The 72,089-nt window shown below is 35.5% G+C and overlaps 1 protein-coding gene across 1 annotated transcript; it reads right to left on the bottom strand.

Moving 5' to 3' along the window:
* Window positions 1–48,485: 48,485 nt before the first annotated feature.
* On the bottom strand, window positions 48,486–49,486 carry LOC132702556 (uncharacterized). The gene is made up of 2 exons (XM_060671266.1): window positions 49,376–49,486; window positions 48,486–49,283 (listed from the first exon to the last, which is right to left on the bottom strand). Exons 1-2 carry the CDS (start codon window positions 49,401–49,403, stop codon window positions 48,955–48,957), a joined length of 357 nt encoding a protein of 118 aa, XP_060527249.1. The 5' UTR covers window positions 49,404–49,486; the 3' UTR covers window positions 48,486–48,954.
* Window positions 49,487–72,089: the final 22,603 nt, after the last annotated feature.

Raw genomic sequence — 72,089 nt, 5'->3', positions numbered from 1 at the left:
TTTTCACTAATAAACTTTTCCAATTGATATTTGTTTTATCCCAAACATTTGATGCATTTTATTTTGTCCCTTCGTATAAATACCGTGGTTCTAGTAGGTTCTACCATTTATAACACGATGACTTACGTCCACGTTATAAAAACAACTTCCAAATTTAATTTAGTTTTTAGCATTGCATATCCGAACTTACCTAATTTGGACTAATGAATAAATCAAAATCGGAACGCATTTAAAAATTGCAGCAGTAAGACATATGGATCACTATATGTGACGTAACTCCACAGCTGGTCTGACTTTAGTTTAAATTTGCCACCTTAAACTTGCAGAATTTGTTATGAAAGTATTCGGCAGATCTGGACAACTCATGGCAAAGATGTTACCACTTAAAATCAGTCTGCGTAAGAAAAGTTACCATAGCAAGAAAGTTGTCGATAATGAGGGTTTCCTTGGAGAAAACCCTAGCGGAAATGTTTCCGTAAAAAAACGCGTGGGTGGACTTTGAATGGCGTACACGCGAGAGTATTTGCGATCACGCGACTATATTAGACGGACTTTGGACGAAGCGGTAGTTATAAGCGTGTAGGTTAATTGATACAATCAGAATAAATGGGAAATTTTAAATCGCCTTGTCCGGTTGACTCGGTGAGATGCAAACCGCATCGTAACCGTCAAGAAGAGTTCTTGTCGAAATATACCTTGCAACCTGACAACTGCCTACGTAAATATTTTGCAGCTTTAATTTTGCAGAAATTGCCTATGCTTCGACTAAACATTCGATAGCGGACATGGTAAGTTCGGTTTAATTAATATCAGGTAATTGATGCGACAGGGCCGGTTGAAGGTTTTGCTACTTCAATATCAATATCAATCAGCAGACTAGTCAAGAAAGCAAAAATGAACAACCCAGGATAGAAAGGATCTCAAGGAAGGCCGCCAAAACGGTGATGAGAATGCTGGACCTCGTCTTCCGGGGAAGACGTGTTGGCAATGAACAGGCCACTAATATTGTAACAATATTAGAAAGAAGAAGAAGAATATCTTAACACATCTTCTGCAGTAATGAAGGCACTAGCCACAAATAGCACTTACAGTCTAGAGAACAGAGATTCCTTAAATTGTCTCTTTTTATTGGAAAATATTACAAATTAGAATTTTCTAACTCACAAATAAGAGCCACTTGCATGTTAAGGGACGGATAATCGAATAGCTGGCATCAGTAAAATACCCAGGAGCTAACATCAGCAGTCTGTGTGAGCCGAAAAAAGAAATACTTGCAAGTATAGTATAATAGTATGCTCCGAATTTAGGAAAGAAATATGCATTATCATATGGACAATACAATGATACGCAACAAATACCAATTAATGCGACTTATAAGAGGGAAAGGGAAAAAAGATCCATAGGAAGACGTCAAATGTCAACGTCATAGCTGAACGATTGAAGGAGATGGTTCAACCGCTCGTTCGTAGAAATCTTGCGAACGGCAGTTTCAAAAGGTACGATTGCTATTTGGTTCACCAACCTTCCACAGGGGAGGCGTAATAAGAAGAAGAATTTAGATACAAAACATATTAGAGTTTAGGACGAAGTTACATGCCATGCGACTTCAAAACTGTTCTGTATTAACTGCATGGTTTGCCATTAGATCCTCTGATTTTTAACGTCATATTAGTTTTGCTAAAATATCGTAAGGTTCATTGTTAGGATTGAAATTATTTGGTTTGGTTATTTTCTCTCTGTCCAAATTAATCTCATATAATAAATTAAAACTAGCAGTCGAAAGGTTTACAAGTTTAGTAAGGATGCAGAAGTAGACACATCTTCGGGAAGAGCACTTTCAGATAGCAACACAGCAGGGAATATTTTCAACACCTACTTCCTTGATGGTATATTTTTTTACACTGGCTAGCAAAGACGTACAGCAGTTAGGGATGAATGGATTTATGCAAAGAAGTCAGTAGAGTTACAGTTAGAGAAGCTTGTCGAGATCGAATTGACAGTTTTACCAAAGAAAGGACCAAATATACAATTTTTGAAATAAAAGAGAGCGGACAGTAACGGGCTATTGGTAACTATAGAACAATACAATAACTTGGGGATTGGCCAATAATAACGTATGAAGATTGAGCAAATAATAGTCTAAAAGGTCATTTAATTTGGATTAAATGTGGGGTTCATCGGGGCACTGCAAGTGTTATTAAGGGAGAATATTGAGGTGGCACTTAAAATGAAGTTTAGCAATATCACATATTATTAGTTAGCTAAGAAACTAAAATATGCCGGCAGGAAATTTAGGACATTACCACAGTATGTAATCAACAGACAGTTGTTGGTTTGGACAGGAGAGCAAACGTAATACAGACCCAACAAGTAAAAGAATTAATTAACTACAGTATCACATATAAGAAGTGTAGTTCAGTAGAAACTTGATCGCCGTTTTATACTAAATACATACAGATGGTTGAAAAACATAAAAAGAAATTCTTTAAATTTGATAACCGCATTCTGAAAAGAGAACCTGAATCTTATGTCAACAACATAGAGATTTCCAAAATGTTAACACTGTACAGCAAAAGAATCATGACTCAGTTCGTATATCTTTTTAAATCATTAACGATCAGCCTCTTGTTGACTTCTTCAGAACTTAATCGAAACTGGCTTGATTTCTACTCTGTTTATATATTGTCTGAGGGGGCGGAGCTAAAGGAAGAGCATGAACATTGCCATATTGCTGAAAAATAAAGACCTTAATCATGTTGCCCGTTGATTGATTACATGCAAGAATTTTAGTTTTATCTAATAAAATTTGGCTTCCAGACGGCTGATGACTTTATTGTAGGAATCATTTTTCTGTGCTCAAAACTCCTGAAATCTCAACCAAAATTTTGCCTTTGATGGATCTAAGATGTTGACAGATTTTAGCACAAGTGCTATATATCTGGATTTCTTAAGAACTTTTGGTATGCGGTCAATGATGGGCAAGTGGGGGGTTGCTTTCGGATTCATTTTCATTGGAAGTTTGTGGTGAAGTGTATGTTGGGATGGAACTCTTAGTATCTCTAATGTGAAAAATGAAAAAATAGAGAGAAAAGCAGATCTAAATAACAGGGCAAATAAACTCATCAGCAGATATCGAACACAATCACGCACCCGGATATCAAATCTAATTAGATAAAACTAAAATTCTTGCATGTAATCAATTCTACCAAAGAAAAATCCGAGAAGCAACCAAACAATCTTAACCGCGACTCATGTTCGTATCCCTCCTTTAGCTCCGCCTCCTCGAACAGTATATAGGTAGCTCTAGAATAGAAGCTCTGAAGAAGCCCACAGGATGATTGGCTAAACGTCAGCAAGTTCGAGTCAACTGTCCTTTATGGCCAAAGCGCTGCATTCAGAATTTTCGATCCATTATGCCTGCACGTCTTCACACCCTCCCCTCTCCATGCTCTACAGTGTAAGACGCATATTTTTTTAAGCTACCCTATAAAATTTTTGTACGTACGACGCAATAAACAACCACTTGTGAGCCAGATGTTTTCTTAAAAACCGCATTTCTCGCTCCTCGCTCCGTCAGAATATTGATTAGTAGAAGAGCGTCAATTAAAATAAACATAGTTTTGGGGTGCAGTAGAATTTTAAGAAATATCTTTCTGGTATTCCTCGGTTAACCATGCATTTGAGTGTTGCGGGTTATTGTTGGCATTCCGTAAAATTGCGAAGACTTAAAGGTGAGTGTTCTCAGCAGTTGAATTTCATAATGGTTTCGTTTTATTCTCCAAAATACCAAAGTACCAAATGATCTATTCATTGATCGGTTTCATTTTTAATTTATAAAATACACCCAAGGAATTTGGTTAAGTATTAGTGTGTTCTCCCTTTGAACTATTTTAAACGTTTTTGTTAGGTGAAAGTCTGCCGAGTGTCTCTGCCCTTCAGAATATTATGGCCTGACTTATTTATTGCACTGTCGCGTGTCTCTACCCTTCCGTGCCGGTGTGGTTATTTGCGACAAGATACTTCGCGAGTCTCTGCCCTTAGTATCCATTGCACGATCGGAATAATCAGCACTAGTGATTGAAAGAGGTACTATGCGTGTCTCTGCCCTTAGTACCAATATACTGAAGTGTGTTCTGTCCTTCGGTATATTATGACTTGTTGTTTATTGTATTGTCGCGTGTCTCTGCCCTTCAGTGCCGGTGTGGTTATTTGCGACAGGATACTTCGCATGTCTCTGCCCTTATTACCAATATACTGATGCGTGTTCTGCTCTTCAGTATATTATGAACTGTTTTTTATTGCCCTGTCGAGTGTCTCTGCCCTTCAGTGCCGGTGTGGTTATTTGCGACAGGATACTTCGCGTGTCTCTGCCCTTAGTATGCATTGCACGATCGAAATAATCAGCACTTGAAAGAGGTAGTATGCGTGTCTCTGCCCTTAGTACCAATATACTGATGTGTGTTCTGCTCTTCAGTATATTATGAGCTGTTGTTTATTGCCCTGTCGAGGGTCTCTGCCCTTCAATACCGGTGTGGTTATTTGCGACAGGATACTTCGTTTGTCTCTGCCCTTAGTATGCATTGCACGATCGAAATAATCAGCCCTTGAAAGAGGTAGTATGCGTGTCTCTGCCCTTAGTACTAATATACTGATGTGTGTTCCGCCCTTCAGTATATTATGACCTGTTGTTTATTGCCCTGTCGCGTATTTCTGCTCTTCAGTGCCGGTGTGGCTATTTGCGCCAGGATACTTCGCGTGTTTCTGCACTTAGTACCAATATACTGATGTGTGTTCTGCCCTTCAGTATATTATGACGTGTTGTTTATTGCACTGTCGCGTGTCTCTGCCCTTCAGTGTCGGTGTGGTTATTTACGACAGGATACTTCGCGTGTCTCTGCCCTTAGTATCTATTGCACGATGGGAATAACCAGCACTAGTGATTGAAATACGTAATATGTGTGTTCTGCCCCTAGTGCCAACCTAAACTCAATTCCAGATTTTATGCAAGATATATGTGTTATCTGTAATGTCTGGTGATATTAAGTAATATTAAGTTTGTTTCATGAATCTCAATGTTTGGTACTCAGTATATTTTTTTTAGTTTCAGATGCGAACCGTGTCACCTCGCTGACGGGCTGATCACCGTTTAGTTATTCTTCATTAAAATAAATAGATATATGTATTATACATTTTCAACTTAAAATTTTATTGTTCTGGTTACCCTCTCTTACAAGAGGAAGTACTAAACCCCTTCCGTTAGGCCGCTACTGGTGCGCAGCTAGTTAAGTGTTGAATTGGAGTTTCCTTCTCTCCAACAGGATCTTATAAGGAATACCAAGGTAAAATAGATATATCTACACAAGCATTGTTTGCAAAATTATTAGAAAATTTGTTCTGGAACGTTACCAATGTGATTATTTTATTTGAACAACTTTCTGTATACATCAATTTAAGTTAATTTTAACGCAATTGCAACTTGTCAGTGGATCTTGTGCATATAAGTTGAGTATCTATCGTCAGTCAAGACAAAACCCCCCGCTGCGCAAATTCAAGTAATAAATATTTCGATATTAAAACACTATTTTAATTAATGTAAACGAGTAATACAAGTAATCTAACTTATCGCAATAGCAGCCGCACGCGCACACGCACCCGGGCGGATTTTTTTCCAATTTCGCACTTATCGGTTTTAATATTATGTCGCGGTCGGCGCCAATGACAATTCAGAAAAAATAATAGGCGACACGTGTCGCACGTCAAACGACGACGCAGTCGGAAAAAGGGCGGCGCGGCGCGGCGTGCAGAGAGGTATATGGCGTGACCTCTGCGGTAAATTGGTAATGTTCGGGCTGGGTAATTGCTTTAATTTCGGTTTTTGCGTTTTGCGTCGAAAGATATAGCCGCGGGATCCTCTTGCTTGAATCAATTACCTTGTTACTTTCGAAAAATCGATGAAACTCAAGATGTCGGTAACGATAGTTCTAAGGGACCCCCGTTGATACAGAACGAATCAAGGTGGAAAAAAATGGTCTCTTAAGTTTGCAGCTATCGACTTCAAATTTGGCAGGAAAGTGAAAGTCTATACCCATATCTAAACTGTAAAAGTTGGGAGCATTCAAAAATGGCAATGCATTTTTTTAAATTTTTTCAGAAAAAAACTTTTTTCTCGAAAACTGCAAAACCAATCGGCAAAATTCTTGAACCATTTATTGAGACGAGATTATATTTTTTATTTTGAGCATTTTTTTTATTATATACAGGGTTTTCCATTTGTTGAAAAAACTTAAAAGGATCCTGAAAAATGTTCTTTTCGACATGAAATTAATAGCGTCGTATATTAGAATTCATAAAAAATATGACTAGTTTAGAAAATTATATTTTATACGGTATGATATATTTTTTTTGATTTTCCGATTTTTTTGGCATTGTTTTCATTTTTATTTCATGGAGAACAAACTATCGTGATTTTTTAATGTTGATTCATCACCATATCATTAATGAACATCCTGATCTATTAGTACATAGAAAATGCGTGAATCGATCTCTGAGTATGGCCGCACTAATTAAATTAATAAATACCAAGTGCAACTAATTCTTTCTCTCTTATTCCCAAGTAATATCATCGTGATCGATGATGACGGCTGTATTGCACTGACCAGATAGACATTTAGGGCAGAATAACATCTGTTGAAGTATAAATATATTCTGTCTGGAATTTTATTGCCGTCTATGCCATCACAAATTGTACAGACTATAATTTATGTATGCACTGAGTCCAGTCGCTTGCTAAACGATTTAGAATACCACTTGGTCAGATGTAAACAACATAAAATTAATTTTTCAACGAAACTTCTATATGTTACTTTAATTCAATCTGCAAAAATTCAATCTGGATTCCTCCTGTGTTGGTTGTTGTTGAGTCAAATTTGCTTCGCCAATCATCCTGTAGGCTTCTTCTGAGATTAACTGAAGCTGGTTTGCATTTAACTCTGTACGTTATTATTTACTGTTTGAGGGAAGGAGAAGCTAAAGAATTATATTGATATTCCGATGATATCAAGAATTTAGGTAATCACAGGTTCAGAAGAAACATTAAAACTAGAACAAAGTAAGCGCACATTACAATGACGAGAATGTACAAACCCATTATTACTTTCAGCCATTACTCTCACAAAACTCAAAGATAAGCTCCGCATTACGTTTACCAAACGTGTTGCATACTATACTTTTTCTGTGACTGTTAGTTTCTGGGTGCATTCTTGCAAAACAACAGGAATCCATTCACTGAAATGAACTTAAGAATTGAAAAACGTCCAAATTCAAGAAGTGCGGTAGAATCTCCGAAAACATCCGATTGCTCCCAAACCCGTGCGGTAAAATCCCGGAAATGTCTGATGGCTCGGATTTCTCAAAAATATTAAAAAAAAAACAAATATTCCTCCACAGATCCACAAAAAAAAAATCAAATATTCCACACGATGTTTTATGCAGCGACGTTGAAAAATAACTATTACGCAAGTAATAATTTGTTTTTTTCTGTGATTTCAGTAAGTTGCTCTACTCCTTGAGTGAGAGAAAAAAATTTATCCTCATTGTTCTCTTAATAATAAAAAAAGTATATTTTAATTTTTGAAAGAAACTTCTACAGGCTCGCTTTCTAGTCTGCATCTGCTTGATTACTTCTAGATTTTCATAGACTCTCGGATATTTCGTTGATTAGAATAATTTATTACATACAAGAATTTTAGTTTTATAGAATAAAATGTCCGGTTTCATGATTGTGTTCAAACATTGCTGTTGAGTCTATATGTCGTAATCTTCAGGATCTTTCAAGTTCTCTGAACCTTGCTGATATTTTTCGTCCCGTCTTTCCAATGTCTTTCCATGGATGCTGTAAACTCCTGGTATCTCAAGCGGAATTTAGAGATTTTTGGACAAGACAACTTTTGATTTGTGGCACCGGCAAGTGTGGGTTTGCCTGCAGACTCCATGTGTTTGGAAGGTTGTGGTGAAGTGTATTTGCGATGGAACGCATAATATCTCCAATTTTTAATTCTGAGTTCAGTGCCCGGCTCTGTAGAGAAGAGAATTGAGTTTTCTGTAAACGCTGGGTCTGATTCTCTACTGATAAGAATGTCTAAGAGTCATAGACTATTATTAGTGTCTAATTCAATGGTAAAATGTATGTTAGGGTGTTTAGAGTTTAAACGGCTAAGAAACTATCGTAGGGATTCCTGATCATGAGGCCAAATAACAAAAGTATCATCAAGGTTGCATTTCCATCATTTTGGTTTCAGATGCAAGGTGTCGAGGAATTTCTTCTCAAAGGATTCCTTAAATATATTCGCGAATACTGACCATAATGGAGAACCCATAGGCTATTCAATACATTTGTTCAACAATTTGTGACCGTTATAAGAAACATATATGCAAGGCAATCATTTTTCAGATGAGAAGGGTGAGAGTTTCAGGAATAGGCACTTAAGTATAAAGGGATTTTACTTCGAGACAAACCAGGATATTCTGTGGATCTGATGTAATGAAAATTAAATGAAAATGAAAAGAACTAAGCTATCAGTTTTTTTAATATAAAAGCTATAGTTGGACAACCAATGATGCTGACAATAGGTGGAAGTGGTAATCCTGGTTTGTGAATCTTAGAATTTTAGAATCATGGGGGATGACAGACTTTTATATGGATTCTGATAGAGAAGAAGCTTTAACAGCACACTTAAGGTAAGGGCCTCTTCTTTAAGTTGAAGATAGGATCCTTCTGTAAGAACATCTTGAAATTTTAATAAATAAATATGGCGGTTCGTGCGAATACATTCGTTTAAAATCGTGTTTTCAAAAACTCCTAACGCAAAACGACAATTTTAATTATGGGACGTCAGAAATCGTTATTTCGATTTTACGTGACGGACGCGTCAATTAAAACGCCGCGGCGGCCATTAACGGACGTTATTTTTCGGGCGCTTTTTCGCCCGGAAAATTCCCTCCGATTTCGTTAAACTTTATTAATCCGTGCCCGTTTCGCGACGCCCACCCGACATTCGACGACGTCGGGAGTTGAAGCTGCTCGCGTGACGTCGGTGGGCGCGCTTACGTCATTGCGTCGACGCCCCCTCGCCTCCTCCTCGTGACGTCGTTCCTTGTGCTTATGGTTTGTACTTTAAGGAAAACTTGAGTAGGACGAAATTTATTCAATAACTTTTGTTCGTTAGTGTTTCATCCGGAAAATGGGACTTTTTTTAAAAATTTTGATTACAACAAATTTGAATCATACCTAATGCCCATTCCCTGGCATAACATTTATGATGAAAACTCGAAATTCTCTTATTTTCTCATTTGTTTTGTATTATTTATCGTTTACTGTTTATTGCGTTTAGTACGTACAAAAACTAGTTTTAACTAGTGATTAAAGTTTCGAATGAACATTAGTCCTGCACTTAATTCGTCAGTAATTAATAAACTTAGCTAGTCTTCAGCAATATTAATGAGTGACAAAACCTAATTTGTTATAAACAAAAAGTGATACTACCCAACATTTAAAAACAGATAAGGGACTATGGGACTGTAAAAAGCTAATATAAACTTAGATAAACAATGAACTTTTATTTCAATAACAACCCAATTCTTCTTTTGAATTTTAAATTCTATATTTGGTTAGGATAAAGATATTCAGATCCGCTTTTCACTGAGTTGGTGGCGGAGTACTTAATCCCAATCATCTGACTCATAGCACGTTTCACAGCTCAAGTTTATTTAAATCCATAAAGCCATTTTGGGTGTTATCGATATATTTCCGGAAATGTCGGAGCACCGCCCACCACTGTCCATTTACAGATAGAGAAAAAAGCGTCTAAAGAAGTTGTCTCAGTTTTAAAATAGTGTTCGCTGTAAGTATCACTAATATACGAAAATTTTGCAGAAAACGACATTTTACTAACGCAGAATTTTATTATTTGTGCGTTTGGCATATTAATCATTGGAAAGTATTTTTCATTCCATTTTAAAATAACAGCCCAAGATCTTTTAATTAGATTAATGAATATCAACGCTAAGGTGGTCAGTGTGGATGTATTGATTTCTAATCTATAGATTGCTTATTCCTAATGAACGTTCTTGGTCCGGCGATTAAAAATAAAATAGTAAATAAATGAAATATAAATAAATAAAAAATTGCAACGCAAATATCTCGAAAACGGCATCGAAAAAAATATAGCATAAGTTTTTAGTTAATAATTAATCACTCTAACATAATTTTCAGAAAAAAAAGGTAATGTAGCGCTACTAACAAAAAAAATATTGCACTAGGTAGCGAGCTTAAAGAGTTTAACTAAAAGCTGCTACATATTTTGTGACAAACAAGTATGCAATCTGTTTCATCAACTCGAAAAATCTCTAAATTCAAGTTTTAATGTCGATATTTCAAATCCTGGTTGACCCATGGAGAAATAACAATTTCCGGAAGGAAACTTTAACATTGTGTATCTTACAAATAACCGACATTTGCCTGACGCATTTTTTCGCTCTGAATACTGTCTTTCTAAGTTGACTTTCATATAAACTAAATCATGTAGAATAACAATTTCTTATGTCAAATACCATAATATTTAAGAAATTAATAATAATCTCCCATTCTTAGACATTGATGTTGTTGGTTCTTGTTTACTGAGCCATAAAACTATCTCAACCCGAGTGACTGAACCCACAATGAAAACACCTTACATCTGCTCTTCTCTCTAATAAGTTCCACATTAGATATGTTAAGCGTTCTATTACAAAATTCATTTGACCGTAACCTTTCAAAGACAATTAGTCCGAAAGCAACCCCACACTTGACATCGTTGTCCTTCCTTACATTCAAAACGCCACTGATCATATATCGAAAGTTCTTAAAAAATTATAAAAACCAGATTTACCACTTGTCTAGGTCTAACCAACCAACCAAACAATCTTTACCTTTCAGCAATATGGGAACCAGCAATCAGAGACAGACATAATTTCATTGAGACTCTGAAGAAGCCAACATGATGATTGGCGAAACGTGAGCAAGTTTGGTTTGCCAATCGAAGTCGGAGGAATCCAGAATATTTGTAAATACTAAATATTTATTTATAGATACAAAAAATACCATTTTTAATTCATGAGTTTTTTATGTTTGGTGAAATTTGTTACTTTTTAATTTATGTTGCTTTTAAGATGAGCTATTCAACTATAAAAAATGATATTTATAAATCTAAATAGAATCGTTTTAGGAATAATGATAATACAATTGTGGAATATCAAGCAATACGTACTCCAGTTCCAGAATGACAAACGTTAATAAACGATGTCGACTCGTACACACACGGACTTGGGGTATTATTTCTGTGTTTAAATAAGGAATTAGCAATTAGGACTCTGCAGCGCAGATACTCACACAATAAAAGACATTTAGTCGTATCAAACAGCATTTTACGTACTTATCAACAGCAGAAAATTAGATCAATCAATGAGATCAAAACAAAGCGACTTTCAATACAAAATATTGTGGCTAACATCTACTGAAAAAAATCCTATTGCTTTCAAAGTATGAAAAAATTAGGAAGATACCATATCTACTTCAAATGGAATGAGACTGGCAACTAAAATATCTCGAAACCCAAAATGCTTAAGTTCTTTGCAATTCCACCTGAATTCCTCGAAATTCCTTCATAGTGTACACCACAGTTCCACTTCGCCAATATATGTCATATCTGATAAATCAAGATAAACTGTGTTCGGTGTAGAACAAGCTGGAGACTGAGACATTTATGCAGTTGTTCTTGGTCTGTCCTCCGTACAATATTGCGGCCATCCTCATGGCAAATCCCGTACAACTTACTTTTTTAAAAACTTCTGGATTCCTCCTGCGTCGGTTTTTGCTGAGTCGAAATTGCTGACGTTTCGCCAATCATCCTGTTGGCTTCTTCAGAGCTTCACTTAAACTGGCTCGTATTTTACTCTACGCACGCAGACCGATACCTTAATGCATGCTCACATCACCATCCGGCCCAAAAATAATCGGTTATCAACTCTCTTGTAATACAGAGCCGTAAAACTATCTCAGCCCGAGTCACTGAAAACAGAATTAAAACACCTTACCTCTGCTCTTCTCTCTAATAATTTTCACATTAAAGATATTCGAGAGTCTATAGAAATCTATAAACAACCTAACAAACTTAACCGTGACTCAGGTCTCTACCTGTCACCAATTTGGGAATCAGTCATCCGAGATGGCGTTTATGCCCCTCATTTAGCTCCACTTCAAACAATATATAAGCATGTACAGAGTAAAATACGAGCCAGTTTAAGTCAAGCTCTGAAGATGCCAATAGGATGATTGGCAAAGCGTCAACAATTTTGACTCAAAAATACCGACGCAGGAGGAATCCAGAAGTTTTATAAAAAGTATTACAGTAGCATGTGGAAGTTTCTTTAAAAAATTAACAACCCGTACAACTTATTGCCAAAAAACTGATTAAATCATACCTACAAGGTAGACTGTAAATGGTTAAAGTAGGTGACACCCTGAGTTGCTATCTTCCCGTTGTTAACATTATATACGAATGGAATATTTTCTATTTCACCGAAAAAGAAGGTATTGTCTGCTATGCGGATGATGCGGCATTGATTATTGTTAAAAGAAACCGCTGCAAAGGCTGAATAATTAAAAAGCCTTGTAAAAAAATTGCTAGATTATAGTCTGCTGTCACTTAATTTAGGCAAAACCTAATTAATTAGTTATGACGAATGCTTGTGTTTCAGACTTGCAAAGATCAAACATTCATAATTTTGACCAGAAAGTTAAAAAGGTAGTTTTTGATTGAACCTTAAACGAAAATTCGCAAGTTACTAAATAAATTTTTTGTATTACGTCAAAGTTTGTCAAAGACTTCCCTTATTAAAAAATGCAAATCTTTAGTAGAATCAATTTTATCTTATAGTCTTCGGGGCGCTGTTTTAAAAATAACATTATTCCAAAAAAATCTATATCCTCCTAAAGAATTGTTTACTGAAGCGGAAATATTAAGCATCAACAAAATATACATTAAAACAGTCATCACACTATTCAGTCTTAACAAAATTCATAAACTCCGTACAACTAATTGCCATTGCTGTGCTATCAGCTAGATTTTTTTTTATAACAAGAGTACTTGTTATTTTTCTTATTTTGATACGTACTGACAGGTCTAAGCTTTTCTCTTGTGCTTTTGTACTTGTACATTGTCACCAACAGTCACTAACACTAAACAACTTGAATTGAATATTTGAATTCAGTCGCCTCTAACGGTAATTTTAGCAAGGCGGATGTCTTCAAACATTTTGTCAATAATGAGCTTTATCACCTTTTTTTTATTACTTTCGCTAGACCGATAACATCGAGTTTCGAGAAAATATCTGCGGCATCTGTTCTCCGTAACGGGACTCTTATAACATTCGAACTACGGCCTTAAAATAATGAGCCTATAAGATATCGGCAGCCATTTTGTCGGATTTTGCTCGGAAAATCACAATGAAACGCGGTAAGTGTGCGAAATTTCGAGCTACTGGAGGGTCTTAGTATTTTTTTTTCTTTTGAAAATTTTTCGGAATTTTCTCGAAAACGATATACCCGATCGGAAAAATTCTTGCTAGGGTGCCGAACCCACGCTTAAAGCCACAAATTGGAAAATTGGACAAAACGATTTCGAACTAAAATCGAATTCCTGCGCGTTACGTAATACTTCATCGACTATTTTTTAAAACAATACACACGTATCGACGTCACTCGAGTGCGGTTAACTTGGGCGAGAGATCAGTCACCTCCGGAGATTTCGGGTTATTACGTAACGCTCCCGTTCGCTAGGAAAATCTGTCTATCAAAGGTTATTGTTGTTGTTCCAATCTTGCCGTCGAATTGTGCAATACGTGATATTTGTTGTTACGCGCGCACGGATTGCGCGTTGCATAACGGAACGTTGTAAATAAAATATTTTTCGATCGTTCGAAGGACAAAGCGAACAAATCGAGCCACTCGACACTTCCATCGCATTGGTTTCGTTAAGATCTTGCATGTGGTTGTTTTCCTTAGTTTGTTCGCTTCGACCATCGCACAATGGTCGAAATTACGAAAAAAACAGGCAGAAATTAAATCATCATGTTTTGTAAAAAGTTATAAATAATTTTTAAAAATTTTATAGTATTAAATTTATTTTAATTAACGTAATCGACAATGCTATAGACAAAAATTGACTACATCTACCATGTTTCTAAGTGATGTTATCGACACCAAAAACACTTCTAAGAAAGAATTCGACTAAAATATTAGTGAAATAATAGAAGAAAAGTGCAAAATTTCACATTTTAAACTAAAATAAAATTTGTCTCTTCATCAATTGAACGAAAAAACCGTACTAGGTACATAGCCGTTAAGGTAGCACAGCTGATTGGACCCGTGACTTCTACGGTTTTTTATCCCAACAACAAAATAGTAGCTAGTTGCTTGTTTACACTCATGGAGTTCAATTCTTGTGCATGTGTATTCTTACAAAGCTTTTCAATTCAAGTAAAATTATGTCATCCAGTGATAGTGAAAGAGGTAATGAATCTAGTAGTGGTAGTATAAAAAGAAAATGGAATGTCGCTGGAAGACAGCACGTCAGGAATATGTTTCTAGCACGTTAATGCAAAGGCTGTAGGACCCGCAGGTAAGTTAATAAGTTGTACAAAAAAATTCATAGAACAGTTTACTGAAGCAGACAAGAAATCTGTTTTATCCAAGCTACTTAGCCGTACGTCTAAAAACGACCAAGACACGTATTTACAAGGACTCGTGGAAGCAAAATCAATCCAGAAACATCGCGCGAATTCTATTTGACATATTTTAACGAAAACTTCGCTTTTAAGTTTTTGAGGCCACAGGTTGATGAATGCTCGGAGTGCGAAAGACATGGAACGAAGCTGAAGGATGTTAACTTTAACGATAATGCAAAAAGAGTACTTGCAGCGGAACTAACGGTCCATAGAAGGCGGGCAAAAAAATTTTATAATAAAATTAAAGAAGTGCAAAACCTGTGCACTTAACGATCAGAACTAATGGGATTTGCTTTTGATTATATGCAGAACATGCTACTACCACATATTCCAGTCCAGGAAAAAATACTGGTCATTTCTATAATTACCATGAAGGTGAAGAACAGAAGGGACTTATTTTCCAATGGATGTGCAGGGCAGAACCAAAACCAAACAATGGCTCTTTTCCTCTTAGCACTACAGGCAACCAAGAGGTTCAAGAAAATCTATCACTACTTTCCAGTAAGAGGACATTCGTTTCTGCCCTGAGACCGAGATTTTGGATGTGCAAAGCGGAATTTCAGAAAGAATTCCAGAAGAATATGAGAATTTAATACTTAGTGACATTATTGATTTTAAGATCTGGTGGCTTAATTACTATAAAAAAAGTGTAGCACTAGAGGTACCGGTTCCAATAAGGAAATGTTTGCTGTATCAAACTATCATCAGTTCCTGTATCAAAGTGCTAATCCAGGCTATGTTAAAACCTGGGAGCATATAGATGGTTTATACTCGAATACTTTTAAATTAATCAAAGAAAATAAGAGCAGCCCACCTCTGCCCAATAATAAGGCATATCAAGGACCTGTACTAATTAACGAAAAAAAAATAGTGGGCATCAAGAGGGTTATGACGTATACCCACGGTGAAGTTTTGATTGAGTGAAAATGATGATTGAGTCTGTTTTGATAATGTATTTTTTCTTTCTCCCGAATAAACATTAAAAAATCAACAAAAAATCATTTTTTTATATAGGGGTTTGAGTTAAAAAATCTTTTTATTTGCGATTCGTAGTGCATTTTATTTTTTGAAAAACTACGATTAGAAATACATCGCAAATCACGATAACTTTTCTATGCAAGCCGAAATCAAATGTCTACTAGTTTCAATGTTAAAATGTTTTTATTGATTTTCTGGAAACGCTGATTTTGTACGTTTTTCGAACTCACCGATTCAATTAATGCAAATAATAAAATCGCTGAAAAATGCGGATTCATATGTTGGGGATGGTATATCTAACGCTCTTATTAGATAAACATATAAACATTTTTCTATTGCGCTGCTACTGTATTCGATTAACCTGGTATTGAACAGTGTATTAAAATTAAATTAAAACAATTTTTAGGAAAAAATACCTTAATCAACACCGATCAAGTTGGTTTTAGGAAAAGTAAGCACGGAAGATGCATTGATTATTTAAAGACAAAAAAAGGTGTATTAATCTTTTTCTCGATTTACCCAAGGCATTGTGGAGAGACTAGAAGACTTATAGATTAGAGGGCTAGTGACACCCTGAGCTGCTTCCGGTAGCGTATGGTGTGCCCGGGCTCGGTTCTAAAGCCAATCTTGTTTACATTATCTATGAATTATTGATTGATTGTTGAAAGAAACAGTTGCAAAGGCTGAAAAATCACTGAGTCTGGTAAAAAAATGGCTAGACATAGCCTGCTCTCACTTGATTTAGAGAAAACCCAATTCATTAGTTTATTCCATGACGGAAGCTGGTGTTCCAGACTTGCGAAGAATAAAAATTATAATTTTGACCTTTTAAGATATTACGCGAATTGTAACTGCGATCTTTACATAAATTCCACCAAAAAGTTAAAATGTTTAGAGGTAGTTTTTAATGAGAACCTTAAATGGGATGACCACGTCAATTATATCACTGTGAAAATTCGCAAGCTATTAAATACATTTTTGAATATTACGGCAAAGTTTGTCAAGGAGTTCCCTTATTAAAATATATAAATCTTTAGTAGAAACAATTTTATCCCATGGTGTTTGGGGTGCTGTTTTAAAGATAATATAATTCCATAAGAAACTATATCCTTCTAAAGAATTGTTTACTGAAGAGAAAATACCAAGTATCAACAAAATCTACATTAAAACAGTCATCAGATTATTAAGATTTATCAAAATTCGTAAAGGAACAATCAGCCATACAGCAAAAACCAGATTTCTATCAGGTGAGGCCATGCCAGTACCGACTGTAAAATTTACTTCAGTGCAGAGGAGCCCCTAGAATATATAACGTCCTTCAAATGTACTTGCAAAATAGGGAACATCCAAAAATTACTTGACTTGTTGACCCCTGGTGGTTTAGTGTTGACTATGACATTAGCTGTGAATAAAATTAAGTGAGTAATACATTTAAAAAGAATGTGATTTGATATAATTTAATATAAATTTAGCCGTAACCAGGAAGCTAAGTTGCATTAGACTTACACAAACATTTCTCAAATTGCTGAATTAAATATTACTGGTACTAAGGTTACTACTAGTACTAATAAACAAGAGCTTTCAGCAGAGCACCAAATCGGCAATTATAGGCCAATATCAATGCTATCAGTTTTTGCTAAAATATTGGAGTCTCATGAAATCTTAAATGATCACATTGCAGAACAAATATAAGATACTTTTCGACTTGCAGTATGGATTTAGCATGGGTCTTTGTGGATTTCTCAAAGGCATTTGACACAGCTTGACATGCTAAGTTACTTGACAAATTACAAAAACAGGGATTCGAAAAAAATATTTTTAATTTACTAAGAAACTATTTATCAGTTCGTCAATATTAAAAACGTAAATAGTGGCAGTAATAGTATGGCGTGCCGCAGGGCAACGTTCTTGGGCCAGTACGGTCAAATTCGACATGCACGTATATAATTAAAATGTCTAATTGTTGACATGAAAACAATATCTTAAAATATCTCCTCTAAATATACCTCTTTTTAAAGGTCTATTCACATTTTAATTGCGTACCAAGATTGAAAACCTTTAATTCGTCAGTTTTTGCAAGACAAAAAATTAAATAAAGACATTTTTAATCAAAATTTAACTTAAAACAATCAATAATTATTATTATTGTAGCATTACTTGTGAATACAGCATTAGAAGGTGGCAGGTCATGTCTAGAATGTCCTAGAATAATTCCAATTTCTTCAGAGATTCATATTCGTTTCTTTTTATTATTTAATCGACGTTCTATCGGTAGTAACTTTGGAAATATTACTAATCAGGAGATCCAAAAATAGAAAACTTTACAATTTGACTTTTTGGTTCAAGCTTCAAGGTACTGAACCCGTCCTGGTCGAAATGTTTTCGGTAAAATGTCTATCTGGCTCCTACATGTATTTACTTGAAAACCATAGCTCTAGTAGCAACTCCAACATGTTCTGGCCAGCAAAGTGTCATAATCGCGAAAAGTAGAACAGGGCGAAAAAAAAAACCAGTAGTAACTACCGCTTTAGCGCCCCGCTAGATTCCGAATACAGATTTAGAACTGGGAAGAAATTACAAATATAGTCAGGCCGTCACCTGTTTGAAACCAATCCAATGCCGTGTGATTGACTTTTCCATGGATCACCATGTAGCATTATTCAATTTTAAGAGAAATAACTATTGATTATTTATTTTGTAGGAATTAAAAATAAAAAAAATTTTAAACATAAAAGAATTTTGAAATACAACTGCAACGCATGTTCCTATGGTTCATTTTCTTGGAGAAAACCATCAATCACTATCAGGATTTTATCGCTTCTATCACCTCAATCTTATGAACTAGAACACTTATTGTATCAAATTTTGGAACTTATGGCAAAAGTAGTGATTAGAAGCCCAGTTTTCATAACCTCCAATAAATTTATGTTGAGAAAGACAACGAAAGTCGGTCTTTAATCTTTTTCCAAGCAAAAGGTCGAACGTCGGAAAAAATTTCCCCATTACGACGCGCGTATAGGCAACGTCGCGTAGATGACCGCACAATTTGATATAAATAATGTGAAGTGGAAACCGGACAACATTTTTAACGCAACAACAATTAAACGGTGTGTCGTAAAGGCAGCCGAGCGGATCGCGTTGGAAAGATATTGGAAATATCGCGTCGATAATAGAATAACGCAAACAGGTAATCGATTCCCATTTTAAAGAAAGGCGTTGACCCCGCGACCAAGAAGCGTTTATCGTGTGTACTGTTAGAGGACATTGTTTTTCGTATTTAACAGTTTCCGTGGAATATTTCGTGCGAATTGGTAGAAAACAAACCCGATGCGCTCGCCGTCTCGTATGATTTATGGCCTTTTGCGCTGATCGCACTTGAGACGTGTTCGGACCTGAGCATAAATTTACTTAATACAATACAATTAATACATACAGGGCTTAAGATAGGCCTAAATCTATGAGATCATTTTTATTTTCAAAAGAAGATAATATTGTATCAGGATTTGTAGTCCGCACAAAGTATTTTCACAAAGTATGGATCGAAACTGACCAAGACCGTTCTACGTAAATTATGCGCTGTCAAAGGAAGCATCTCCCGCAAACAAGCGTAACGATATAAATCTCCATATTCAGTTAGGTTATCTTAAGTCTTCTACATATGTCTTATCTATCTATATCTTCCGGGAAATTACTCTATTAGGATCTTTCAAGCTTTACACCCTGTAACACTAGAAGCGTCGGGCTTGTCTGCATACTCATAAAGGGTCATTTTCACTTCTCCTTTTTTTCTAATTTAAATAATAATAATAAACGGATTTTTTTTTTACTAAAAAAAAACATACACATATTCACAATATAATACAAACAGTTCCGACTGAATTAGGGCGCAGTCTAGCCGAACGTGCTACTCTACTGAACCCCAAATCGTTGGATTATTGCACCATGTTTTTTTTTTTAATTATATGAGAAAATTAAAATATAATGTTGTAAGATAGAGGTATAACGTAACTTAAGATTAAACAAAAAAAAAACAACTATATACACTGACAGAAACTGGGAGCTGCAATACTATTCGTTCAAGAAAATCTGTATAGGAGAAAAAGAAAATTATATATAAAACAAAAAAAAGCATATTAATGGACATTGGCATTGCACACTACACAGGTAACTCTTATATCGTTTTTTAAATATTTTTTCTTCAAGGGAAGTTAATTCGTTTGGTAAAGAGTTATATAAATTAATACCGTTATAAGTAAATGATCTCTGGAACATGGCAGTCTAGTGAGGTGGCACAGTGATTTTATTAATAAATCTGACATTCCGTGCGTGTACCGTCCCCCGAAAAACAAACTTATTACGTAAAGATAAAGGTAGCACGGGGTTCGTCAGGACCATCATCGCAAAATTAACCAATTGAGCTCTTTAAATGTGTGCGAGATACGGTCATAGTATCTCATTCTATTTTTGTCTGCTGCATCTATTTTGCACTTTTTGAGTTCTATTTTTGTCTGCTACATCAAGACAAGGGTCATAAATAAAATCATAGTAGTTGAAACTAGAAAGCACAAGAGATTCACAGAACATTCTACGTAAAGGAGAACTAAGTACATGTCTACTGTTGTAGATATGATAATTAAATTAGGATTTTAGTATATTCCCTAAAGCGCAACTCCAATGAAAGCCTGATACCATCAAGACGAATATCCACATTATCATTTAGAAACTGCTTATTTATTTTTGGACCGAAAAGCATTAAATTAGATTTAAGAGGATTAAGTTTAAGGTTATGTTCTGAGGAAAGTTGTTTTAATATATTCAGGTCCTCGTTTATCAACCCTGGATGCATTTTCGTAATCAAAGTGATTAAAGTGAAAATAAATCTGCGTATCATCGGCATAGGTCTGGACTTTATAGTACCGCAAGGGCCTCAAAATATCAGCTGTGTAAATAATAAAAAACAGAGGCCCGAAGATAGAGCCCTGTCAGAAAAGTAGAATGTTATCAGATCAATCGACTGTTGTGAAAATCCATAATATTCAAGTTTTGCTAATAGAAGTGCATGATTAACGGTATCAAAAGCCTTTGAAAAATCCAAGAGTACGAGTGCAGTATGCATTCTTTTATCAATAGCAGAAATTATATCGTCTGTTAAACCAATATATTGCAGGATCGCAGAATAAATGTTATTATCGTTATTTGTTGAAATAAAAGTCCAACCAATGTCATCAGAACAAACACACTTAGGACAGTCTTCTTTCCCTTACAGTGTTTTTTAATCTGACATTTATGTCTTGGGCAACAACAGAATTATTTTTGCTTGTTCTCAAAAACTTATGCCCTCTAATTTTTTTTCCCGTACTTTCTCTGTATAAGACCGAAGCATTTATTAGAGCTAAACTTGGTCATTTGGACAGTAACATCGACTCCATATTTGGTGTTAGCATAAAAAGTACCAGTTTTGATTTTTTTTTTCATTTGAGCCAGAATCAATATTAGAGTGGTACTCGGTTTGAGAACATTTTTTATACAGTTAGTGTGGAGTTTTCATGCTGCAAAAGTTTTGTACCGTAGGAAAGTGCTTTACGCAATTTATTTCGACTGGTATCTCTTTTCGAGTGCTATTTACTGTACAAACGATTGTGGTTTGAGCTTTCAACAGGCGCTTCGCCAATTTTGCTGACATAAAAATTTTTCTGTAGTAATCAGTTCTTCTACCAACGAAAAAACCGAGAGTCTATAGAAATCTATAAACAACCTAACAATCTTAACCGCAACTCAGGTCTCTACCTGTCACCAATTTGGGAATCAGTCATTCCAGACGGTATGTATGGCCCTCATTTAGCTCCGCCCCCCTCAAACAATATATAAGCAGGTACAAAGTAAAATACGAGCCAGTTTCAATCAAGCTCTGAAGAAGCCACCAGGATAATTGGCGAAACGTCAGCAAGTTCGACTCAGCAAAAACCGACGCAGGAGGGATCCAGAAGTTTTCTAAAAAGTGCTCTTTATAGATTATTTTATTGTTTAAAGATACAAGTATTTCTGAGTAGTAATTGATTAATTGTTGTAAGGTCTTCATTAAAAAATATATTTGCAATTTTTTCTTCTAATCCACATTCATGCACCTTTATTTCCTTTTACTTCCTCGATTTTGTTATAAATTTTTGCTTTTATATTCTGTTCAGGCAATTTCAAGAAGGTAGGGTCATGGCTTTATTTTGGTGGCTTGGCATACCTGGAACGATCACGTAATTTTGTCGATCTTTTTGTTCTTGCATGTTTGATTTTTGTTGATGCTTTCTTTTCATCTTTCATTTATAAATATTTTTACTTCTTCTTCTTCTCTATCCTCACTTTAATTGTGCAGCAAATCAGTTTGTTGTCTTTGTTCATGATTTTGGCTTGTAGTGCAGTGGTAGTAGGTAGTAGACATCAGAGCTTTTTTTCTTGCAGTGTTTGCAAGTTTTTTCCATTTTTTTCTGCTCAAAAAATTTATTTTGTTTTTTTTTAACTTAACCTCACTTTATATACACCATCGTACCTCCTCACTTTGGTCGACAAGTCATAGTCATAGTCATGTCTTAATCAAAATTATGCAAACTGGTGGATCGAAAGATGTTCAGCAGTGACTTGGCCACCAAGGTCATCTGACCTTAATCCCCGAGATTTTTTTTTTTGAGAAAACCGAAAACTTTAGTTTATCCAGAAACTATTGAAAACAGAAAACCACTGGTAGTTAGAATTATGGATGTCGAATAAACTATTCGTGCTGAACCTGTATGTCCGTTTCTTGTATGGTATTCTTTGGTTACTGTCACTGTATAGACACGGGTGACATGATTCGAGTGGGAAAAATGTTACTATTTTGAGGAATGTATTCATGATTCTGAAGATTTAGGAGGAGGATGTTGGTTTTTCCCTTGTAATATATAATTATATCCTCGAATATCTCAGGACTTCGTTTGTTGTTCTCTTCGATAATTTGCTTTACTGTACTGAAATGATAATCCTGATTTTGACAATTTTGGACTGACTTTTATCAACTACGTCAAATTTTCTACAATTCAGCGTGTTATGAAAATCGCATCAGATGTTGATCTGCCTTGTCTAAAGCCTATTTGCGCTTCTAATACTATTTTTAAATGTTCTAGATTCCTCCTGCGTAAATTGTTTATAAATCAAACTCGCCGACGTTTCACCAAGTATCTTCTTGGCTTCTTTAGAGCTTATCTGAGACTGCCTCGCATTCTATTCTGAACATTGTCCCGGATGACTGACTCCCATACTGGTAAAAGGTAAGCGACCTCAGTCGTAGTTCAGATTGTTTGGTTGCTTATAGATTCCATAGATTTTGGAATTTTGCGTTTGTAGAAAAATTGATTACAATTTGATTGCAACAATTTCAGTTTCGTCGAATAAGATTTGATGTCTAGATAAGTTTATTTGTCGTAGTCTTAAGGCTGCCTTTCCAATATATACACCTCTGCATATACATAGAATGATGTAAACTTCTGGTTTCTCAACCTGGAACGTTTGATATGTGATCAGCGATGTCTTGAATGGAAAGAAGGAGAACAGTGACAAGTGTTGCTTTCGGACTCATTGAATTGAAATGTAGTTTGTGATGGAACGTTTAATATCTTTAATGTCTCCGAATATCTCTAATCTAAATATCTCTATCTGCGCACATACACCAATAAAATGTAGATCATCTGGCCCAAAAATCATCAGTTATCAACTCCCTTGTTCCCTCTTGTTGAGTCCGAAAGTAACCTCACATTTACCACTGTTTTCCTTCCTTAGAAAAGGTGGTGAAAAATTTTCTCAACATCTTCGATCCGTCAAAGACAAAATTCTGTTTAAGATACCAGGAGTTAACAGCATTCCAGGATTAATCCAGAATATTCATAAATAGGATTTTGTAGGCTGCCTATTATTTTAACAATTATCTCCTTTCTTAACGACTGAAGTTATATTCGGTATATTGAGGAGTTTTTCCGCTAATGCTTTCAGTACCCAAACCTGCGTCTATAATAAAGACGGAAATACGTTGATTGGTGGTGATTAGAAATTAAAAAAGAACCTTATGCTCTGGACTACGAACCGCCGCCGCGCAAAACGAACGCCTAACCAGTTTAAGGACAAAAGGAAAAGTCTGAAAAAAATAGTGTGGTTTGAAAAAGTGGCGTGGGTGCGGCGCGTCGTCCAGATCAACGTTACAGCTTGCACCGACTTGAAAACACGACGTTTTGCGTAACTATTGCCATGTGTTCGTTTTGAATCGAGCGGTCATTGAAACGAAACCGTGGGTATGGTCTGTTCATAGATATAAGAAAGTGACCAATTGCTTTTGAATGAAATTATCCAAGGTTGGTCATTAACATACAATGCAACAAGATTATTACTTAAATTCAGGTAAAATTGTGGTCCGTAATAGAAAATAATTTTATACCTACCTGTGTTTAATATTCTTTGGTTTGGTGTACTACTTAGTTTAAGTTTATTAGTAATCATTTTTATTTCGTGTGTAATACAGCGTGTGTTGAATCGTGTGCGAATTATGCATGAGTCTAGTGTATCTCGGGAGATGCTCCCGCCCAAATGTAGAAAACACTATTCTATTGAGACTAAGGAAGTTACAAACAATGTTTATTTGACTATTATTGAACGTGGTGTCAGCAAGCAAGCATCTTTCGAAGAAACGGCCACATTGACGAAAATTCCAACATCAACTGTATGGAAAATCGTGAATAATCCCATTTCAACGAGGAAAAAAAGAAGCGATGCTGACATTTTCTCGAGTGAAGATGAAAGTGAGCAAGATATAATACGGCGTAAAATTTACCAGTTATACGAGGAACAAACTAGTTCCAAACATAAATGAGTTAGTACCGTGGAACTGAAAACTTAAAATTTGTTTCTCGTTCTTAATGCTTCGAAGTTGTAGTAAAATCCTTTCGACCTCTTATATTTCAAATAAAGAGTCTATAATAACCAAAACTGCCACCTAAAACATCTAATGAAATTCGATTCGGAAATGGCGACTGCAATATCTAGAAAAAATTAGGATTTACAGAGAACAACAAAGGCCAATTATTTACTTGGATGAAATATGGTTCAACACTTATGGTTCCCCGGAAAATGGTTGGGTTGAATCAACTGATAAGTGTAAAACAAACGCGCCATCAAAAACAGGTAAAAGAGTAACTATTTTGCATGCTGGCTCTAAAGATGGTTGGATTCCAAATGGACTTTCTCTGTCTGCAAAAAATATTAAAGATTCTTCTCTACCACCACCGCTAATTTATTTGAAAGTTGTTTAAAAACAAACTAGTTCCAAGCATTCCTCCTAATAGCGTCATTGTAATGGACAATGCAAGTTATCACAGTAGACAGTTGACTAAAACCCCTTCCTCATGTGACACAAAAGCAAGAATCCAAAAGTACATGTATAATAACGACGTTTATTTTGACGAATATCATACCAAAAAGCAATTAATTGAGGTTCTACAAAGCTTCAACCTACAAAAGGAATATGTGATAATTATGCAAAAATTCTAGGGCATACAGTTTTAAAGCTTCCACCTTACCATTGTATATTTAATCCAATTGAACATGTTTGACACCAACTGAAATCTGCCATTCGTCGTAACAACGTATTTCGCCGTGTTAACTCCAATGTCCCCAAACTTATAGAAACCGAAGTTTTTAACATCCCTCCACAAAGTTGGGCAAATTATGTTGAACATATAGAAAAAGCAGAACAATCGTATATCCATATTGCAAATAATATAGAACAATTCATAATTAGATCAGGCGATGATAGCTATAGTGATACTGATATATTATTGAATAATTTTAAGTAATTTAAGTAGGTAATAAAAATAATTTGTAATTTTGTTTTAGATTTAAACGTAAATACATACATAAATAAATAAATATTGTTTAGTATATTTCCTAACAAAACCCCAAATAATTAAATTCTAAGCAAATTACGGACCTGTTCGGCCATATTTCATTATTATAGCTTGCCCGGGTTTTTCCTTATTTCGTAACAGTTAGTTTTATAGTTATATCTATGAACAGACTTTACCACAAATATTAAGTTTGTTCCCACAAGCATTCGGGTCCCATTTCTGTTTAACAAATAATAATTTTCTTATACAGGGTAGTCATTTTAGTGTTCAACAAATGGGATTTTTTTACTAAGTGCATGACGAATATACGAATATTGCTAAAGTTGCGCTTAAACTATTTACAAATCGGAATACTCTGTAGGACAAAAAAAAAATCACCTTTATTTCAATAAATTGACACTAAGATAAGAACAAGTTTTTTATTGGAAAAATATTATTACTTGTAAAATTTACATAGGTTTGTCAATTTTTAGCAAGACGAAAATGTCATATTAGTTGTGACGATATTTAGTAACAGTAGCAAAAAGGATTTGAAAAGCCAAAGCATTGCTAATTACAATAGGAATATTAAGAAATCTTCATTTAAATAGCAAAATTTTTATTTTTAATTGTTGATGAAAAGCTAGGCTTAAATTATTATTAATTGACAAATAAAAAATCCTACTAAAATAGTCTTGGTTATCCATTGCTTAATTATTAAGAAATTTTACTTTAAGTGCCTCCCTTAAAGCTAATGGTGTCCCTTCCCAAAATTGTAGGCGGTGGCGCTATGAAACTTTGAATTTCGTTATTAAAAATAAAATTTGTTAATATCAATCCATAATATTAACATTATCGTTCATTTCAGTTCTTGTTAGTTTTTATGCTTATCTGCGAATACAAGTTTCTCTTCATTAGTAGATTTTTGTAACAACAATGGTATAAAATAATAATATTGTTATTTAAGTGACGATTTTTTACTTAAAAAAGATTTTTTTAAATATTTTTTTAAGGCTATTAAACTAAATTAAATTTGGATTTGTACGACTCGCGCGCCATCTAGATAGAGATTTATGACGCGTCAAGTGAATCATGTTGAAAGAACGTGATCTGAGTACTGTGCACAAACATGGAGTTGATGAAATAGTGGAGAGTTTATATGATTCTAGAACTTAAATGTATTTTATGTCAGTACCGCAGATAAATGAGTCAGTACCGTGGAACTGAAAACTTGAAATTTGTTTCCCGTTCTCAATGCTCCGAAGTTGTAGTAAAATCCTTTCGACCTTTTATATTTCAAATGTAGAGTCTATCCTAACCAAACTGCCACCTAAAACATCTAATGAAATTCGATTTGAAATATTGTAAAAGTTCTTAAAAAATAAAAACCTCCTAAATCTAATATTCCAAAACCTGAACGTATTGCTCTAAAATATCTAAAATCTAATCCCGACATCGTAATTCTAAAAGCAGATAAACGAAATGCCACTGTAATCATGAACACAAGTGATAATCAGGAATAAATTCTTCTTTCCTCACTTAACATTGTTTCGGACGTATTAAAATCCGACAATCTGGAACCAAACCTCCTCACCTTACTTGAAAAATATCGGGAACAGCTATGGGTTCTCCATTATCACCAGTCATCGCGAATATATTTATATACCATTTATAACCAACATTTTGGAAACGCTACATTGATAATACTTTTGTCATTTGGTTTCATGGTCAAGAATCCTTTCGAGATCCTCTTGGCTATTTAAACTCTATACACTCTAACATACGTTTTACAAATGAATTAGAAACCAATAATAATCTCCCGTTCTTAGATATTCTTATCAATAGAAAATCAGACCTAACATTGGGCCATTCTGTTTATACAAAACTTACTTACACAGACTGATACTTTAATGAATTTTATCATCACCATTCTTCCCAAAAATCATCGGTTATCAACAGTCTTCTTTAGAGAGCCATAAAACTATCTTAACTCGGGCACTGAACTGAATTAAGCGTTCCATTACAAAATAGAATTCACCAGAGCCTCCCAAAGACAATGGATCCTAAAGCAATCCCACACTTGCCACTGTTGTCTTGCCTTACATTCAAAACATGACTGACCACATATCAAAATTTCTTGAGAAATATAATATCAAAACCAAATTTACCACTTATCCAAAAATCTTTAAACATATTCGATACGTTAAAGACAAAATTCTCTCTCAGATACCAATAGTTTACCGCATTCGATGCATATAGGGCAAATAATGCACTGGAGAGACCAGACAAAAAATGTCAATATTAAAAAACATGTTAGAACCTTAAGACTAAGAAAACCAAACAGTCTTAGCCGCGACTCAGGGCTTTACCTTTCACCAATATGGGAATCAATTATCCGAGACAAAGCCTCTCATTTAGCTCCGCCCCCCTCAAACAATATATAAGTTGGCCAGTGGAAGAGAAGAGAAGGATAGCAAGACAAAATGAGGACTTACATATATGAAATTGTATACCTTTTGATTGAAATGTATAATTGAATAATAATAATCGAGAGGTTACTGCTGTCTCTTAGGTACTTACCAAAGGCCGTCACAGAAGTAAATCTAGGGGAATCTCGTTCAGCGCGCCGTACCGACGGATAAGTCGGGGCGTTGAAAGTTGCCCATACACGCATCGATCGCTCGGACTTGTTTGTCCGTTGCAGCGTACGTGATATCGCGCGATTTTATTTTCGTCCTCGCTCTACGTTCTTGCATTTTTTTTGTGCCGTTTAGCCTTCATTTTTGTTGCTAAATCCAGTCGGCTTGTCGTTTTTTTTTTCGAGATTGCACTCTGCGACGTTGCCGTCGACAGTGGCGGCACAGCGAAGCGGACGTTCGCTCCGGGTTCTGAGGAATGTCGAATGCAGAGAAAGTGCAGGTACGAAAGACTATCGAGGTCGGAGAACGGACCTGAAATTTTGCAAAAGCTCGCAATAATGCACGTCGCCAGTGACGACATTTTGTCACGGGTCTCGCGGCGTTTAACGAGCGCGTTTACGTATATAGGGTGGCGTAAATATAACATGGATTTTGGCAACTGACTTGCGTGATAGTCATAATTCGGTGTATTCGTATGCTCTAAGAGTACAGATAATAAATAATAATAATAATTGTTAATATTTTCAATAACAAATATTTTAATAACAAAAAAATATGTAAAAAATTCTGTATTCAATAACTGAACTGTCCTATTAGACTTTTATGGAGAACCACTTACGGTAAAAACGGCACGTAAATGAGCAGTTAATTTGTCATATAAAAGTACCAAACTATGGAATATCTATTTTCACTGTTTATCGGGTTATAAGCAAAAAACCAAAATACCCAGACCATTATAATAATTAAACTAATTTTTTTTATTTTTAAATGTGTTTCGAGTTCTATTTCTTTTAGAAAATCATTTCTTTTTGCTTTTTCCAAATGAATAGCAATTTGTGGTGCGCCAGTTGTGTTTGTGGTAAAGTGTATTGCCAGAAATTAAGAAGAAGACGAGTGAGAACGGCGAAATGGGTAACTGTGGGGGGTGACAAGACGGTAGCGGGATACGCTACGCGCCAATTTGGCGAGTATTATTTTGTTAATTTGTCTTGTTAAATTACCAAATGTGTAAGCGTGTAATTCAGTTTTGAAAGGAAAATAGTTTATTTCCGATTGGCTAGCCGAGGCAACACAAATTACTTAAGACATAATTTAATCAGACTTAGACCAGGATCGTGGTCATACAAATATAGTATTGTGAAGAGCAACGTTAGCAAGGATCGTGTAATTAGGAAAATCAGCAAGACGCTGTTGATATTGAAGGGCTTTCTTATCATACAAAAGTTCGGTTTGTTGATCGGAAGACTAAAAGAAATTTTATTAAAGTCAAATTTTATTTATACCGTACACATTCAAGAAACATAATTAAAAATTATTCTAACCTAAAACTTGAAGGTGTTGCTATACGATACATTTGTGTTCTGTGTCATTTCTGACTGCTGTTTCAAAACACATTTCCGAAATCCTAAACACAAAAATTTTTCAACAACCTTATCATTGTGGATTCGATTCATATTTCAAGGAGAATTTTTCGTAGTTTGACTCCTGGTACTCTATAAAACTCTCGCTCCAATTCCCTGAAGCCCAAATATGTTTCATTATCTTGATATACCGCCTCTTGAGCTATGAAAAAAGTACGTAGGAAGTAGTTACCTTCTTATTAAATACGTAGTTTACTAGGTTCAACTATTTTTCATTCTTATTGTGATAATCATAATCCAACGGCATTTATGAGATTTTTGTTGTTGCAGTGGATTGGGTGAATTATTATTATGACCTAGTTAATTGCATGTCATATATATAGTCTGTACGATTTGCGATGGGATAGTCAATCATAAAGCCGAGAGCGAAGGTGCATTAGTATTTTACCTGCTTCCACTCGTATACTAAGAATGACAAAACCCACGAATTTACCGTATGTCCCAACAAACATCCTACGGACATACGTATCTAATATACTGTGGACGTTCCAATTAGTAACATTTTACTTATGTCCTTGTGCTATTTGGGTTATTGAATACGTAGTCTGGTAGGTTCAACCATTTTTTATTCTTATTATTGTTTTTAGAGTGGATCGAGTTAATAATCGTCTCATATAGTGAACGTGAAACGTAGCGCGCCAGTTCTTCTTATCGGTGGACGTTAATAACACATGGACAGTTCCAAAAGTATTTGGCGACGATAATTTTGAATGTTCGTACGGTTACGGCATATGGACGTCGCAAGCGGAGAAGAGAAAACGGCGTTTTAAGAGGTTTTCGGTTTTTCTTTTAATTAAACGCGCGACAGGAACGACATCCGTCGCCGGCACTAAAAGGTACAGTTAGCCGCGAAATGAAAGAACAAAAAACGGTTGATTATCATCCGTTAATAAACAACTGTAATTGTGATTGTCTAGGCCGGACGGTGCGACGCGGCGTGAGCGTATGTAGGTAACACAGGTAACTGTTTCGCGATTTTACCACTGCAGAGATGCGTGAACCTCTAAATCTATTTTCGCTCGATATCTTCTGCGGTCTAATTAAAGTCACTGTTATTCTCAACTTTTATCGGATATTTATACGGGCCGCCAAAGGTTGTTGATTCGTCGTCACGGTCCTTTTCGGACGCTCGAACTTTCCATGTCGAAAACATTATGAAGCGCGTCTTGTCAGTAATGTACAAGGCAAACAGTGGGTCAAAGTAATATATCTCATTTATTCTGTGTTTTAGAAAAAAATATTATATATAAGTAAACCACATTTAGTTTGTATTTATGATCTTCAAAACTGCTACTACCAGGAAATGATCCTTCTTCTACATTAATAAGAGCGTCTGCTTCGTACTATGCGCTAGGCTGTCATTATGCAGCATTGTATTTTAAAGACCACCATGGAACTTTTTCAAATCGATGTATTTTATTGTACATGCACCCTGTATATAGCGCCTTTCACGTCTCACCGAACTTCCAAGTTACGGCACCGTGAATATTAACATTTGTACTGGTAATTGCGACTTAAAATGATATTTTGTGTCTACACAATTTACGATGTTCTTAAATTCAAATTATCTTCAATAGTTTTTCATTGATCGCCGATAATTTACCCAGCAAAGCAGAAATTTTTAGGATCTTTGAGATTTTTTGGCCATGAATGATACACCCTGTATATAAATCAAACAATTTTCTAAATAAAGCTTTCATATATGTTTCCTGGTATATATTTTCTTCAATAGAGTATATAGTTTTCGAGAAAATACTTGTTTTTTGAAACCATGCAGTAGATTGAGGGCGAGAAATTGCGATTTTGATTTGGATTTTTTCAGATATCTCGACCAGCGTATGCGATAGACGAAACCCCAAACTACAAAAATTGTCGCTCTTGATGCAGTCTACAATACAATCGAAGCTAATTAGCCACATTTTTTAGAAATTTTGATTTACGATTAATAATTTAATCTGAAGGAGCCCTTTAGATTTTTGTCCATACTTGAAGAACCGATATAATCGAAAAAAACCGTTGAAATAAAAGTTATAGTACCGAATCTTCGACGTCTCCTGGTTAAATAATTTTGCCGATCGAGTTAACAGTTTTTCAGAAAATATTTTTTTTCTGGAAGCCAAAATATAAAAATATTAAAAAATACATGGCAAGCCTTAATTGTTCCCAATTTCTACGCTTTAGATATGGATGTAGATTTTTACTTTTTTGCTTAGGATATCTGAAATCTAAAATACAAAAGTTTTTTAGCTGTCCATACTATATGGTTGTGTGAAAGAGTCTGGCAACTGAAATACAGTTATGGACAATTATCGTTATAAAGGGAACCCAATTTTCAGTTTTTTGCAATTTGCCACCGCACCCTGTACATTTTTCATTTCAAAAGGAGAAGAACCTCAGCGCACAGGCTTAAGCCGTTCGGAAGTTATTCGTGTTTTTATGAAGGGTCGACAGAGAACGGATACTGCTAGTGGTAGTATTGAATATGACAACGGAAAGTGGTAAACCGCATTCCAATGAGAAAGACCAATTGGCAATTTTCCTTCAAGTTCAAGATAATCCCCAGGTCAGTAGCCGTCAAGTAACTGGCTTATATGATACATCGTAATCTACTGGTAATCGGACCATTACAAAACATAAATATCCCTTCCATATGGAATCCACCAAGAACTGCAACTGAACTGAAACTGAACTGAAAATAAATGACGTGATAGAGGCCGATACAAATTGTTTGTCTAAAATAATGTTTTCCGATAAAGCTACGTTACGCAGTAATGTTGCAGTTAATTATTACAACATGCATCATTATTAAGCAGCGAATTCATTCTGGGTACGAGACGTGCAAAAGCAAAACTCTTGGTCACTTAATGTGTGGTGTTATAAAACACTATTGGACCGAACTTTTTGGCGAACCACTAGCAGAATAATTTACCTCAACTTCTTCAAAAGTTGATAACATTGAGATCTAATAAATGTGACTTCAGCAACGTGGAGCTTTAGCATTAGTATCATTAGCATTAGCATCCAAAAGTTCTAGAATCTTTAAATAGAGAAATGGATCGGTAGAGGATAATTTTCTTTGTATTGGGATACGTTAAATATCGTGTTTATGTGAATCTCTCAACAACAGAGGAGAATAACACCGTTTATGCGCAAAGGAACAAATATACGAAAAAGACCAAATATCTATAACATTAATTGCGTCATAATAATAATTAAAAATAAAATAAGTTAATTTGTAGTATTTAATAAGTAATTATTAACATTTTCTGCCAATTTATGATTTGGCCGTTATGTTCACCAAATTTGCTAATAACTGTCATTTTTCAATTTAAAATGATCTAAATATATTGTTTATTTTGAACACCCTGTAGCATCTAATAGAAATTCCGTTGCACGTGTCTCTTGTGTCACCTTCGAATAACAATATTAAATGCGAGTGCAAAAAAATGCTCTATCGTAATTTTTCTGCAAGTATGAAAACTAGTTTTTTTAGAAAAATTAAACCATTGGAAAAACTATTAAGTGTTATTATTAAAAAAGTTGAGAAATGTTAATAGGAATTCAAAATAAATTTAAAAATAGAGTCGTCCATTAAGAAAAATGTTTCTTTTTTCGTCACGCTTTTTTGAACCGCCCTATGTACTTTAAAATAATTGACTCAGAATGTATAGTTCTTAAATTAAACATACTGTATTTAAATATATTTATAGCATCTGCTAGATTACTATAAACTACTCTCCCAAGTTCACCAACTAAAATATACATAGTTCTCGATTTTTTTATAGGGTTGAAAAAAAATCTTCCAAAATTTGCAAATAATAACGAAAAGTTAAAAAAACGTTTCAAATAAAGTTATTTTGACTGAAAAGCTCCAAATTCATTGAGATTACAAAAATCAAGAAACTAACCAAAACTAAGGAAAAAAGGAGTGTAATCCTATGTTGATTTTACACTACGGTTATTATTTGGGCACGATGTTCCGTCAAACTATCATGTCTCCTTGAATAGCCCGACAACAATTCCCTGAGGTTTTGCTGTTCACCGGAGATGTACGTTCATTCTCGCAATCTGTATCGTGATAGATAGATCAAAATTATTTCCGGAAAACACTCCGCTATTTCTATCCGTTCTGCAATAGCACCCTTTCCCGAAACCTTGTTGGTTGCTAAGAAGCAGCTAATTCAGTCCCCATCTGTATATCTTAGTATGTGGAGAGCAGATGTTGGGATGTTCGTTGATCCTTTCGTGGAGACCTCGAAGAACTGATAGACGCTACCTTGAATTGGCTTCTACTAGTACTATCCACTAATGATGTTGCTTTTGTTAAGCCAGCGGATCTGCAATGATTCAATACAATACAATACACGGTCGAAAGCATTTCGTCTGCACCAGGAGAAAGCTGAAGCTCATTCCGGCGAAACTAGAAATCTGGAAATATTAGGACAAGCGGCTTTCCGAGCAACAATGACCGTTACCCAATTTAGACATCGGCAAAGTTTATCGGACAGACCAATCTCGCACGAGGCGAGCGACTAGTTTTCGCGTTGTTTCGCATAATTCGCAAATGACTAGATATTAAGTCTAATCGCCGTTATTAGTTAAGCAAGTTTGTTTAGTCTTGCTAGCTTTTCATCGTCCGATAAATTATTTGCCGGCAACGTGCTTACATATATCGCATTTGAATTTCTCTTTGCGGGTCATATGCATGTACAACACGCGTCTAAATACTAATTACGAGTAATCGAGCGTTAAATTTAAGGTAATTTAATTAATTTTAATGACCGCACTCTTGCGATACGTACGGGCGAGCAAGTTTGCCAGACTCGCGATTGCTACTACGCGGCGGAGTTCTTTTTTTCTATCGTTGACGGACAGTAACTTGGCGCAGACAACCACGCGGGTCACTGTAATTTTTCAAAGAAACATTAATAGGCTAGTGTGATAGTATTTACAAATCTCTTCGATGCATAAGACTACGACAAACAAACTCATCTAGCATGTAATCAATTCTCCTAGCAACGAAAAATCCGAGAGTCTATAGAAATCTATAAGCAACCAAACTTAACCGCGACCCAGGTCTTTATCTTTCACCAATATGGGAATCAGTGACCCGAGACAATGTTTATGAACTTTATTTAGCTCCCCCCCCCAGCTCTAAAGAAGCCCCCAGGATGATTGGCGGAACGTCACCAAGTTCGATTCAACAACAACCGACGCAGGAAGAATCCAGAAGATTTATATTAGTACCTACTTGGATGACCTTTATTCGAACTTAAATTCATGTTTAATTTTAAAACGTTCTTTTTGAGTATGCACTCAAATATGTGACGTCTTCTAACACTAACGTTTTTGTATTCTATCACTCGTGGTTTTCTGCCATTCTAGTTTTCGCGTTCCTCGTGTTCTTCTGACTGTTGGTTCCCAATGCTCTTTCCAGGTGCGCATAGGTCTCCTAATTGCATGTATTTTAACTGCCTTAGCTCTTTTCTGGTGCTAATCAAAACATCTCCAAGTTTCTGTTCCATTTCTTGGTTATTTCTTTGCTCCAGAGTATTCAATTCAAATTCAATCCAATTACATATTCCAATGCCCAGATATTCATATTCCTGACAATGCTGGCTGGCAAGCCCAATTCTATGTATTCTAATGGCTTTTGAACCACACACTAAACAACATCCTTATTACTGGCAGCTCCTCCTAATGAAGAGTTGGTAATTAATGACAAGACTGAAAAGGCTTCGAGGAAAGAACCGGTTAGTTTATTTAGTTAAGTTAAACAAGCATCTAATATCAATTATATTCTATTTCCATATCTAGTTTATTTCACATTTGTGAATGGTGGAGCTATTTTCCATTCCTTCAGAGCTTTCGAGTTCCATTTTCATATTTTGAGGTTCATAACAGCTTCTTCAAGATGCTTCCTCTGACGTTATTGTGCCTTCTATTCTCATCTGTGTTATGATATCGATTGTCTTCGTGAAATGCGCACATATCTCATAATTGCATCTATTTTAACTTTCTTGTCTCTTTTCTGCTGTGAATCAAAAAATCCATAGTTTTCTGTTCCATGGAAGACTGTACTTTTTACAGTTGCCTTTTATAAATGAAATTTTCATTTCTTGGTTTTTCCTTTGCTCCAAAGTATTCCATTCAGAACTGCAATTGCTTTTCCGTCCCCGACCATTCTAATGCCCAGATATTCATATTCCTCCTCTATAAATGTTTTGGAGTGAACGTGCCAAACCACTCTATTTCTTCTTTATAATTCTATTCATTGAGATCACGTTAAATTTTTCATGCAGCCTGTTCATTGTGCTTGTAACCGAGATGCTCCCGTGGTTATTGTATTGCACTTTACTGCGAATTTTCCATTCCGTTTCGGAATATATTAATTCTGGACGGCTAGATTTACCTGGATTGAGGTTCATAACAGCTTCTTCAAGTCGCTTCTTCTCGAGATCGTGCGTTATTGTGCCTTCTATTCCCATCCGTTGTGTTATAGTGTCGTTTCTCATAGTGAAATTCGCGTTTCACTTCAGATGTCCTTATTGCATCTATTTCAACTTTCTATGTGTCAATTAAAAAATATCTATAGGTTTCTGTTCCATGAAAAATTGTCCTTTTTACCGTTGCCTTTTGGTTATTTCTTTGCTCCATAGTATTTCATTCAGAGCTCCAGTTACTTTTCTGGCTTTGACTATTCAGATATTCATATTCCTGACACTGAAGCATTTCTAATGCCTGCAATAAAAATACAGCTCCGGAAGGGCTGCATTATGACGGGTTATGTATTCCATTCAGGCATACTGAGAACACGCCGATAGTATACGCATTCGTCCTCCACGTTAAGCTTTAAAACATTTTTCCTGTAAGCAAGGGTGTTTATTACACCATCCTGTACCGCAAATAAAGCGCCTTGCGATCTTAGCCCGGCCTATTTAAGAAATGAAAATGTTAATCCTATGCTTAGTGAACCAGTGTCAATTAACTGATAGTACTGACCATGCAACGACTTAGACTTGTGGGTGTTTAAGAAGAGTGTTTGCTCAGATTGCTTTGTTACTGTTGTAATGCGTTCTGACTCTAACTTAGTCAACGATTCTGATTAAGTTGTTACGCCGCTTTCTCAGCACTCCCAAAAAGAAAGGCACCCACCCCAGACTTTTCGTGGATGTAAACCATTCGAAGTAAAGGGTCATCAGAGCACACTATCCTGGCTACACTAAGGACCATTCTGTTATGGAAGTTTTCCATTTCCATTTTCCATTCCATTTTTCCATTCAAAGCCACGCTGAATTCTGCGCCGCAGAAGTTCTGAATACTAGTACGGTACTTGTGACACTCTATAGATCTTCGACTTATGGTAGTTTTTCTATTTTTGTGGACAACTTCAATGCTATGATTAACTTTCTTTTCTGTAGGTATGACAGAATTATAATTGTTGGCGATTTTAATGTCGATCTAACATCAACTTCTAATCAGTCATCAGAATTGAAAAATTTAATACAGTCCTATGGCCTGGAGTTTTTTGTGAATGAGCCCACCAGAAACGTTATGTCAACTGTATCTTGCTTGGACAACGTAGTCTCGAATTTTCCTTCTCGTGATTTAAATGTTAGTGTTTGTGATCCTACTTTATCGGATCACTTTGGTCAGCTTATTAAGGATAATGTAGCATCAAACTCCATAAATAAAAATAAGAATAATGACTATTTTAGATTAGTTAATGATAAATCAATAAGTGTCTTTATCGATAAACTGTCTCGAGTTTGTTGGCCTGACCAGATTTGGAATGATCAGAATGCTAATGACATGTGCACCTCCATTATTAATACCCTGTCTGAACTCTCAAAAGCATCTTTCCCCCTTACTAAAGCTAAGGAGCACCGCTGCCCTTTAGTGTGGTTTTCTAATGAACTGAGAGAAATGCGTAAGCGTGTTTATGACTTAAAAAGAACGTATAATTGTTCTAGAATCACCCTTGACTGGCATAGATATAAAGATTACCATAGGGATTATAAACGGGCTATTAAAGAAAACAAAAAAAAGGCGTACGACAATATCATCACTACCTCGGAGGATACGTCCAAAATTACGTGGAAAATTGTTAATTTCGAAAGGAAAACAAATAAAAATGCAATAATATCTACCACAATTTTGTCAGACACTTTCAATAAATTCTTCTCATCGATTCCAACTAATATCATAAACAGTATAGCCACACCTTCGACCAGTGCCTTGAGTTTTTTGCACCGTTTCCCAAAACCACCATTCTCTTTTTTTATGCCACCAGTGTTGGAATCTGATGTAAGGCAAGCCATACTCAGACTTAAAAATTGAAAGTGTCTGGACTATTATATATTGAATGCCAGCATTTTCAAAAAACGTCTAATTTCACTTTTAGGACCCATTACCTCACTTATTAATAAATCCATGGAGGAGGGGGTTTTCCCCCAAAAACTTAAGATCACAAAGATTTTGCCCTTGCATAAAAAAGGGGATCCAGAAAATCTAGATAATTTCAGACCAATTGCAATTGTTCCAGTAGTAAGTAAAATTTTTGAAATTATAATTAAAGACAATTTAATGAACTACTTTGAGGACAAAGGACTGTTTAATCAGTCTCAGTTTGGTTTTCGCAGAGGGAAGTCCACTATTCGGGCTTTGGTTACATTGATTGACAGTGTGGTTGGAGACCTGGATGAGGGTCGCTCAGCCTCGGTCACCATGTGTGACCTTTCGAAGGCCTTCGACTGTGTTGACATTGAGATTCTGGCTCAAAAGCTTGAATACTATGGCGTCAGAGGCAATTCACTGAGTCTGATTGAATCGTATTTGGCAGACCGTGTGCAATATGTATATGTTAATGGTACCGAGTCTAATATGGTAACGGTTAATAGGGGAGTTCCCCAAGGATCCATCCTCGGTCCCCTCATGTTTCTAATTTATATTAATGATCTGGTAAAGGCCGTCGCTACAGCGAACTGCATTCTATTTGCCGATGATTCGACCTTGATCTCTTCGGACAAGGATATTGCGACTTTAAAGGTGATGGCTGACGCTGATTTTCAGGCGGTTGACCAATCGTTCGCCGCCAATAAACTTAAGCTTAACACATCGAAGACGAAAAAAATGCTAATAACATCCAACAAAAGAGCTGTAAAGTCACAGCCTGCTAAGCTTCTAGGTATCTTTCTCGATACCTTCCTAACCTGGTCGGCTCATATCGAGTATCTATGTTCCAAACTCTCGTCTCAAATCTTTGCATTAAGGCAATTAAAAGACTGCATTTCGCAGAAGACTATCTACTTTGCACTCTTTCACAGTCATCTGACCTATGGCGTACTTCTTTGGGGTAACTCTTCAGATGCTGATCGGGTTTTTCGGCTTTAGAAGGCAGCAGTTCATATTCTCCAAGAGGCTCCTCCTGCAGCACATTGTCGTGAGCTTTTTATTAAATTTAAGATTCTAACTCTGCCTTCCCTATTCATATACTACAACCTTCTGGAGGTCCATGCTGGTTTGCAGAGGTATCCTACTCATGGTGACTACCACTGCTACGACACACGCGGATCTAGCAATATTGTTCCACTTAAGTCTAGATTAGCCACTACTCAGAAAAATAAACTAAATTTGAACATATATAACATATTTGTGAACAACTATAACCGCTTGTATAAAGCTAACGCTAATCAATTTACGATAAGAAAATTTAAGTTATCGGTTAGAAGCTATCTTTCCAGTTATGGTTTTTACTCAGTTGAGGAATTTCTATCGCATATCCCAAGAATATAGTGTATACTGTTAACTCAAGCAAATATTTTTATTTATAATTTTTTTTTCTATAAACATATGTTTATATACATATTATTTTTTCTATTTCTTGTTAAATTTATCAAATTGTTGTTGTATTTATATTTTCTTCTTTTTGTTATTGTTGCTGTTATTTCTATTTTGTTATATTACTGAGTTTCGACTTCACAAATACATGTATTTATAGGTGGTAATAAACGATATCTATCTATCTATCTATCTATTATTATTATTATTATTATTATTATTATTATTATTATTATTATTATTATTATTATTATTATTATTATTATTATTATTATACTTATCTGCCACATTTCGTTAATATATCTGTTTGATTAAAATATATTTTATTTTTGACAACTTTGCCACCCTGTGTTTCACAAGCCAAGACGTTTGGGACATATATTCATATGAAGTTTTTTTTTAAATGGACCCAAAAATCGCCACCTTAATTATTGACCTTCATTTAGAAAACACCCTGTACAAGCTATAAGTCGCTGACTAATCGAACCAATTTATAAATTATCAAACCAAAATTGCGACTGAAAGTGCAGCCGCGCAGACTTTTATCTCGCGCTGGGACTTTCTCTCGATATCTATCTGCAGTACGCTTTATTTACGTAAATATTGGGAAGTAACCGGTCTTATTAGAAATTGTTACGGCGTTTGACGGGTTGACGGCGACATTTTTATAAATTATTTACACGGGCGGTACATATCGGAGACCGCGGGAACCGTGCAAAGTAAAAGTGCCCGCGCTAAAGAAAATAAGAAAAAAACGGAAAAATTTCTACGTTTTTCGCGTAATCGATTTTAAACCGCTAAACGACCAAATCTACGTAATTGTCTCGTAACGTGAATTATACTTTTACAAAACCGATTATCGGCCCAAAAAAAAAACTGTTTGCGTAACGCGGGAAGAAAGCCGACGCATACGAAATTTTTGCGGTTCTCAAAATCCAACGTTTGGGTTAAAAATGTTTTTAATATCTCATAAAGAGTTCGAAACCTTCTCATTATACAGGGTGTGCCACGAAATGACTGCCATAGTTTGAGAGGGTGTTGCTGCAATGATTTCAAGTTAAAAATGTCAATTGAAGATGTACCCGGAATGCTGATCTAATTGAGCTACAAGTATTTGAAATTTTAAAGACCACTTAAGAGAAACCCCTTTATTTTTTATTTTATTATTTTTTATTTATTTATATCCTATTTTATACAATTAGTTGTTCAAAATGTCCACCCAGTTGCTGTATACACACTCTTCTTCTTCTTTATCTCGTTTCTCCATTCCGGAGGTTTGCTAAAAACCGCTGCTCTGAAAAGATCTGCAGAAGACATGTTAAACAATTCTCGTAGATTCCGCAGCCAGGATATTCTTCTTCTTCCAGTTGATCTTCCGCTCACAATCGTTGCTCGGATTATCAAATGAAGCAGCTTATACTTTGGATCTCGCATTATGTGACCCAGATAGACGATCTTTCTCCTTTTCACTTCTTTCAACACGTCTAAGTCTTTGTTCATCCTGATAAGCACTTCTGCGTTGTTCGTCTGTTCCATCCACGATATTCTGTGCATTCTTCTATAGGTCCGCATCTCAAATGCCTCTATTTCTTTTTCGTACACTGTGGTAAGGGTCCAATTTTCTACACCATAGTGCAGCACTCCATCCATTCATAAATGTTTGGGGCTACCTAGGAAAACCTGTGGCTAGAAAATGTTTTAAGAAAAGAATGGCAAGAGTTTTGATAAGAAGCCTTCTATGGAGAATGAGAAATGTCATTAGAGTCAGAGGTGGCAATACCAGAAACCAAAATGATAAAATTATATTTGGAATTTGTTATGTAGATGTTACAATGACATTTTCGATATTTTTGCCCATCACGTTTTGATTTTTAATTGTAATACAATTATGTTGCACTTTCAACCAAACCAACAATCAAGATATACATTTAAGTATCGACCGGCTTACAAAACCGACATTGTAATTCTACCGTTTGGTTATCTATTCCTTCGTGCGCCTGGCTTTTGTTTTCCAGTGCCGTCGCGCTTCATCGATCGCGAAACAAGACGGCAGAATTGGCCGATTAAATTATTATGAAAGGTTGGGACACGGTAGAGTAAACTCGCGATAGGTCGACGTCTGTCGTGGGTATATTGTTTTACGTATGCAGGGTGTCAATCCCGGTAGAACAGAAATCGGACAGGTATAGAACAGACCTTGAAATGTTACCGCGACTTTGTCGATACCACACCATGGGGTTATGCGTATTCGTATTCGCCTTTTAGTTGTTAGGTTTATTTGTGCCCCTATACCTTATCTCAATAACTACAACACTGAGGAAATAAGTTTGACCCCAAGTACATATTTTATTTATACAGGATGTTCCGTTGTGCCAGGACAGTAACTAATTTTATTTTTTTAAGTAGAATGCAATGAATGTTTTTAAAAATTATAATTATTCACATGAATATGGGTGTTTTTTGTCATTAAGAAATTTGGAGTAATTCTTGAGAAAAATGAACTCTCTGGAGAAAATATGTTATACAGGGTGGTCGCAGTATTTAGGACTTTTGTTGGGTTTGAGATTTAATTCTGTATCATTCCAGGAAAATATATTCCAGACAAACATTTTTCAATAAAAATGACAAGGTGGGGTTCCAGGTTCTAGGATATTAATATGTCTGAAATATAGTAAGAGATCTTTATTCGAAGGGTATATATTAGATAAATATGAATATATGAAATAAATTTATATGGGATTATAGGCAATACGTTCCAAGGTGACAAAATAAAAAAAAAGAAATATATAAAAAAATCAATTTAATTGAAGATTTTAAACATTTTGATTAGTTATCTTAATGCTCAGGCAACGGTTTGGAGAATTTTGTAATATTCTCTATCTTGGTAGTTTTTAAAAGGTCCTTCAATTCAGAGCGATACGCAGCAGTCATATCAGCAATTTGCCTCTTAAAAATAAGACGCATCAATGTGCATAAAGAAATCGCAAAGCTCGTTTGCCATTCTTAAGCCTTCACTAAGATTTTTCAAATTAAATGTCACGTTTCCAGTGCTTGATACCTCTTCTTCGAGGGCTGTAAATTTATTATCATTAATTTTCTTAAAATCTATTTCCTTAAAAAATGTTTCAATTTACTATGAAAAAGGTCTAATTTTGAGTAACTTTGAGGTAATGGTTCAGTTCTTGACAATGAGGTGATTAACAGTAAATATAATGCTTATCGGGGATGGCAATTTTAGTGCTACTTATAAGGGGTGTTTTTTTTCGATGTATAGAACTTTAAGCAATAAAACAACGACGGATTATTCGATTGACATGAATGATATTTATCCGAAAGATAAAAATATGATTTCTGGCATATGACCGCCACGGCTGGCGCGGATGTAGTCCAATCTGGACGTCCAATTTTCGATGACTTTTTCCAACATTTGTGGCCGTATATCGGCAATAACATGGCGAATGTTGTCTTCCAAATGGTCAAGCATTTGTGGCCTATCCGCATAGACCAATGACTTTACATAGCCCCACAGAAAGTAGTCTAGCGGTGTTAAATCACAAGATCTTGGAGGTCAATTCTCATGTACAAAACGTGAAACTAGGCGGTCACCAAACGTGTCTTTCAATAAATCGATTGTGGCATGAGCTGTGTGACATTTTGCGCCGTATTGTTGAAACTACATCCCTGGACATCATGGTTATTCAATTCAAGAATGAAAGAGTTAGTAATCATAGCTCTATACCGATCACCAAACAGTCAGTTTTTCTGGATGTAACGGTGTTTCGACATACACTTGAGGATTAGCTTCGCTCCAAATGCGGCAGTTTTGTTTGTTGACGTAGCCATTCCACCAGAAGTGCGGTTCATCGCTAAACAAAATTCGCTTATGAAAATCGGGAACAACGACAATCTCGTTTTGGGCCCATTTGGGCACTATTTGCAAACGTTGTTCAGGCGTGAGTCTATTCATGATGAATTGCTAAACCAAACTGAGAATAAATCACTTGACAGCTGTTAAATCGGTCTCCATCTTGAACAATAATGCCAACTTAAAGTTCTATACATCGAAGAAAAACACCCATTACATGCAGAGGTGGCGGAGTCTTACTGGCAGTTAATAACCAACGTCTTACGTCATCTACGCCTTCTCCTTGTTTTATAATTATATGTGTGAAATTATGAAGATATGTATTCCTCGTTTTGGAGAGTCAGCTAATAATAAGTGTCCGCCCTGGTTTCATTCAAATATAGTATACAATACAATAAAGTACGGGTAGTCAGAATTGCAAAATTTTAAATGCCTTAGATCAAAGATAAAATCTGAAAAAAATTTTGGCCGTTTATTGGAAACAAAAGAGAAATCTCAGGCGGAAACGGTTATGAAAATATGTACATAAAGAATATCAGCTGAAAACAGCTCTTAATGTAATTAAACCTAAATTCACAATGACCTGACTGTCGTTTTATTCAAGCTAAACCGCTTGTAATAGTATTTAATATGTGTCTAAGAAATAAGGTATATGGTATATGGAAAAAGTTATTCCTGTAAAAAAAAAGACTATAGATCGCAAATCACAAACTATAGGGCTATTTCCCTTATCTGCAATTTCTGTAAAGTTTAAGAAGGTCTCTTACAGGACAAAATATTTCATGTTGTTAAGAACCAAATAGTTCCCCAACATCATGGATTTTTTCCACAATTTCCTATTTAAAGACTATGTCTCAATACATTTCTGAAGCTAATGATTCAGGTTCTGAAATGGACGTCATATATTTCGATTTTTCGAAAGCATTTGATCGTCTGTATCACAAAAGTATAATCGAATGGATTGTTAATTTGTTTTCTTAATACTTGTCTAACTGCACTCATAAGGTCTATCTCTATGGTTACACTTCCGTTGAATATATTGCTTCCTCAAGTGTTCCTCGAGGCTCTAAATTGGGGCCATTATTAACACTTCCGTTAATAACATCGGTAAAGACCTTGATGTCGGTATTTGAATATATGCGGACGACGTATTTTTTTTTTAATGAGTGTACCTGTGAAATATGACATTTGTTCCCCATGTTAATAAGTTACTGGCAGAAACCTCAAAAAGCTATGGATTTATCGTACGTTGCACCAGAGGCTTTAAAAATACAGAAGCGATAAAAATATTGTATATCTCATACTTCAGGTCTATGTTGGAGTATGCATCAGTGGTTTGATCTCCTGCGTACAATTGTGATATTAATGAATGGATGCACGTTGACGATCCTTTACACTTATGCATTATCTATGTAATATGTAGGGTTCCGTTCTCAGCTTGCCGAAGATTTTCTCTTTCCAGAGCCAATTGGAAAATCCTTTCTACGTAGTTATTGAATAAGGTTGGTGATAAAATGCATCCCTGGTGGACTTCTTTGGATATAGAAAATGTCTCTGTAATTACTTTGTCGTTTATTTTCACTTCTGCAATTTGTTTCCAGTACAATTGTTGAATTATTCTGATGTCCTTCGAATCTAAGCCAATTTCAAATGACCTTTCCAAAACAAGATCGTGCTTAATATTATCAAAAGTCTTGTGATCGTAGCATTTCTGTATAAGGAGTTTCATTGAAAAGAGAGCTTCTCTTGTATCCAGCCCCTTGATAAATCCGAACTGGGTTTCTCCGCTCATTGGCATATATTCAACTATGAAAAACTAGGAGGAAAATTTTCAGAGCATGGCTCATTGGGCTTATAAGTCTGTAGTCTCCATAGTTTCTAGGCGTACTTTTTTTAGAGAGAGAATTTTACCCGATTCGTATATTCTGTTCAATAGGTATGTTGGATACTTTATGACCTATTATATAGATAAAAATTTTCCTGTTCCCCGTATTAATTCTAGACATATTAACATATTCTTTCTGCCCACACCAAGAACTAATATTTTAAAATTTTCACATATTTTCTCATTGTGCTCCAAATACAATGTTGGACACGATTTGGACTTTTTTGGCAGTCTGTTACTAAAATAAAAACGTTAATGTCACATTAACTATAATTATTAATTTCAATCTTTTCCTACTCACTTGTTTTTTCATTAGATTTAATGCCTATGTTTAGGGACTTTAAGTTAAGTTACCTAATAACATGCTTCTGTTACTATAATTGTTATTACTTTCGAAAAATTGATAAAATCGATTCTTTTAGAATGAATACGCGCTCCTCACTAAACTCTCGGTAACGGTAGGTCCTAGAAAACCGCCATTGGCATAGAAATAATCAGCGTCGAAAAAAAATTATTTTTGTCTGTCCGTTCTCCATTCTTTGTTGCAGGGTTTTTCGACGAGAACACGCTCCAAGTTTTGCTCTTTTTTAACAGTACACGGGGTGCATAAGATATGTAAAAAAAGGGGGTCAATCTTCGGCGTCCATCTTTTATTTTTCGATTTTCGACTATTTTTAGACATTCCTATACTAATAGCATTTGGTCCTCTAACAGAACCTATTGAAATTGTGGGGGTTAGGGGGTCGGGAAGTGTTTGAAATGATCAGCATCGAAAAAAAAATTTTTTTTTTGGCCGTTTGTTCGTTCTTCAATCTCCGTTCTCGTCTTTTGGTTTTTCCTGAACAACTTTCGAACCGTTTGAGCTACCAAATTCAAATTTGTTTCCTTTTTAACCCTCCTCGAGATACATAAGCTTGTAAGAAATGACCTCGATCCGACGGCGGCATCCATCTTTTTTTCGCGATTTTTTGAACATTGCTATGAAACACGACAATGACGACTATGAAACAATTTGAAGCAATTGACTTCATATTTGGCACATATATGCAGTTTTGTCCTGTGACGGAACCTATTGAAAATGGGGGGGCTGCGGGGTCGGGAAGTGCTTTAAAAACATTAAAAATCGCGTGTGCAAGGGCCTACAAAAAAGACAGTTTTTCAAAAATCGTTTGCAAGACCGAAAAAATTCTTGAACCAAAAGACGCATAGGATAATACTATAATAAACTTTTATTTTTTACAATTTTTCAAAAATATACACGGTGCGCTGCAAATTTAAAAAAAGTGAAAATTGGCATTCATTTCAAATTTGTGTTTTAGATATTAATTTCATAGACAGCTAAAACTTTTGTATTTAAGGTTTTTACGCTGTTCGAGATATTTGAAAAAATCCAACTGAAAATCACCATTTCTCGCCCTCAATCTAGACGGGATGACGTCATTTACTTTTACCACGTACTGCATGGTTTGAGAAGACAAGTAGTTTTTTGAAAACCATTCACTCCATTGGAAAAATTTGGATACCAGGATACTAAGGAGATCCAGGGCTATAGCCTCTGTTTCGAACATTGTTGTAATTATATACAGGGTACGTCGTTTATGGGCAAAAAATTGCAATAGATCCTAGAAATTTCCGCTTTTGAACTTTTGGACTTTTAAAGATGTTATAATTTGATATGAACAGAATCGCAAACTGTGTCGAGAGATAGTTTAAGGTTTCGTCAAAGTTTTCCGTAACTTTGAAGTTCGACGACATGTGAAGGACACTTTATACAGGGTGTATTCACAATAAAATTACTTCGATTTTGTAAAAGTTCCATAGTGGTCCGCAGGAACACGATACAAAAACAACGCATCCCTCTAAGACAAGAATCCGCGAACTGCCTTCTTTTTAAAATAAAAAGCTGATTCTCGCTAATTGCGATTTTTCGAAAGCAATCTTGTTGTTAATATTGTTATTATTGTTATAGTTGGGAAGACTTGCTTAAATAAATAAATAAATACACATGTTTAGCCCACTCGGGGCGTTCAAATTCCATCTAGTCGCCATTATATTGAAACAAACTAAGCAGAAACAGCGAGCGACATAAATCATTATTAGTAACGTATAAAATAATCCCTCGCAAAAACATATCGACGCGCCGTACTCGATAAATATAAATATATTTATTAGCTCGTTCGGAACTCATTCATATGCGCGCATCGTTTCGCGGCCGTAGACGATCGTGTGCCTCGCGATTCAAGGACAAAAGGCTTAATTTGTTAAAACGTACGTTTCCGGTTCGCGACCGGTAGCATCGGCCGTTATACCGGGCGTTGCTACTTTATTTAGTTAAGATTTACACTTTGCTCGATCTTGCTTACGTTACGCTATGCTTATATTGTACGACCAAAAATATTGGGCATTTTTGAAAGATCCTTTACATATGAATGGCTAAAACATATAATGCATTGGATCAGTCTCTTAAATTGCGAAAAATACCTTTTCCACACACCTGCGTGAATTATTATTATACTATTTTCAAAGTGTATGTCCCTCTATTTGCACAGATCGTACTAGATATTTATTTTTTTTATGTGTATTTTTCCTACCTGGCGCTGCTACCTTCTTCTTAGGATAGGTTTAAAAACGGAGTCACAAAATATCTTATTTTGTTCATCCGAACCGTGTTCTTTTCATGGTATATCAATAAGTGAATAAAATTATTATCATTATTGTTATTATTATTTATTGCTTTGACGTCTTAAGTATTTTACAGTACCATAACCGCACGCACACCTTCGCAGGACCGTGGTGAAACCCATGTCAACAGATGTGGATGTGGAAACTCGAAGTTTTTGTTCGAAAGGTAAATGGACCGTTTTATACTTAATTAAGCATTGATGCTGCGGCGTATTTTGGACTAAGTAGAAGCGTTTATTTTAACATCGGGTGATACGTATCGTTCTTAAGATTTTAACCCATATTATCCCAAGCATAAAAAAAATAAAAAAATCCTATTTTTCTCTGAAATTATTTTTTTTGTTGCACTTAAGGATACATTACATGTGTTTAAAAAAAAACAACTCTAAACATACAAAAAAATACCGGTGTGTAAACGAACCCCTGGGAAAAAACATTAAATAATATTTTTGGGGCACATAAGATGTAACATATAATTTATACATGAATATACAAAAGAAAGTTCAAATTCGACAGAAAACAATAAACAATTAAAAGTAGATTGTTTTCCAAATAGAACCTGATTTGATAACAGAATATATGCGTGAGCGCAGCACTGGTAACACCCGGTTTCATTTTTGATGATATTTTACAAAGCATGGAGTTTGTAAACGCACATTACACTTATTACAAACGTAAATTGAGTCGCTGTGGCAAGTTCTACATCTCCTTCGGGCTTTATTAGCATGAACAATCTTGAGGTGACCTTGATTATCATAACGCACTTCTTCTATGGCAGGTGCAAGATTTGTTTTAAGTAATTCTTTCATCGGTTTTTAAAAGTCGTAAAGCATTGTAAGATTTAAAGTCAAATCGATCACTTCGTCATCAAAAAACATAAAAAATATTACAAGCGGAGTTTTCCCAGAAAGCCTATTTTTTGGTTCCTTTACACATCCTCATCGGATATAGTTGTGTGAGTGTACTTAATCTGACCTTTCTTCCACTTGACAGTGGAATCAAGCCTGTCGTTTGCAGAAATCATACGTCTTCTTTTGAATTCCAAGGTTTCATCATCTGATGAGTCCCATTCCGGTTCAGTAGTTGATGAATTACAGGACTGCTGAAGGACAGCTGTATCATTCGGTACATGTAACTCGAAAGTTCCAACTACATCAGGTGGTTCCCCAAACTCTTGTAGATTTATGTTATCGTTCATATCTTCTTCGTCAGTCAAGGTATCCACGTCGGGTGGAATATAGACCGCGTCAATCTGTTCTGTAAATATTTTTCACGTTATTTTTCGCATAAATTCACAAGCAATGATATGCTACAATACACAAGAATATGTAAATCCAAATAATACTTACGACTTTCATTATTATTGCCCTCATCCATCACGACCTCCTCCACAGCCGCCTCTAATTCCTTTTGAGTCAAATACCTCGGAAATGCCCTATTTTACGAACGGTAACGTTCACTGCACAAGGTACAAAATAATACTAAAGAACACGCTAATTGTTGGATGTTTATTCTACATGCGCTGACTTGTCTAGACTTGCAATAACAAAGTTTTGTTTCACAGATAAAACCATTCGTGCATTCACGCACCAGTAAATATTTGCAAAAAATAAAGCATAATCAATATAGTATTTCCAATGTATGTTTTCTGCGATGTAATCTACATGCTATAGACTTAACAAAAATGGCAATACAAGTCCAAAATATTTTTTTACTATTTTGCGATTTGCGATTAGCGATTTCTACGGTTTTATGCCCTTTATGTGACAAAAAAAAATCAAAACGGGTCAATCTAAATTGCAATATGTTCTTATATATTACGGAGGTATTTGACTGTGATCCTTCCAGTAAGTACGTATTTATGTACCTGATTCTCGAATTTTCACCCTCCGAGGCTGTTTTCACTGGGTAGTTCAAAGGGTAAGGGTAAGTGCCCATACTCTATCTTAAAGGCAAGTTTTAAAATAATCGTTTTTGTCTTGTGCGCTTGTCGATTGACAACATTTTTCCTCTTGTATTTTTGTGTCTCCTACATAGTTCTTCGTTTTGTAAACCACAACAGCCTTTTTTAAAACACAACAAAACGGACACGAAATCTTGAGATTACTCCCGTATCATTGCATATTTAACCCGATTGAGATGATTTGGTCTGAGCTGAAAGCGCATATAAGAAGAAATAACAACAGGCAAAGTTAATTACGGGGTCTATTGTAAAAAGACAATATTTCTGGTCATGGCATCCCGGCGCACTCCGTCTAAACTGGAACGGCAACGGCGTAATAGAAAAATAAGGCAAATTCGTCTTTCGAAAAACACGGCTCGATTTTTGTTTTTTATTACCCATACATTGTTACTAAAATTATTACAGGTTTTTCCAAATTCGAAGGAGACTATTGGAGTCCCGGACACCGTTAGAGATACTAATGCAGTTAAATAGAAAAAAAAGAAACTAATGATATTTCCCCACTGCAACTAATCAAAATTCCATGAAGCTATAAATCGCTCCCTTAATTATTAATATTCGATAAGAAAACACCTTGTATTGGTAGAAATCAGGTTGTTTGACATCTGTTTTTAAATTCAGTTCTTTGCGTCTTATGAATTTGGTGTTTACAATATGCGAGCATTGTTATTAAAATGAGCTCGCTTTTTAATAGTCACATTCGGTCCTTAACACATGAAACTCAGACTATTGCGTTGCTACGTGTTCTCGGTCATTCTGTGTGGCGTAGAAACTTAGACACTCACTAAAGAAACCACTAAGAGACTGGAAGCATTCGAACTATGACTGTACAGGAGAATATTGAAAATATCTTGGACACAAAAAATTACCAACATAGAAGTATTGCGACGTATGAATAAAGATACAGAAGTGCTTGATACCGTAAAATGTCGGAAACTTCAGTATCTCGGTCACATTTAGTCACAGTTAGATATGAGTTATTACAACAAATCCTCCAAGGCAAAATTAACAGTAAGAGAGACCCGGATCGCAGGAGAATATCTTGGATAGCAAACCTTAGAACGTGGTTCAACAAATCATCAGCAGAACTTTTCCGAATCGCCATCAACAAAGTAAAAATAGCCAAGCTGTTCGCCAACATCCGGAACGGATAGGCACTTGAAGAAGAAGAAGTTATTTGAAAAAAGAATGGTCGAGTTTACGAATGAGAATTTGCCAGATGTGCATTTCGCTGATGGCAGTGGGCCGGAAGCTAGGCGATTATATCAAGAGCGCTTTCCTAATAGAGTCACACCAAATCAAACAGGTACTTTAAGGGCAAATAGTCATTTAAAAGAGGCCCATCGGGCTGTAAAAACTTCAGAAATAGAAAAAGCAGTTTTAAATTATATTGATGAAAATTCTGAACTTAGCCCTAGAAAAACTGGAAATAATCTCAATATCTCGCACGTCTTGGTTTGGAAAATTTTGGACTATTTTCTATTATAACCATATCATATTCAAAGAGTCCAAGCTTTACTTCCCAGAGATTTTCCTTTGCGTGTTAATTTGTGTCAATACTTTTTGGACAAAATTATGCATTGCACATATTTAATAACCGATGGATAGGTCGCGGCGGACCTCAACAATGGCCCCCTAGGTTCCCAGATTGAAATAGTTTGGATTATTTCTTTTGGGCGCATCTTAGAAGTTTGGTTTATCGAACCCTAATGAACACTGTGGAAGAGCTTCCAGCGATTTAGTAAGAAACACTGGAGACATCCTCCAAAGAGTGCGCACCAATATGAGGAAAAGAGCTGAAGTGTGTATTCTGCTTATCTAGTTTCTATGATTTACATTTTTTCAAAAATGTTTTTCTTAATTTATTAACATACAACTTTGTTAAAAATTATTGATAGGGGTGGCGTTTTTTTTCCCAAAAAACAGTAGTTGAAGAATGTTATTTCATTGAACCGTAAAAGCAAAAAAGAACACTCTTCGTTTTTTTTTCTCAAAGTCACTAGTTGATAACTTAAAACTAGTAATTGTTTATCTGTTTTATTAAAATACTTCGAAAAATTGAAGTATGAATACGAAATACGGAAATAAATAAAATAAATTTAAATAAGAATTGTTTATTGGTTATCTTGTGGTTAGGATGTTATGTTATTTCACTCAAACTGTAAAAGTAAAAATAACAGTCTTCAAATAATTTGAGGGAAACTAGTTGGTTACTAGAAACTAGATATTTTGTTTTAGATAGATATTTTATTTTTCACAAAAACAGTTCTCAATTTAACAGTGCCAAGCCTCATGAACCAGAGACAGTCAGTGGCACGCCACTGATTTACTTTAAAGGATAATGACATTTGCATTCAACTATGAGCACGGTTTTCGCGTAAAAATAAAAACTAATTTCTCTGCATGCTGTCATATTATCGATATTCTTATGACCATACAGAGAAGAGGTTTTTATTTTTTACGCGAAAACCGTACATCGGGTTGAAAAAAATCGAGAAATTAAATTTCTTTATAAATGATTGGAGAATGTAAGAATAATTTTTATTTTTAGAGAAATCAGTGGCGTGCCAACAATGTCTGCCAAAATATGCAGGTGAAATTCCGTACGTGGTGTATTATGGAAAATTTTGTTTTACACTAAATAATGCCTTTTGGTACATGGTACGTGTGTAAAGTGGTATTACGGAAAATAATATAACTTATTTTTGAAAACTTAAGCACCCTGTATCTTAGAAGTTAAAACGTTAAGGACATATGTTCATATGAAGTTTTTTTTTAGAATGGACCTAAAAGTCACCCCTTAATTACTGACATTCAATTAGAAAACACTCTTTAATTAAGATTGAACTAACATTTTGCATATCATACAAAATCACCCATTGAAATTTTTAAATTTTCATAAAACAAAAGAAGCACGGCGTGGCTCTTTCGTTTTGAGGTTCAATGCTCGTTGGCGGACCCTGTAGGCGAGACTTTCTTCCGTCGCCAAAAAAAAAACAAACAACATTGTTATATGCCGTTGTTTTAATTATATCGGTAGATCCAACGTATACCTATAAATCCCAAACGGAAAAAAAGTTTCTTTTCCTTTCGAAGAACGGTCCCAGGTAGAATAACCCAGACTGGTCTAAGGGCGTCCTTTTGATTTCGTTCTCCGGTCGCGAAAGGAAAATACCGATTATTTTCGAAATGAAATCATAAAAGACGTAAAAAATAAGAGCCGTAACCCGTAAATTGCCCCACGCGTTTCGCTCCTCCTAAATATTTATAGTTCCCGTCGCAGTCCAGAATTTAGACAGAATGGAAAATTATCTTCGCCAAGGTCCGACTTATTAGAAAAGATTAGCGACGTCATCGCTGCCCGCGCAATTCTGATTTCTTTGCCTCTCTCAGAAAGCTAATGTTTTTGACAGTTGCTAAGCAGTACAGAGCTAGTTCGGGTACTTGATACCAGAAAGATGCTAAAACAGAATAATTACCATTAATATAATTGTTAAAATGACAAAAAACAGACACACAGAACAATGGTTAAAACACGTATACCATATTAAATAATAATAATAAAAATTATAGATAAAAATGCAGGCAGAAAACCCACACCATATTTTAATACATAAAATCTGTAAAATGCAAATATGCATTATTAAAACTATGAACATCAGTGTTCAGAAATCGTATAATTATTTACCTACGCCACAGTCCTATTTAAACAAATAAAAATGAAACAAAAAAAAATTTTAATAAAAGTTTTTTATTCGTTCACTTTTTTGCAAACGACCTTTACATACAGTTGACTCCTGCTGTATGTTAAATTTATAAAATTTTGTCAAAAGTGATCTTAAATTGGGGTTATCCAGTTTCTTACGTGGTATATTGACTTGATTGATTGATTGATTATTGAGTTGACTTGCCGATCCACAATAAATTTTTTATCTACATAAATGTGTAAAATACAAAAAAAGAATAAATTTTTAAAAAATCTTACCTATTTCTACCATATATAATATTTGAGTAGAAAGCTTTTGTAAATGCACATTTATTCCAAAAAACATAATATATTCTTCCTTTTTTACTACAAAATAATTAAGTAGAAAAATTTTATATATACTTTAAAATTGTTAACATTAATTACTAACAATGTGCTTTAATACGTCATTTATAAAAGCCAAAATTCGCTATTATAGCAAGAAACATATATCTCTCTTTTTTATTAATACAGAAAAAAAAGTGAAAATATAGTTTAAACCAAGTAAATCCCCGATAGCTCTTTGTCCACCACATATGGAAATTAGTTCATTTTAAAAAACACTAAGATGCTGAAAACTGCCTTCATTTTAAACTATCGAATTCTGTTTCCAATAATTGTTTCATTCATTTAACAAAGAAAGGATTTCTTTTACTGGGAATACGGTAAAGTGTAGATTTATTGTAAGTAATTCTATGAGAATATTTACATACTTTCTTTCTTCCTTTTTTCTGCATTTTTCATCTGTATCTTATATTATTACAAAAGCAGCATCAAAGCTGTAGATATTAACCTAAATCTTTACTTCCTTCCTCAAATATTTGCCTTTTCTTGTTGAATTTGATTTGATTTCAATCAAAATCGGCTTTTGCGCCAATTCCTTTACCGAAACTTATATTATACCTGTCGATATGAATATAAAACCCCACATTCTGAGACAAATCGATCTTCTTGATTTCAAAGATATTACAGGCAAAAACGACTTTTCGGCACCAAATTGTTTTGAATAGAGTATCAAATCTGGAGATAACATCCTAAAACCTCAGTTTCTGGCGGAACTAGTTGTCTTTGGTAAAGCATCTACTCGAAAGCAAGAAGAAACTCCAAACATTTGTTCCAGAACGAGGAGTTTTAATTTTTCAAAGAAACTTCCACAGGCTACTGTAATACTTTTTACAAAACTTCTGGATTCCTCCTGCATCGGTTTTTGCAGTCAAGCTCTGAAGAAGCACACAGGATGATTGGTGAAACGTCAGCAATTTCGACTCAGCAAAAACCGACGCAGGAGGAATCCAGAAGTTTTGTAAAAAGTAGAGGGGTTTTAAATTCATATCTGCATTTTATTATAGATTTCGGTCCAATAAATGACGAAAAACCAGATTCTGACTGGAATCTAATTGAAATGGCAACTATTTGACCCAGAAAGGGCGGTTTTACATGATATCATCTAGTTTGTTGATGTTTTCATTACAATAAAGGTCGAAGATGCAATAAAATGCAATGAATTATCTAGTATTGGAAAAATGCGCATTTTCTGCAAAACAAGCAAAAAATGAAAAAAAAATGTATTTTACGTTTTCTTCACTTCTTATTACACAAGTCAACAACTTTTATACTTTGAAGTTTTAAATATGTTAATTTTGATCTGGCATTTGAATCTGTTTAATTTAGGCTTCCTAAATCTGATAAGCATTTTCCCCTAACTCATAAGGTTTTTTTAAAAACATTAAAATAATTAATAACTGAAAATATCGGTTGATATAATAATTATTTTTATTACTACAATAACAAAAATCGAATTAAAAAATCTCGTGCTTCCTAAAATTTGAGACTTAATCGAAATTTTTATTTCGCAGGATAGATGCTAACATTTCGAAAGATTCTTATGTAAACCTAATTCTCTCACTGAGTTGTTTGTGAAAATAACTGTGGTTGCTGAGAAAGACTCCATAAATCATCAACATCACTAAAGGTATCTTCATCTATTTCAGGTTCAGAAAAACTGGTGATATCTTCTTCTAAATTGGGCCGTGTGGCACTGACCTAATTGGAGACTAGTCATCACATATCTTACAAACAGTATGTGGAACCCAAGGTTTATCTTGATCACCAATTTCTTCTTTAAAATAAGCGTACCATTGTTTTTTCAACAGGGGTGTAATTTTACGTCTAAATGTCATGATCAAAAATGAACCACACATATACCAAAACTTATCTGGAACATTTTCACAAAGTCTTGGCATTTTAAAAAAACTGCACAATGCTCACCAACCTCACAAAAACACTGCCTATAAGAAACGCAATTACACGATTAAACTACATATTTGGGAATCCCAAAAACTGCGTTTATTTATGCATATATATATACCAGTGGCGTGCACATTCAATTGTTAGAAGGGCTTGTGTGATTGAAAAAAAAAAGTTTTTTCATTCCAATCGCTATAAATATAAAAAATATATACACCGTTTGATAAAAACTTGATAAGTTGATACGTTTTTAGAAATTTGTGCGGGTCGAAATTGGTATAACCATTGGAGCGATTGACTCCCGGCCAATTAGTATACCTTTTGACCGCTGACAGTTCCGTACGGCAGATGTTACCGCTTAGACCAGTTTCGAATGTAACTTTTTTCCAATTCTCGTCGTATGGGGTTTTCTTGAAACGAATCTTCCATGCTCTCCCCGCAGAATATTGTAATGTATTGTATTTGAAAAATATTTCAATAATTATATCTTTATCTAATATATATATTATGTAATTATATTATATAAATATATTATACTATAAAATTTTATGAAAATGATACTTTTTGACTTACGGCGATGGTGGCCTTGAATTGACAGAGCAGGTATTGTATTATCATTAACGAAGTAATTTAGGAGCAGTATTATAGATTATTTTTTAATTCAATTCATTGGAACTGGTAGTCAAAATATCAAATTAAGTTCAAAAGAATATTCCAATATTACCAGCAAAATTTATCAAAATATTAAATTGGTCAGTTACTTCCTCGGTTACTTCCTAACAAAGCAATGACATAATGGGCACCATATTTAGGTACAAACATATGAAAATATGGTACCATAAGAAAATTACTTTGATGTTCCCCGGGGAATAGCTAATGGGACCTAGTCTGTTTGTGGTGTACATCTTAACGGATCTCTATGCCTGTCGCTGCCTCTCCTTTCCCAGTTTCAAAATTTTTTTCTCCAGATCTCTCTTTTCCGTTGGTTGTAAAACGTCATTCCTCCAACTTCTCCTTGGTCATCCTCTCTTGCGTTTTTCTCAATGATGCTATTTGGAATTCTTAATATTCCCTATTTCCATTCCTCTTGCGGCCCTTTCAACTTTCGAAGTTTTGGGGTGCTTCCTTCCTAGTTCAAGTCAAGTATATCTGCGGCAGTCCATTTTATTAGTCCAAACTAGTATGTATCCGTTGGTATTGATATTTTTAGTGTTTAAATTGGTTTTTAATACTTTTCTCAGCCAAATCATGAGTTGATGCCGGTATATTTATGTGTCGTCCTGCATCATTTTAATGATTGATTAATGAAATGAATGTTGTGACGTCTAAGCAAAAACCTTATTATTTGGGGGAAAGTGTGCTCGGGACGGCAGTTGTTCTTAAAATTACTGGTTTGTGTATCTGACTACAAAAGATTTACAGGTAAGTTTACCTTCTCAATGTGGTTTATTAATTTTTGCATGTACCTACTATAACTTTCGCAGAAAATATAAAAGGTTAAATTGCACAAGTTTCTGATCTCGTCCTAGATTATCGTCTAGCGGTACTGGGAAGTCAGTTATTGTGGCGAATTTGATATTTTTGTCCAGCACGATCATATCTGGCTTGTTATATTGCGCTTCTGGATCTGTTATTATTGAGATATCCCAGAAGACTGTATGCTGTTCATTTTGATCTGATATTTTTTCTATGATTCTGATTAGGAGCCGTATTGTTTCTTGTTCTTGGTTACAGAATCCATTTTCATTGTGTTCTCCGGTCTCTGCGAGTATCCATATGTGAAGTAATTATTCGATGATTTAAGATCGTCATCTTCTTGGTGCAGTGCGTTGTAGTATCTGCCATTCAGAACTTTTCCTTGTAAGAGATAAGTTTTTATTTTCAAAGTGTTTTCTTAGATTTTGTGTTTCATTAATTAGCAAGCTCTCCAGCTTGTATCCAGATCGTCAGCATATCCGATAAGGGTAATACCATTTGGAACGGGAATTCGGAACACACCGTTGTAATACATGTTCCATTTGCGCTTTCTCACCTATGCTTAAATGCCTATCTTCGTAGTAGCTTGCTATAGTATTACACAGATAAGGGAAGCTCTTCCAATATACCACAACATGGTGCCGTGTTGAAGACGTTTTCGACGTCTACCGTGATGAGACCATATGGTTTGCTCCTTCCCCACGGTGTCTGTTTTACGTCGTCTACCTTTTCTCGGATCCTTCTCAAAGCGCTGATAATTGATCTCTTCTCCTGGAAGCTATGTTGTTCTTCCGCCAGTCGGCCAGTCCTTTTAATTTCTTCTTTAACTGTCATTATCATTATCATTGTCGTTATCGTTATCATTATTATCATTATTATTATTATTATTATTATTATTATTATTATTATTATTATTATTATTAGTATTATTATTTATTGTTATTATTGTCATTATTATTATTTATTATTATTATTATTATTATTATTATTATTATTATTATTATTATTATGCAGGTCGGGTACGTTCGGGCCCGGACTAAAATTTCAGGGCGGCAAACGCCCGACCGGTCGCCTTTTTTTCAGCTTTTTTACCGCGCGTCTTGATTACAGACCGCCGCGCGTCACCTGCCACGAACGATCACCGAACTGTTATTGTTTTCCGCCCGGTCTCGTACGCGATCGCTATCTTGCTTTGATCGGTTATTTTCAGTTTGTTTAAGGTAATCCTTTTTACGTTGTGAAACGGCGTTAATCACTGTCATTATGATCTTGAAACTTACGTACGCAGTTTTCGTAATGTCGAAAAATTGGCCCATTGACGAAAAATAATTCGACACATTGACAATTTCTAATTGAATGTCAATATTTTTGGATCCCTTTTAAAATGACTGCTTCTGAAGGAATCCTTCAGATTTTGAGATGACCTGGTAATTAATTGTTTCAATAGTACGCTCGTATACAAATTTCCTCCATATTTTCTTATCTAGTGCATTATCCGCAGTCCTCTTGCGTTGCGGTCTTCCTCGGTTTCTTCGGCCGAATCTTTTCGCTCCCCAAACCAGTTTTGTTGATCTCTTGTCCATTGGTTGGTCTTCTGAGGTATAAATACCAGCGCAGTTGGCATTTTTCAATATGTTTCAGAACTGGTTGTATTTTCAATATTTCTTTAATCGTGCTATTTGGTATTCTGCCTCCCCTCCTTTAGAACCCTTCGTAGGTAAATCCTAATTCTGTAAATCCTACTTGTTGGCTTTTCTAAATTGTAATGAATATTATCTTATATGTAGTTATTTTGGTTTTAGTTGATTTTTCCCTATTTCCTATAAGTCTGATTTTAAACTGTGAAGTAGTCTTGGATAACCCAAATTCTCTTATTTAGTTCTGTTCGGTGGCACCCGTTGCTTGTAGTTGTACTCTATTTTTGGACATAACCGTTATTGTCGGTTTTCCTTCATTGATTATAAGTTCTCCCTCATTTAGCCTGTTGTTCCAGATTTCCAGGTTCTTCTTGAGTTCTCTTTCAGTTTCTTGCAAATACATCCACATCATCTGCAAACGCATTCTGGCGTATCCAAACGGGTTCCAGGTCTGTGTATCCTATCAGGAAACCGGATGTACTGGGTCTAATAATAATAATAAATCGTCCATAATTAAGTTTAATAGTAGCGGACTCACAACGCTTGCATTCCTAACGTTCTCGTTTTCTGGGAAGTATGCTGATTGTATGTTGTTGGTTCTGATGCAGTTTTTAATGAAATTAGTCATCCTTCAACGAATTGCTTTATCAAACTCTGCTTCACCCCATAGTTGGGAAGTTTGTCAAACATATTCTCCAGGTCTAGGAATACTAGATAGATTTCTCTCCAGTCCAGTCCAGAATTTTATTCTACCTAATTCTGAGTTAGTATGTGAGAGATTCAAACAGTGCATGAAGTAGCTAAGCAATTTAACACAAATTTGGCAGAATAACGGCATCGCAAAATAAACAAAAATTAATTTGGTGGGCATCTTGAACTTTCAGTAGTTTTTTATGCATCGGAAACCTGGATTATCAAGCAAAGTGCTTTTGATGTTTCAGTTTTACAAGAAATCACGCCATCAAAACTTTTATCTCGAATTCTCACCATCGATGGGTGAATGGGTCACAGCACATCTAGCCAGATATGACTAAGAAGAAATCGGTGCAGAGCGGATCGAGTGGCGATCTGTAGCCGTGAGAGGGGGGAGGCGCAGATCGACGCGTTATTCAAACCGGCCCGCAGACGGGTCCTTGTTGGTCACCCACGAGCCGACGACGACCTTGGGAACGCATCATTCGCGCCGATCCTTGTATGGTGACAGCAAATCGCCTCTTTACGAGCGGCCGGCGGTTTTTCAACCTCCGCCGATGACCGTAGGCGACTGTGCTCGCCCGGGGGCCCTTTTACGTGACGAAATTCCCAATTGATTTCGCCGGTGGCCAGAGACCTTTGACCTACGGCCCGAACTACATAAGCTGAAATTTCAATTCTTGGTGGTAATATTCTACGTAAATGCGTGTGTTGTAGTTTCTGGCGCTCCTGGTGTATTAAAAAGCTCCTGACTCTGTATCCAGATATTATACATATCGTACGGGGTGATTCATATAGAATACGAAATCTGTAAGCCCATACATACCATACGAATGTCTCTGATTTCGGAGATCCAGGGCGTTTAAGTTTCAAATTTTATCCCCAATTTTCTCATTAATTAAAAAGAGTGTAAGAATAACAACTGGCATACTATTTGGCGGAAAGGTTGGTCATAGTATATTATTCAATAAGTGTGGTAAACGGCATTTTAGTCACGAGCGTTTAATAAACGAGTGACTGAAAAAGTTTACCAAACGTGTTGCATAATATACTTTTTCTACGACCGTAGGGGAGGGTGGGGCAACGCCGCCCATTTTAGCTTTTTATTATTTTTTGTGACTTTTAACAATCAAGTCGATTTATTGACTAACTTTAACTAAATTTACCCGAATTTTGGTGAAGATTCTGGTCGTCGTGCTCCATTCTCCCCTATTAATAATGTTATATATAATAATTAAAATTATTTATTAAAAAGTATTTAATAAAAAAAGTTACTGATTAGCAACTATTTTTCTAAAGATGAAAAAATTTGTTATTGGTATTTATAAGATTTTCGAAAGATCTGGTTTTAGGCTAAAACTAAATATGGAATACCATTTTTTAGAATTTTTAAGCGGTCCATGAAGTTCGCTGACATACCCGCAGAATTGTCAAACGTCAAAATTCAGTATCTCCGAAAACATCCGATCGCTCCCAAACCCGTGCGGTAAAATCCCGGAAATGCCCGAAGTGAATGTACTCTTTGCCGCATATGCACGAAATGCTGTAAACGCCTGGTATCTCAAACGGAATTTTCTCTTTGACTGATCGAAGATGTTGAGAAATTTTTGGACAAGTGCTATAGTCTCAAACTTCATCGTGTTAGATTTCCCCAATAAATCTTTAACGTTGTTATTACCTATTGCTATTGGGTAAGGCCATTAACAAAAAAATTATTCTTACTTAAATGACAGTGTTGATTTCGCTCAAAAGTGTTCGACGAAAGCACCTTCTAATAAAGGAAAACGTATCACCGTAACACACTTTCGGTCGGAAGACGGATTTGTCTATTTGAACTTTTTGAAAATTAGTTACAAAACAGTCTTTTAAAAAATATTCCCAATAACAGTGTTATTGTACAAACTAAACAAAACCAAACTAAACAAACCAAAACTAATCATAAACTGAAATCCAAGAATATTTGTTAGAGAATGATATAACTCAGTTACATTTACAATTATTTTTACTTGAGTGACAAGGCAGGGGTGGGCCAAGCAAATTTCTCTCTTTCTGATATATTTCTTGAGTATTGACCATTTGTGGTGGTGTTGAATAATCGTGTCGAAATTATTTGTCGGCGGATACAAAACAGGTTGTGAAAAATGTGTACGAAACTTTAATAAAAAAACAAATATCGTCGACAAGGTATATTATTAATACAAGAGAATTGAAGAATACGAATAGACGTGGTGACTTTCAAACTGACCGTATATACAATAGTGATCAGGACCTAATAAGAAGGAAATTATATTGTCTTTCTCAAAGAGAAGTTGTTGCTACCTTGGATAAACTTGGATAAATATATTTTGAATTCAGTTACAAAAAAGCGCAACTTTTGGAGGTCCTACATTCATATACAATTAAAAATCAGTTTGTAATCTATAATTTGGCTAAATAGGTTCGGTATACTGTTTTACGTCTTTCTCAAAATGTAACTCCTGCTTAAAGTCCCAGTTTTATAAATTTTATCAAAAATGTAATTTATAACATATCAATTGGCCGCACATTTTAAAAATTGACGACCCTGACATGTCTATGCAAAACATCATAAATCCTGTTATAATTAATCCAATGACTACTCTGATAGTGAAACAGAATTAGATTTAGACATTTAGAAAAAAAAATGTAATTATGTATACATATTCCTAGCCATGAATTTATTGTATATTTTTAATGTCATTGTTTTTTCTTAGTGTAATTTAATAAGATTATACCCACCTAAATAAATTTAAAAAAATGTTATTACGAAAAGACAGAAAAGAAGACTATAAATCTGGTTTTGATGTTATATTTCTTAAGAAGTTTTGATATGTGGTCAGTCGAAACATTACTGACCACATATCAATTCTTCTACTAATGAGAAATTCGAGAATTTAGAAATCTATAAGCAACCAAATTAACCACGACCCAGGTCTTTACCCTTCAATGTTTATGCCGTCTTTTAGCTCGGCCCCTCAAACAATTTATAATCAGGTACGGCGAAGCGTTACCAAGTTCGAATCGCCAGAGGAGGAATCGAGAAACTGATTTTGAGGTCGTTCCTATTTCACCGTATTATTTAAATAAATCGAGTCGTAAAAGTGGTACATACAACTTTGTAAATATACTTGATTGGTGTAATTATGTATGTCAATAGTGGAAACTGTTCCCTCAACTAATTCAGAAGATAGTTTACAGACTGTGAGAAGAACAGATCAATTGGGTTTGTGAGAGTCGCAGGAACAATACTGGTAGCATTCAGGTGCTATTCCAAAGGTACAGAGATGTTAGCTGTGATGTGTTCGTTTCTTTGATTATTTATCAGAAAGTACGATAAAATGGTCAATATACTTTAAGAAAATGCGCATGAATGAAAATATAATTGTAAACCTATATAGAAACCGAACAGCAGTTCTAGGAATTGATGACAGCCACACTGATCAGATAAAAATACATAGATGAGTGAAACTGGGATGCATTTCGAGAAGCACTTGTTGGTATTAAAAAAGGAACTACTATAAACGGCTACTAGCTAAACAACGTAGGGTACGCAGTCGATACGATCATGTTTGGACAGTGGTGCAAAGGACTGCATCAACAAAGAATTACTAATAGCAGGAATGATAATATTGACGAAGGCATACTTTTCATCAATCAACGAGTGAAACAGTGCAATTATCTTGCAGTCGGTCAGAAATGTGGAACGGGACATCTCACAAGAAATACGGAGTCGTAATGAATGAATGAAAAATCATAATATTACATTTTTGTATCTTCCCAGTCCATCTGCATGGATTAGAAGTACAGAACTTGACCAAAGAAACTACCAGACGATTGGAAGTATTTGAACTCTGGCTATATATATAATACAAATATCTTGAACCAAGAAATGATACGAAGGATAAATGAAGAATTGATAGAGAGCATAAAATGCATAAAACGAAACACTCAAAACGGTACGGACTACCACAAGAAATCCTTATGTGCAAAATCAGCAAAAGAAGATCGGACCACAGGAGAATAATTTGGTTGTTAAATCTAAAGACATGGTTCAGCCAGACATCGGCAGAACTGTCTCGAATAATCACCCATGAAATAAGAATTGTCATGTTGATAGCCAAATTTCCGAAACGGATAGGCATAGAGAGGTCAGGCAACATGGTTTTGAAGAAGCCATTGTAATACTATTTACAGATCTTCCGGACTCTGCTTGCGTTGGTTGTTTGCAAATCGAACTTGCTGAAGTTTAGAAAATCATTCTGTTGGCCTCTGCAGAGCTTAACTAGAAGCGGTTTGCATTCTACTCTGTACCTGCTTATATACTGTTTAGGGAGGGGGAGCGGAAGAAGGAGCATGAAGATTGTCTCCCATATTGGTAACAGGTGAACACCGCAGTCGCAGTAAAATTTTTTGTAGCCTCTCAAACGGCATTTTGTCATTGACTGATCGCAGATGTTGAGAGATTTTTGGGCAAGTGGTTAATCTAGTTTTAACCTCATATTTAAGAACTTGTGATATATGATGTTTTGAATATAAGGAAGGACAATAGTGGCAAGTGTGGGGTTGCTTTCAGACTTTGGAATATTGTGGTGAAGTGAATTTTGTAACCAAACACAATGTGGAAATTATTGAAAAGAATACGTTAGATGTTTTAGTTCCGAGTTGGCTCTGTAAATAGGAGAGTTAATAACCGATGGATTTTCGGTTTTGGGTCTTTATATTAATAACATTATCTAAGAATTGAAAGTTATAAAACGTGTTAACGTGTTGAAGGTATAAATGATTGAAAAAATTTTGGAGGGGTTCTTGACAATGAGGCCGAATAGCAAAAGTATCATCAATGTAGTGTCGTTCATAAATTTGACCGTTCCAAGCATTTTTGGATTAAACGAGAAAGTTTGATTGCAGATTTTCAATATATCTGGAACAACGTTGAAAATTTCAATAATAAGAATATTAGTAAATATTTATAGTTAGAAGTGAAAGGAATTAAGTACGAAACTATCGATATGGAAGCTCGATATTTTGCTACAGAATAAGTTGCAGAACAATGTTGTGATAACGATAGGTGGAAGGGGTAATCCTGGTTTGTGAATTTTGTTGCTTTCCATAGATTACGTATGATCAGGTTAACAATAGGATCAGTCTGTAAGAATGAGGAATCCAGAATATTTGGAAATAGTAACATAATTTAGCACACACTTGTGTGCAAGGGACGGCGTGTAAGACTGAACAGGACTTTACGGGTCTCCTACCGGTAGGGAGACGGTCAGATTTCCATACACGAACCATATCGATTTTAGATAAACAAGTCGCGAGTTTTACACGGCGCGTTTGTTTTAACGCCCGCAACCTTAATAAAAGTAGGTGTAGTCTGAATAACAACAACACGAGGAACTCAGAAACTGGGTTTTCCCACGATGGCGTGCACGACAGAGGGTGGCGGGCGGCGGCGGGGGTATTGATTTTAAAACTAAGGCCTATATATACATGTGTGTGTTTATTTTTCCTGTGTGTTGGGAACAGAATCGGAGGGAGAAGCAAACGACCCACTTGATGTACGACCGTCGCTTTTTTTTTCTCTTCTCGTTTCGTCTTGAGGCGGGGCGGCGGCGGCGGCGGCGGCGACGTAACGGCTGTCGGATAGCACGGCACACTCGATACGAATTTCAAACTGGCTTGCCCTTCGGCGTTGCATAAACGCATGCCTCCAAACTTTATAGACACTCGCGTGCAACGTAGTAGCTGTCGTAAAATCTCCCTTTGTTTAATGTGTACATGTAGACGTGTAAGATTTATAGATTTATAGATAGATTAATAAATTGTATATGTTCATCCACTACTTTAAAATAAATAAATAAAAGTTCGCAGAAAATTCTTTTTAAATTATTTTAAATTAACAAAAACCAATCGCAGAAGCAGAAGATTCTTCGACAAAAGTACAGTCATAAGATGGTCATGACTGTAACAATGCGTTTTTATCTGCTCGTAGACACTTTTTGTTCAACAAGTTAGACCTGCCTTGGGTAGTAGTAAGGAATTTTAAACGTAATTTGTATCAATACATTCTGCTGTCTTGAGAACAGCAAAATTTTAAAATATTTTCAAATATACAGGGTAGTTCAAAATTATGTACGAAAAAATTGTTTTTATTTTTAAGAACACCCTGTCTACTATTGTGTTATTGCATTTGTAGATATTACGTTTTATCCCCAATCACTCAATGTCTATACCGAGTGTTTAGCATTTATAGCCACTTTTTTCGTCAAAAAATTGTTGCCGACAACAATTTTATGAAGTGTTGGAGCCATTTATTTAGAAGAAATGAAAGAAATGAAATATACGTTAAATAGCTAATGGTGGAGCTTCGTGTTGTTGGGGGACTATTTGGTTCTTAACAACCTGAAATATTTTGTGCTCTAGGAGAGAGTCTAAAATTTTACAGAAATTGCAGATGAGGGAAATGGCCCTATAGCTTGTGATTAGCCATCTACAGTCTTTTTTGTTTACGGGAAAAGTTAAAAATTATTACAAGCGGTTTAGCCAGAACAAAACGACAATCATGTATAAGGAATTTTCCAATTTATCCTATACTGGTCTTGAAATTAGTTTGAATCGTTTAGATATGGCGAATCAAAAAGAAAAATCAATGGAACATATACTTCCACTAATTACTGCGAAAATATTGTTACATGTTTGACTTCTAGAATTTTCTTTAAATCTTCATCAGATTTCCATATACATTTTAAATGGATATTCATAGTTTCAACTTCAGGCATTATAATATGTTTTTTGATATTTATTTTTGACTATAATATTAACAATTCATACCGATATTGATAGCAATACCGAAAAAATGATAACATAACCTCACAATGCGTTAAAACTTTTACTACTTTGGCGATTGTGGGGATATTCCCATCAAATAAGAAATCTTTCTCGACCCAAAACTCAACCCATGGTTCAGGACTATCAGAATATATTCCGATTACGACTCATTAAATTACTCTTAATTTCTACGAAGTAGAGTTAGGAACCCTGAAAAAAAAACATACATATGTAATCTCGAATAAAAATTCAAAATTCGGAATTAAACAAAATTACAACAGGTGCGCTTCTTGGTCTCTATGGAGAATCCAAACAATAATGCTGAGATCCTAAAACTGCAATTTTCCCGAAAGTATCTGCTACAATTGGCACACATCTCTAGTTTACGAATTGGATTGTGCAATTATAATGTAACAATATCCACATCGGATGCCTTTGAGTGTTCTTTGGACATTTACAATTGACAAAACAATTGAATTATTGAACTGCACAACTGATGGTCTTAGCCTTATCATTGTCAATTCTCAGGGCGTTCATAGTTCTTCGCCGTCAAATCTCAACATCGGGAATTGCAAACAGAAAGACTGCCATGAAAGATGGAATTACTGGGTGGGTCAAAATAATGTTTGAAATGAAAAAGTATAATTTCATTCCATACATGGGTAACAAGAAATTGAGGAAAACAGAATATCACTTTCAACAGAGAACGACAAAATTATCTGCAGGCAGGAATATCTATTATCTGAACGAAACTTGGGAGAATGAATGATATACCGCTGGTGAATGGAAACTGACAACTTTGCTGATGTTTTAGAAAATTATAGTTTTATATATTGTTGCGATGCCCTTGACAAACTCAAACTCAAAAATATACAATTTCTCTTAAATATTTGGAGACGGAAAAAACTGCAACAAACCCAACAAATGGAAAACTTCCAAAAACAAAAGAGCTATGAAAACTATGTTTGATGCATTTTTTGTTTCTCGAAAAGGTAGCACAGTGTCGTGCCGCATCCATTTACGGGATACCCCGTAAAACCATAGAAAAATCGACACCCAGCATATGAAGATGACAATGGCCTGGATGGCAACATTGTCGGCCCGTTTTCCACCAAGATGCGGTGTCTGCGCGCAGAAGGGGTTGTTTATCAATTACTTAATTGCTTTATCTAACACGTTTCGCCTCCAGCCTTATACTAATAATTATTTGGGCCGTTTCCCCCAGGGTTATGCGCGCGCCCCCCGCTTTCGAGGCTCCCCCCCTTCGGCTCACATGAACGCTCATCTTCGCCATTCCGCGCAGAATCCATCGTTTCTCTTCCTCCCCCGTCCCAGTGCCGAAAGTTCGACGGAGAGAGCTCCCCCCCCATCCCGGCGCGACAGAAACGATCGTTGGGGAACGACGAAACGGTCGCCAAAGGAGGGGGTTGTGGGAGGGGTGCGGTGTCGAAATTTCCAGTTTCAGTGGGTTATTAGGCTGAACAAATATTTTCGCAAGCGGCGCACAGCTTTTTAACCTCATTTCATAGTGTGTACGGTTGGCCACCTCTGGCGCGATTGTTCCCAAAAAATCTGGAAATATCAATAAATAAATAAGCGGGTTTTTCTACTCCCTTCTGTAAAATACCTAATTTGTGGAGGGTGAGGCAAGACGGCCCACTTAAGTTTTTTATTATGTTGTGAGGCTTTTAACCATCAAAGCGATTTATTTTTGATTAACTTAAACTAAAATTTTTGCAAAGCTTCTGGTCGTTGTGCTAGACTCTCCCCTATTTATAATTTATAATAATTATTTATTAAAAAGCATTTAATAAAAGAAAATTGTTGTGGGTATTTATAAGATTTTTGAAAGCTCTGGCTTTAGGCTGAATCCATAGAATTCTCAAAAAAATAACACTTTCAATAAATTAATTATAATTCGGTTATAATAATATCGAGTTTTGTATATAACTAGAATAATGCTCAGCATCAAAATTACCCCAATTTCTTGTATTGTAAGAATAAATATCTCTGAAATAGGTCATTTTTTCACAAACATAATCAGAAACACACTGCTGTTTAATTTTAAATATAAATACATGGATATAAAACATTACTTTTTATTTTACAGACAAGAAATAGGGTAAAAGGACATTCCACATACTTCGAATTGGGGTACATCTGTTACAATGTAGTATAATATATAATAGTACAATTTCTTATTTGATAAATTCAACAAAAGTGTGGACCAAATACTAAATGGGGAGTATCTAGGCCGTTATAGAATAAGATTTTACTGTTACAAATTTTTCCCTATTCTAGATATAAAATTAATATTTTTATAAAATTTATTCCTTATCTAATCGGTATGCAAACCTCAAATTTTAGTCCAATATATCACCGAAACATTTAATTTCGTTTTCTTGAATTATTTTTTTGTTGTTAATATAAATGTTTACATGAACATTATATTTATTCAATTTATGTCGTTACGAAAATACAAAATTTTGACGTTTCCGTGTTTATACAAAGGTTATTATTGCACAGCCGTTCAACAGCATTCTTCATTCCTCAATAATTCCGCTTATATATATATATATATATATATATATATATATATATATATATATATATATATATATATATATATATATAATATCGTTTATACTTAGAAGAAACAACAAAGGCCCCACAATTGTCCCCCAGGGACCCCATGTTCCGCAATTCCACAATTATGCAATCAGATATACAATCTTTATATCCATTTACAAGTACAATTTTCTTAATAGTCTATTGCTACTTAATGATTCAAAAGTACGCTTAAAATGCAAAAACATCAAATACAAATTTACCATCCTCCAGCCGAACTCATCACAGACAGTAACAACGACGGATTCACATGAATATTTGGAGCGAAAGCCCCTCTAATTAGGAACTAAAATATTGTTTATGTCACAATAACTTTGCAGATGCTGTTTCACCACAACCTCAAGAACCTTCTCATAAACTGGTACTGTACTAACTAGCTTAAGTTGTTGTCATTGATTGGTGTTGGGAAACTTCTGTACAGGGAACACCATTGTTATTTTCTACGCTTCCGGAAAAATTTCACTGGAGAGCGATTACTACTCTTTCAAAAATATTTGAAAAGCTCCTATATCGTCAACTTAGCTCACACTTTTTTGGATAGAACATTTTTTCTGCCACTTAGTCCAACCATTGTTATACCAGTCTAATGAAGAGTTGTTAGGGATTAAATATAATAAATAATTTTAACAACTAGATGCAGAAATTCCAGAGTATTTAATGATGTCTCCCAGGACTACTTCTCTTCAGTGAATGTATATGCATGAAGAAAATGATGGACTAGGACTAGATCACATCAATATGAAGATTACATATAACTTGACTGCTCCTTTAGGCTATTGCATTCCAATGCATTTCAGTAATCATCTAAATGCTGTGCAAACATCCTCACTTAAGCATGAGCTAATTCTGAATAAAAATAAACCGCAGCTTTGGTAGCTACTTAATTTTAATATTTTATGAAACAAAGTGACTTTGCAGATCACCGAATGTGCAAGACATTTACAGGTTCTATTTGACACGAGTTTACGATTACAAAACCACGTGGGAGTGCTGCTCACTTTTAAGTTATTGGATAATATTTTTTTCGGGACCATTTAAAACGCCTCGATATTAAAACTTTTTGCAGAATCATTAACCTCAACTTCTTAACACCACTAGATTTCTTTTTGTGGGGATATGTTAAAGATCGTTTTTATGTGAAGCCCCCCACAACACCGTTTAAAATAGTAATAACATATAAAATAATAATAACAATAATAATAATAATAATAATAATAATAATAATAATATTAATAATAATAACAATAATAATAATGATTGGGATGCTTAAAAACCAATAGCGTCAAAATAGCAGAATGCGACAGACCAATATAACATCTTTTGTATATGGACGACCTCAAGCTCTTCGCCGATTCCAGGAAACATCTAGAGGATTTACTTACATGCGTTGGTCAGTTCAGCAACGATATCAAGATGAAATTCGGGCTGAGTAAGTGTAAGATAAGCTCTATTGAAAAGGGCAAAGTTGTACAGCGTGAAGGGTTTCAGGTGGGCTCGCAGGGCCTTATTGCCAGCATGGACGAGACTGAAAGATACAAGTATCTTGGGTATGCGCAGGTTTTGGGAACAGATCATCACAGGGCCAAGGAGGAGATTAGAACCATGTACCTTCGGAGATTAAGATATATCCTAAAATCACGACTCTCTGCTAAAAACATGTCAAAATCTATATATACATATGCTATTTCAATACCTATAATTTCAGAGTTGTGCGTTGGACAGAGACAGGATTGAGGGAGATCGACATCATCACGAGGACAGAATGCCGTAACAACCGCGTACACCACCCAAGATCCAGTTTGAAGAGATTTCACCTACTTCGGTCGCAGGGAGGGAGAGGTATAATAAGCGCCCACACTTCGCACTGTAAGCAAACTCAGAAAATATTTTATCAGGAGGGCTGGTAGCAGCATGATTCACCGTGGGATTGTTCGTACTGATCGACGTTTGAACCCGCTTAATCTAGCGGATAGTGTATTCGACCCGTAGCCCGTGTAAGGCAAACTGGAGAGGAAAAGCGCTACACGGTCGGTATCTAGCGACGATTGAGGGTGGCCGGGTGGATACCGTGGCCTCTACGGCTTTTCTGCGTTCGAGCGGTTTGTTCCCCGAGACTGAGGGATTTTTCTTGGCTCTAGGTCATGGCTGCAAGATTATACAGAAGCCGAGTACTTAAACAAAATGTGGAGAGTGTGGTGTGCCATATTTGCAGAAAGGTAGAGAAAAGTTTGGACCATCTAATGGCAGGATATGAAGTATTAGCTCATAAGGTTACCTCGACAGACACAACCAAGTGGCTAAAATAGCCCAGCAAGAGATCAGAATGCAGTACATGGGACTAAAATATACGGTAGCGTACTATGGGTCCCAACCCTTTGCGAAAACCAGAGCGTAAAAGTATATTGGAATAAACCCATTCCCACGGATCGCCATATACCAAACAACATCCCGGATATAGTCTTGCATTAAAAGACAAAACAAAGCTTTCATCGTAGACGTGGCTATTCCATTGCCTAGCAACATATCGAGAAAGTATACTGAGAAAGTCAATAAATACTTGCCACTAGCGGAAGAAATAAAAAAAAATGTGGTCAGTCAGTGCGAATAATACCCATTATTGTCGGGGTGACGGAGGAGATCCCAAAAAACTTACACGAAGGACTTCACACTCTGAGTTTGGGAAACCAAAGACTTTTTATCCCTATGCAAAAGGCGGTGCTTCTTGGCACATGTACAATAGTGCGCAGGGTTCTTGGAGAAATCTGAATCCGAAAGTGGTGGCCCAGTAAAGCAGAAAGAATGGTAAAAACTGTAAAAGAAGTTGAAAT

The sequence above is a fragment of the Cylas formicarius genome, unplaced genomic scaffold (genome assembly GCF_029955315.1).
Source record: "Cylas formicarius isolate icCylForm1 unplaced genomic scaffold, icCylForm1.1 PGA_scaffold_5__7_contigs__length_24384050, whole genome shotgun sequence".
Taxonomy (NCBI): domain Eukaryota; kingdom Metazoa; phylum Arthropoda; class Insecta; order Coleoptera; family Brentidae; genus Cylas; species Cylas formicarius.
The sequence above is the reverse complement of the archived record's forward strand: the minus strand, read 5'-3'. Positions and strand labels throughout refer to the sequence as shown.

Bases quoted from the DNA above. Each gene is read 5' to 3' on its own strand.
- LOC132702556 (XM_060671266.1), bottom strand. From the start codon at position 49,403: ATGGATGAGGGCAATAATAATGAAAGTC. The intron at 49,284-49,375 runs GTAAGTATTATT...AAATATTTACAG, and splicing joins GGGCAATAATAATGAAAGTC to AACAGATTGACGCGGTCTAT.